This window comes from Lethenteron reissneri, chromosome 21, assembly GCF_015708825.2.
Source record: "Lethenteron reissneri isolate LAM-NWPU_2019-01 chromosome 21, ASM1570882v1, whole genome shotgun sequence".
Lineage (NCBI taxonomy): Eukaryota > Metazoa > Chordata > Hyperoartia > Petromyzontiformes > Petromyzontidae > Lethenteron > Lethenteron reissneri.
The window spans coordinates 19,957,358-20,029,446 of record NC_083799.1 but is presented as its reverse complement, the minus strand read 5'-3'; the positions used below and the strand labels follow the sequence as shown (position 1 = coordinate 20,029,446).

At 44.7% G+C, this 72,089-nt stretch overlaps 1 protein-coding gene across 2 annotated transcripts; it reads right to left on the bottom strand.

The window, feature by feature from the left end:
- Positions 1-15,048: 15,048 nt before the first annotated feature.
- LOC133345366 (von Willebrand factor C domain-containing protein 2-like) lies at positions 15,049-60,775 on the bottom strand. 2 transcript variants are annotated; one of them, XM_061556061.1, is made up of 3 exons: positions 60,261-60,775; positions 56,761-56,895; positions 15,049-18,129 (listed from the first exon to the last, which is right to left on the bottom strand). In XM_061556061.1, exons 1-3 carry the CDS (start codon positions 60,660-60,662, stop codon positions 18,079-18,081), a joined length of 588 nt encoding a protein of 195 aa, XP_061412045.1. In that variant the 5' UTR covers positions 60,663-60,775; the 3' UTR covers positions 15,049-18,078. The 2 variants fall into 2 exon arrangements, with proteins under 2 accessions (XP_061412045.1, XP_061412044.1); XM_061556060.1 differs by having other exon boundaries at positions 56,766-56,895.
- Between the last annotated feature and the right edge of the window lie 11,314 nt (positions 60,776-72,089).

Genomic DNA, 72,089 nt, shown 5'->3' with positions numbered 1-72,089 from the left:
GAGCTGCCGTGACGAGCCAAGATGACCAGGCCATGTCGACAGCTGCGGAGGTGGGAACCGACGTGACTCGACCATCTGGAGGATGGGAGTCCGGGAAGGAGGGCGATGCGGCGCAGGCGTCGACCTCGACTGGGAGGTGGCAGGGTGTCCGGGCAATGGACCGCATTGGCACACCGTGTCATGGCAGCGGGAGCGGGATCATCCACGGTATGTGGATTTGTGCAGGGTCTTGAGGTGCGGGTGCTCGTAGATATGGGAGCATCCACCACCATGGTTTCTGAGTTTGTTTTTAGGACTCTGCCGTCGATGGTGTATTGCCTTACCCCTGTAGATAGTCCGTGTGTTGCCGCTAATGGCGGGAGTTTTGGCATTGTGGGCCAAATAGAGGCATCAATACGGATTGGCAATATTTAAAGGACCGGCCTGGTGTTGGTTTCAAGTCCATTGGCAATGCCTTGTTTATTGGGGATGGATTTTTTGAGGAGGATGCCCCTCTGGATTTTAATTGACCAGGGTTGTGTGGAGTTATCATCCGGGTATCAGTTTAGGTTTTTGGAGTCCCCTACTGGGTGATGTATGGCTAACGCTGTGGTTTAGGCCCTGGTGCGTGACACTGTTAGGGTTCCCCCAGGTACACAGATGCTCATACCCTTGAGGCTGTGGAAGTGGCTCGACCAAAATATCACTGGGGGTGGGGTTATTTTAACCCCTTCGAATAGAGCAGTTCATGGGCTCACTTTGATAGGGGCTCTGACGATAGTGAGGGGGGATCAGAAGCCCATCTTGCAAGTATTGAATGCTGAGCTAAATACTGCAGTCATACAGGTGGGTATGGTGTTGGCCCATGCAACGGCTGCGTGTTGTGAAGAAACGGATGATGTAACCACTCGGGTCATAGCCGCGGTTGAACGGGAAGTGGTGTTGGATGACTCGTGGATGGATCCGTTGTGCATGGGTAATCCGGATTCGTCGTGGGAGCAGAGGGGCGAGTTGCGGGCATTGCTTCAGGAATTTTCCGATGTATTTAGTAAGGGTAAATTCAATGTGGGCCGCACGTCCCTGATGCGTCACCATATTGATACGGGTGGCACCGCTCCCATTAGTCAGAACTCATTTCGTTTTAGTCCAAAGGAAAAGGACTACATTCATCAGGCGGTCAACGAGATGTTGGCCGCCGATATAATCTCCCCGTCAACCAGTCCATGGGGTGCTTCCATTGTCCTGGTTAAAAAGAAGGATGGGAGTTTGCGGTTTTGTGTGGACTTTCAGAAATTAAATAGTCTCTGTGGCGGATGCGTATCCGCTCCCACGGATGGTCGATTCATTGGATTCCCTGTTGGGGGCGCAGTTTTTCTCCTCCCTGGATCTATTGTCAGGGTTTTGGCAGTTGTCTCTGGATGAAAGTTAAAAATCCAAAACTGCGTTCTGGACACCAAGTGCTGTTTCAATTTAACGTGCTTCCGATGGGGCTTCACTCGGCTCTGGCCACGTTCCAGCGACTTATGGAGTTGGTACTGTCAGGGCTCCAATGGGAGTCATGTCTGATTTATTTGGATTATGTGATTGTCTTTGGCCGCATATTCCAGGAACATCTGCAGCAATTGTGTGCAATATTTGTAAAAATGTGGGTGGTTAATTTGAAATTCAAGCCGCATAAATGTTACCTCTTGCAAAAATCAGTTCGATACCTGGGGCACATTGTTAGTGAGTCCAGGATTGCCACGGACCCTGACAAGACTGCGTGCATGCGTAAGTGGCCAACCCCCACGTCGGTGGGTGAGGTCCGCAGTTTTGTGGGGTTCGTGTTGTATTACCGCCGCTTCGTGCCCGGGTTTGCGACAATCGCGAATCTGCTCCACGCTCTCATGGCAAAGGGCCAGAGGTTTCGGTGGGGGAGGGAGGAGGAGGCTGCATTTGTTGGGCTGCACGACAGGGGTGGAGAGCATGGTTTCTTATGGTAGCCGAGTGCTGTCCCTCACAGAGGAGTGCTATTGTGTTAGGCGCCATGAGTTGCTGGCTATCATGCGCTTTGTACAACAGTACCGCCCATACCTCTATGCTAGGCAGTTCATAGTATGCACAAATCACGCGGCTTTGCAATACACACTACGCATTAACCAGCCATCCATGCAACTCTCACGATGGTTGAAAATCTTGCAAGATTATTCATTCGAAGTCACCTATAGGAAAGGGTTGCGCCACTGCAAGGCAGACGCTCTGTCACGGTTATCACCAAAGAGCCTTTGCGCATGTTTAATGGGCGCCGGCTGTTGTAAGCAGGTGGATGCGGGGGTGCCGGGCACCGTGGTAGCATCGGTGGATGCTCCGCCACCCATACCGGGGGTGGCGCTCGATAATACTATTGGTCTTGCACACGAGGAATGGAGGCGCCTCCAAGCGGAGGACACCTCCTTACTAAAGTTACAGCGCCGGGTTTGTTGATGCACCAAGCGATAGGAAGGGTCCAGGGGGCATGTCCCCCGTGGTCCTCCAAGATGGGCTACTTATGTGCTGGGATACGGAGGTAAAACGGTACTTGATTATGGTGCCAACTGCTCTGCGTTGTAGAGTAACGAGAGCTGCCCATGTGCAATTAATGCACCTCGGAGTGCAAAAAACGTTGTCTTCATTGAAGCAGGACTTCTTTTGGCCTGGGATGACAGAGGACATTCACAACGTGTTCAAGGGATGTGTAGAATGTGCCCGCCGGAAGCCCCCAAGGAGACCGACCTGACCACCGCTGCTGCAGTCCATTTGGGGTATCACGTGTAAATGAGCTCATTGCCCTCGACATCCTCGGGCCATTTCCTACCACTCCGAGGAGAAATAAATAATTGCTGGTAGGGGTAGAGTACCTGTCACAGTGGCTGTTGGCATGACCCCTACCGGATCAGTCGGCGGCGTCCATTATGGGCGCGTTCCTGCATGGTTATGTATTGGATAAGGAGGCCCAGGAACGTCTCCTTACGGAGCAGGGTTGAAATTTTTCTTCAAAATTATTGCAAGAGGTATGTGATTTGTTGAGTATGAAGAAAATTGTAACCGCGACCTACCATCCCCAGACTGATGGGATGGTAGAGCATTTATATAGGACACTTATGTCCATGTTGTGCCAACAAGTCAATGCGGCACAGTCTGATTGGGACCTATACATTCCAGGAGTTCTTGTGGTCTATAGGATGGCCCCTCATGCCTCTACCAGATTCTCCCCATTTTTTAATGTATGGGAGAGAATGCGACCCCCCCCCCCCCCCCCATGGAAGTACAGTTAAATATTGAGCCAATCAAAAAAGAGTCACTGTGCCGGGACTGAGCCTCACCCTAAAGCGGTTGACAGAAGCATGGGAGGCGTCCCGGGGAAATTCAGCCAAACGGCAGGCTGGAAATGAATAAATGGGCTTAAGGAATTGGGCAAATCATGGAAACCTGGGGAGAGAGCATGGCTGCATTGCCCCCAGGTGCCTGTGGGCACATCTCCTAAATTACATAGGCCATGGCAGGGCCCGGTGGAGGTAATTGAGGTTAGGAGGCCGCAGTGTGGATGGATCCAAGTTGATCGCAGGCGTTGGTATGTGCACGACTGAAACCATATTTTCCACCATATGAGGGAATTTCATTTTCACCATCTGATGGCCGGGTATGTGATGTGTCCCACGGGGACAGACGTACATTTACGGAGGTTATGCCTCTGCAAGATTCTGTTCCTCCATCCGCAGGATCCCAGGGCTTGTCGCCCATAGAACCGCCGGCGGTGCCGCCCACAGGCGGACCGGGGTGGACGGTACGACTGCCACCTGTTTCTTCCTCTCCTCCATCTTCGTCCCGAGGGGGACCGTGCCCGTTGGGCCAGCTGCGGGTCACCCCCAGGGTCCCTGGGGGACCTGTGCCAGGCCCGTATGAGGGACCGGCGACAAGGACCCATTCCAAGACGGTTCGGTTCAGATAACCGCCCCTACTCGTCATTGGATTGCTGTTATATTGGGAACTGGATTGTTGCCATGCATTGCGAATGTTGCGTGAATATTGTTGTGTTCGTCGTCGGCTAGGACGACTGTTTTTTATCATGGGGGGGGGGGTGGGGGGTGATGTAGTGCCATTGAATGAGTCACTGTACGCGTGCCGCTGGGAGATTGTTAGCCAATGGATTTAGGGGTAACAGCCCATTCTACCAGTTAGACCTGTGGGCAAGGCACGGAGCCCTCTGCGGGATCCAGAGGGGTGTGGGGCCAAGGACGGAGCCTGGCCACGCTTAGCAGGAAATAAGGCAAGCTCCAACTCACAATTGGGGCTGCTGCGACCTGGAGTGGAACTCGTCATTCCGTCGTCATCGTGATCTTCACCTTCTTAAAGCTGTGGGTCTGGCAGCATGTTGGCTGTCCCTACCCGGTATGTAGTTATCCTCTAAGGCTGTGAAGGCCGGAATAAAAGAGAGAGTACCTCCTACTGGTGTCTGTGAATTAGTACACTACAAGAGTATGAAACATCATAACAACAAGGCGATCAATAATTTTACATGCTCATCTGCAGTATTTAATAAGGTGTTATTTCAATGAATAGTCAAGATTTAGTGCCAAATTAACACCTTGACAAAACAGCTCAAACATCACCTTAGAAATTTGTCATATTATTTGTGAGAGAGACATTGGTATGTTTTCATGAGAAATTGGATGAAAAAAACATTTGACAGAATGTGAATTGGGCTCACAGTGTTATTGACAAAATGTCTGGTGCTGTATTGTTTTAAAAACTGTAAAATGTATCCGCAAGGTGGACAGAGTTTGGGTCTTAAAAAGAAACAACTCTGATGATGATAATGATATGCACTGTCCTTGAAGTTGATTGGTCCACACCCGAGACAGCTTTCTTTAGAGCCTAGTCTCCATTGGTGTTGGACCAGATGACGCCAAAAGGCATACAACTCAAAGACGGCGTACTATCAGAGTATTGAGAGCTCTGGGTAAGCATTTACACTATGAGATCTCTTTTACCAGTGGCAAAATATAGTAATAGGTGTTTACCCTTTAAACTGGTACAAAATCTGACACCTTTATACAAGGCATCATGTTTGCAATGCTTACACCGAGCTCTCAATACTCTGATAGTGCGCTGTCTTTGAGTTGTACGCCTTTTGGCGTCATCTGGTCCAACACCAATGGAGACTAGGCTCTAAAGAAAGCTGTCTCGGGTGTGGACCAATCAACTTCAAGGACAGTGCATATCATCATCATCAGAGTTGTTTCTTTTTGTTTGCATTTTGACTTCTTGTGTTGAGGTGCCTTGTATAAAGGTGTCAGATTTTGTACCAGTTTAAAGGGTAAAAACCTATTACTATATTTTGCCACTGGTGAAGGAGATCTCATAGTGTAAATCCTGTTAAAGTAGTTGCTTCATAGTATGTACGTGAAAATTTTAATTAACTGAAAAATATCCTTCATTTCTTAGCATATATCCCCACACCTCGGATTAGCGCGATTGGCTACATACAGTGCAAAAGAAGTTCAACATACATAGATGCTGATGTAGCTCAACATGGTTAACACTTCTGTAGAACAGTTTAATATATTCTTCCCTGCTTAGGTACAAAGCCCCCCGACTGTATAGCCCGCTGCATTACGATGTTTGAAAACATGTACGGATTTGCCAGGCTTTACAGCTGGAGTGAATGCAGTCCAAGTCTGTGGTGACGTCTTCCCTACTTTTTTTTCTTGCAGAGTTTAGGGACTCCAGCAAACTTGGTTATCAGTTCTGATTAACTCTCTCAAGAGTTATTTTGTTTCTGGTTTTCTCTTGAGTTCAATTTTCTGATGCACCTCATCGTATGTAGTGGCTGCTGGCGAGGTAGTGATGGCTATTCGTTATTCGGGGACTTACATACATTAATGGCCATCACATGACAAACTTTAACAGTTCCTGTGTCAATGTGCCGCCACTTGTAGTGGTGGACTTCAGAGCATCGTCCTTTAGTCTTTGTCTGAAGGTGGCAAGGCCATGTTTAGCGTGGGTTGTGGCAGCAAGAAAGGTGTAACCATTTGTTTCAAGTCCGCGTGCTGTCCTCAGCATGTCTCCAGTAAGGCTATGACGTCAATGTAGTTTCCTTAGTGTCATGGCCAGGAAGTCATATTTAGGTCTTTAGAGTCCTTCACTGTTTAGTTCGTCCACTGAATTACCTCGTCAAATAGATATCTGGCACTAATATGTTTTTTTGTCCACATTCAGCTCTACTGATCGCATCTGGATTCGAATAAACGACGTTCATTTAACCTAGATGACGGTATTAGTTGTGGTTTAAGGTAACAGGAGAAAGGGTTCTGAAGAGTAAATAGGTTGAGCCTAATGAGTAAGGGGCAGATCATAAAGAAAAAGATGTGGGGCTTAAAAAGTAAGGGGTTGGGCCCTGATCACGAAGCGGTAGGGGCTAATGAGTGAGAGGGTAGGGCAATAGAGGCAGGAGGTAGGGCTCACTAAGGGTGGCTTTCCCTGTTGATTTATGGTAATAAAAGCATAGACTCAATTACGTGGTACAGCAGTATAGCTTTAGTGCGGCAAATGCGTTCACAGGCCAACTCGTCGAGTCTAATGTCACACCTAAAAATGCTGTACTTAGAAACTACTCCCTATTGGATGCATAACTTACGCCGAATGCTGATAGTGACTTTAACAATGTATCTTTTGTGCGTCGTATATTGCAGTTTCGTTAAATGTCTGATATCTTCTATTCAGAGAATTATTGTGCCAATGAAACTCTCCCTTACCCTTCCATTCACTAAATTAAACCTGCAAATTATTTCGGAGAAATCGATAATAGATTTATATGTACATCTACAGCATTGTTTTCAATTCACTACTGGATGAGGGCCTCCAATGCCCTACGAGTTGTGAGCGTTATTTGGCCATACCTCACCACGCTGGTCAGTACGAGTAATGTGTGAAAAAATGTGTAAACAGAGCAGTAGAGTACAATAATGGTTTCTGCTGCTCTGCCCTCTGCCGCATAGTGGTCACCCATTCAAGCACTATTCACGCTGGAACCTGCTTTTCTTCTGAGATTCTATTTGATTTGGACATGAGGTAGGTTTTACATATCACACTGACATGAGTTCATCCAATCATACTTTGTGGCCATATTTTTTAGATGTTGGTATCCATTACAGTATTTAAAAATATTGGGTAAACTACATTTGGCCACTTTTATGGGTTATGTGGACTTTCTGCAAATATTCTAGAATTCAGAATTGTGCCTGATTACTGATAACTAAAATGAAGACTTTCATCGATACACTATACGGTGTTTTTAAGGTAGTACTCTACTATGTTTCAATGAGAAACCAAAATCAGATATTTCCAATGAACAATCTCATAAGTGGAATGGAATGAAAAGGCATTTCAGTGGTTGACTAAACAAACCTGTTTCTGAAAAAATCTTAGCTTTCGTGACTAGAAAACAGGTAAATTCGGTCAATTTCCTTGGTGGGAATCATGTGGTTAGAGTATCCCTCTATTGCGTGCCTACTGACTACCAGGGTAGCTTAATAAATGTTAAGTACTGCACACGATAGCATATAAAAACAGATACTGTATTAGGAATTAGGTGAACTTCCTTTATGTTTCAATAAAGCTGCAAAGTTTCCACCTGTTCCACATTTGCACAACTTTCCATTATTGCGCAAGTTGGATTTGAAGCACGGCAGGACGAATTCTTCGGCCGTAGCTGACCACTGTTATAATACTGCTGCTTCTCATGACATTGTGTTCTCCGATGCCAAGGTACTCTGCAAGCCTCCTGGATACTACCAAAATTTGTCCATGAAGCCATCTATATATATAAAATCGTTCATGTCTGTCTGTCTGTGTGTGTGTGTGTGTGTATTTCGGCCCATACGCACTTTCATTGGACGGCGGTTGCCCCTGGCAACGGCTAGCCACGCCTTCGCCGCTTTCATTGGACCTGGCAACGGCTAGCGACGCCTTCGCCAAGGGCTGCAGTTTCATTGGACGGCGGTTGCTTCTGCCAACGGCTAGCCACGCCTTCGCCACTTTCATAAGCTCCGTATTTAATTAAATAATAGCCATTACACAGTATTGTTGGAGCGCTGAGGGGGGGGGGAAGGAACGCCACCCGTACCCTGCCTCTTCCAAGCCGACAATTTTAGGCGAGGCCGCAGGCTTTGCACGCTACTAGGCCTCGACACCCACCACGCCACTCTGAGGTAAATTCATCAAAGTTTTTCCTACTCTTCACTACACCCCCACCACAATGTGTGCTATTAATATTACTTTTAAACCCAACGCGCCAACAATCGATTACTTTAATGTTCACTGTACAAATACTCATTAAGCTGAGTGAGCGTACTGCCAGTCTATCATGTACACTGTAGCCTGCTTATTAAGCTCGGTGAGCGTACTGCCACTCTATCATGTACACTCTAGCCTGCTTATGAAGCTGACTGCGTGTACTGGCAGTCTATAATGTGGACTGTAGCCTGGTTATTATAATCGATTCTTTATATGTTCTTTGTACAAACAGTCATTAAGCTGCTTGAGCGACCCCAGTTCGATTCCAACTCACGCCCACCACCGCTGACGATTATTTGAAACGGACCTGGCCCTCCCCTAGGTCCACTCAGCCTCAAACGCGTAACTGCTGTCGTGTGTGAACATCGTCACTGGGGAGACAAAGGCGGCGGGGCATCGTGGATCCAAGTCCCGGGCGAAGCCGGGTCATGTGTATGTGTGTTTGTGTTTATGTGTATGTCTGTGTGTCTCTATGTATGTGTGTATGTATGTGTATGTATGTGTTTGTGTGTATGTGTGTGTGTATGTATGTGGGTTTTTTTTATGTCTTTATGTGTATGTCTGCGTGTCTCTATGTATGTGTGTATGTACGTGTGTGCATGTATGTGTGTGTCTATGTATGTGTGTGTATGTGTTTGTATGTATGTGTGTGTGTATGTATGTGTGTTATGTGTCTGTCTGTGTCTGCATGTATGTGTGTGTGTATTGTGTATGTGTTTGTGTGCATGTATGTGTGTGTTTGTGTGTATGTGTATGTCTGTGTGTGTGTATGTGTGTGTATGTGTGTGTATGTGTTTGTGTGTATGTGTGTGTATGTGTTTGTATGTGTTTGTGTGTTTACGCTCGCATTACACAAATGTGTTGCTGGTCTAAGGCGTTCCTCGCACAGCATTGCCGCTTTATTTTTTCAGTCGTTTACTGCCTTACGCACCCTGAAAGTCGTGTGTGTCTGCAGCAAGCGCGTGTATGTGTACCTATGGACGCGCGCGCGTGTGTTGTGTAGGGGGAACGGTAGTGTAGTGCTTAGCGTGCTGTCTGTGTCTGTGTGTGTGTGTCTGTCTGTGTGTGTCTGCGTGTGTCTGTGTGTGTGTCTGTGTGTGTGCGTGTGTGGTGTGTGGGGAGCGGTAGTGTAGTGCTTAGCGTGCTGTCTGTGTGTCTGTGTGTGTGTGTGTCTGTCTGTGTCTGTCTGTGTGTGTCTGCGTGTGTCTGTGTGTGTGTCTGTGCGTGTGTGGTGTGTGAGGAGCGGTGGGTGTAGTGCTTAACGCTACGCTGCGCTACCAACCCGGCGAACCGAGTTCGATTCCCGCTCACGGCCACCACCGGTGACGATTATTTGAACCTCCCCTAGGTCCACTCAGCCTCAAACGAGTAACTGGTGTGGCGTATTAACATCGGCACTTGGGAGACAAAGGCGGCCGGACGTGGTAGATCCAAGTCCCGGGCGAAGCCGGGTCATGTGTATGTGTTTATGTGTATGTCTGTGTGTCTGTATGCATGTGGGTTTTTTTGTATGTGTTTATGTCTATGTCTGTGTGTCTGTATGTGTGTATGTACGTGTGTGTATGTGTGTGTGTGTATGTATGTGTGTATGTGTGTGTGTATGTGTTTCTGTGTATGTGTTTCTGTGTATGTGTGTGTGTGTATGTATGTGTGTATGTGTTTCTGTGTATGTATGTGTGTGTATGTATGTGTGTTATGTGTGTCTCTGTGTGTCTGCATGTATGTCTGTGTGTATTGTGTATGTGTTTGTGTGTATGTATGTGTGTATGTATGTGTGTGTGTGTGTTTGTGTGTATGTGTGTGTGTGTATGTGTTTGTATGTCTTTGTGTGTTTACGCTCGCATTACACAAATGTGTTGCAGGTCTAAGGCGTTCCTCGCGCAGCATTGCCGCTTTATTATTGCAGTCGTTTACTGCCGTGCGCACCCTGAAAGTCGTGTGTGTCTGCAGCAAGCGCGTGTATGTGTTCCTATGGACGCGCGCGCGTGTGTTGTGTAGGGGGAACGGTAGTGTAGTGCTTAGCGTGCTGTCTGTGTCTGTGTGTGTGTGTCTGTGTGTGTGTCTGTGTGTGTGCGTGTGTGGTGTGTGGGGAGCGATAGTGTAGTGCTTAGCGTGCTGTCTGTGTGTCTGTGTGTGTGTGTGTCTGTCTGTGTCTGTCTGTGTGTGTCTGCGTGTGTCTGTGTGTGTGTCTGTGTGTGTGTCTGTGCGTGTGTGGTGTGTGAGGAGCGGTGGGTGTAGTGCTTAACGCTACGCTGCGCTACCAACCCGGCGAACCGAGTTCGATTCCCGCTCACGGCCACCACCGGTGACGATTATTTGAACCTCCCCTAGGTCGACTCAGCCTCAAACGAGTAACTGGTGTTGCGTATTAACATCGGCACTGGGGAGACAAAGGCGGCCGGGCGTGGTGGATCCAAGTCCCGGGCGAAGCCGGGTCATGTGTATGTGTGTATGTGTTTATGTGTATGTCTGTGTGTCTGTATGCATGTGTGTATGTATGTGTGTGCATGTGTTTGTGTGTATGTATGTGTGTGTGTATGTATGTGGGTTTTTTTGTATGTGTTTATGTGTATGTCTGCGTGCCTGTATGTATGTGTGTATGTACGTCTGTGGATGTGTATGTGTGTGTCTATGTATGTGTGTGTATGTGTTTCTGTGTTTGTATGTGTGTGTATGTATGTGTGTTATGTGTCTGTCTGTGTGTCTGCATGTATGTGTGTGTGTATTGTGTATGTGTTCGTGTGTGTTTGTGTGTTTACGCTCGCATTACACAAATGTGTAATGCGGGTCTAAGGCGTTCCTTACACAGCATTGCCGCTTTATTATTTCAGTCGTTTACTGCCGTACGCACCCTGAAAGTCGTGTGTGTCTGCAGCAAGCGCGTGTATGTGTACCTTTGGACGCGCGCGCGTGTGTTGTGTAGGGGGAACGGTAGTGTAGTGCTTAGCGTGCTGCCTGTGTCTGTGTGTGTGTGTCTGTGTGTGTGTCTGTGTGTGTGTCTGTGTGTGTGCGTGTGTGGTGTGTGAGGAGCGGTGGGTGTAGTGCTTAACGCTACGCTGCGCTACCAACACGGCAAACCCAGTTCGATTCCCGCTCACGGCCACCACCGGTGACGATTATTTTAACCTCCCCTAGGTCGACTCTGCCTCAAACGAGTAACTGCTGTAGCGTATTAACATCGCCACTGGGGAGACAAAGGCGGCCGGCCGTGGTAGATACAAGTCCCGGGCGAAGCCGGGTAGTACAGCTAGTCCAGATATACAAACATAGACGTAACTTCAACCGAGAGGATGGATTCAAATTGAGCAATCATTGGAAGTGTAATAACACGCTGGAGACGGCTTGTAGAATCGGTCCTTTTATTTCACTTCCTTTGCAGTTCACAAACACTCCCCGTTGCTGGCAGGCAACGGGAAGTGGGCAGACAGTCACCAGAGACCCACCACCACGTGGCACCCAGAGCCCCACTCGCGCGTGGCCTCTCCCTCTCTTAGTTCCGTGTCTGACCCCGTGTCTCTCCTCTCTCCCCTTATTTAATGCCTGGGTCACGTGGTACCCTCCAGCCAATCCTCAATAGCCTGTGCCGAATGTTCCAGATCCCCCATCAACTCCCGGGACCACGCCCCTGACTTGTCTTCCCATTGGCTGAGGCCAAGACCAGCAGAACCAATCACCTAGCTGACATCCCGTGATCACGCTGGGGCCATGCTCCCAGGCTCTTCCCCCATTGGCTGTAAAGCGGGACCGGCCAAGCCGATCACCACGTGAATCTGACCTAGGCTCTTATTACATCAGGATGTAATTAACCAAGTTAAACTTTAGCTGCCGTGCAGTTTACTGCTAGACAGCCAGTTTAGATTTATTTTCATAATCATATCCATATTCCCAGTCTGTTACCCCCAGTTTCACACACTACATCACAATTACCACACGTTGTTTTCAGCTTGTGCATTTCTAATTTACCCCCCCCCCCCCGGCAGCATAACAAAAGGCTGCTTAATCTTAGCTTTCTCATCTACTTCCGCCCCCTGCATCACAAAGCTTCAGTTTGAACTCCATGAGTTGCCTCCCAGCGCCCCCCCCCCCCCCGTGCCTCACTACGTTGCCTCTTCGGTCCACAGCGCACCCACACACTCACATGGCCCCTTCCCTCCCTCCATCCCCCGCGACTATATAATTCCTCATCACAGCCATCTCCTTAGACACACTTAAGCAGTTGTGATTTCGCTACGTTGTCCCCACCTGAAGAAGGACGCTTGTGTTGCGCCTGAAACGTCGTGATTGAACGTAGCTATTTTAATTTATTTCATTTTATTTTTTACCTACGTGACTTTACCGAAAAAACCAAAGAGTATAATCCCCGTCATGCTGCTGCAGTCCTTAGTCACCATTATTCTTGTCGTCTTCATCATTCTTCTTGTCGTTTTCACTATTCTTCTCGACGTCGTCTCCGTCGTTACCATCTCGGGGCGCCGCGAGTCAGGCAGCCTACCAACTGTCCTGGCTGAGTAGCGTCGCCGACAATAGACGGATTACTTATTAAGACTGTTAACCCCGATGGTGCCTGTTAATAGATAAGTGCCTCCAAGTCTTATCGTCTCCAAGTTAGTCACTACACATGTAACAATATTATAGTATGAATAACATTGAAGTGCACACGGCCCTCGCATTTGAAATGCGTTGTTGTACTTGATAAATGAACACATGAGATTACGTGTTCATGTCTATAGAGAATACACAAATACTGGATGTTTGCAGTTCATTGGTCAGGGCAGCTATATGATGGTCGGATATGCATACGCAGAAAACACTTCAGTTAATGCAGTGTTTTATTGCATCAGTTGTATCTCTGAATTCCAGTCAGCAGTTAGAGTGCTCACCTCTCAAAAGCACATGCGTTTGAAATTCTGGTCAGGAGTTGACCCATCCCATCATCCCTTCGGGGTAAAAAAAAGTAAGTACCATTTTGGAGAAAGCCAATAGTGGTTGTCCTTGAAAGAGACTGGCCCTTGCCATAGAAATGTTTATTTTTCAACACTGACTTGCTGGTCTGAGCAGCAAAATGTTGTTACGAGACACAGATGAAATGTACAACATTTGACACATTCCTCGTGCATCTAATGGGATATTTTTTGGTCATCACGAATTACATCTACGCACTTATACTATACTGTTTGTACAATGCAGACCACACTGCCCTAACCACAATGAGGTTGGAAAGAAATCGCAAGCTGTAAACATTGGATACTAGTTCAATTATGTTTTAAACTCAAGGCGTAACAGCGTGTTTTAAGCTTGGCGAAAGCAATCTTCAATGTTTATTGCGTATTTTTTCATGAATTAGTATGGCCATCTTGGTTAATTCTACAAAAACATTTTTCTCAATGGGAGGTACGCATGTGACAATAGTACATTCTTAATTTGGGCAGCTTTTTTCACGTTAATTTGTTCGCATACATATACAAATTTTCTGTACACACCAAGTTATTTCACTTAACGTCATTTTATTTTTAAAAATCCTTTATATTAAGTTCACTTGCTTGCGCGCTTACGACCGTGCAAATCTTTCGGTCGTTTTTTAACCCACTTCCCGTGATCCAATCGAGCTGACATTTTCCACACAGACTCGTTGTGCTTGACAATTAATTTTCGTGAAAAATTTTTCCAAAATGTTTACACTTTTTAGGAATTTTTTTTTATATTTAATTACCAATTGCTTAATGGTGCCAGGCAATCATCTGACCCATAGGTGGCAGCCATCTCAAGCCAGAGGACGAGAGGACTCTAGCCGCCACGCATATAAAGGATTTATAGTGAAAAACTTTGTTTTTACGGGTTAATTTTTTGTAAATGTCTTCCTTATATACTGTATTTGAAAAAAATGCGAAGCTCGTTTTATACATTGTTATTGTCATACCATAAATGACTAATTATAATTAAATCTTGAATACCCTATCAATAGAAGGTACTTTTAATTGCAGGTTTTCCTCGCTTTTTGCGGTAGATGCGTTCCAAAAAAAAGGTGCACAAAATCAAACCGCATGAAACAGCTGCCTGCCGAGTAGCGCGCACACACAGTTTACGTGTAGTGGTATATCACACAGTACACACACGATGTTGTCCCACGTCCAACCATATAGCTACATTTGAGTGAGTTCAAACTGCATATAGCAATTTTTTGAAATAAATTGTATCGTCGTCTACAGGTTATTTGTTATTTATTGATAATGATTATGAAAAGCTCTATGTAATGTTTTCTAAAAGCTGCGTCATATATATTTTTTATTTGGAGCAATAAATAGTGAGGTTATGTAAACTTGTGAAATTCATCATGGGACCTCCTTTGCCAGTACCAAAATATCATAATAGGCTTTTCCCCTTTTTCTGGCAACAAAACAGGTGTTAAGATGTTAAATTACCAAACCGAAACCTTTTACAAGGAATCAATGCAGACATGATTCTGTTTTGTTGCCAGAAAAAAAGGGGAAAAACCAATTATCATATTGTGAAATTCAGTTCACCATGCCGTTGTGACGAGATGTTATCTCCCACGCCTTGTATGCAGGAGATCGCTCCTGAACAAAGAGCGAATAGGTCAGCGGGCTTACCTGGTTTGAGTAGTTTAAATATAAATTCCACTCGGGCAATTTAAAAAATGGTAACAAAATGTAAGAAAATATTTTCATAAATTGAGTTTAGCATACAGTTTCTGAAGCCAAGCATACATTTACACGACACATGAACAGTTTGCAGACATCAAATATTTTATATTGTTTTGAAATTTACAACTGGAACGATGGAACTGGTTGTGTTTACAGAGTTACAGATAATAAAAATACTGTATAAAGAGCAATAAACAACTATTACAGCCACTTATTTTTCAGAACCGGCAGAATGTTTCCTTATCATTATTTGTAATGAACATTTACACACAAACACAATTACTAGACTGTAAAACGGAATTATATTCATTCACCAACAACCGTTGCTGTCACACACCAATATAAGTGACAATCAATGCTTGCACAATCGTGACATCAGCCAAATGAGGTCACCTAGCAATTGCTGGGCACATAAATAGCTGAATCTAACACAAAGACCTTGCCTTATTGGGACTTTCACATTACTTCGTGTTCTATTGACATAATTTTCCCATAATAAGGTAATTACTTTAAAATAATCCATGAGTTCGGATTGTACAATTGTTGGTAAATGTAAATACCTAAGTGGTTTGTCCAATTTCTGGGTGTCTTGAAATGTGGTTGTATTTAGAGGCTACACAACTCCAAATTGTATTGTTTGGTGAAGATGTTAATAATTTATTTTCATGAATCCCTATAGATTCTAATAATTGCTGTGTCTTTTACTCATCTTGTTTTGAACGGTTAATTATCAGAACATTTTCCTGTAGCTCCTAATGCACCCAAATTAGATACATCAGTTCCGCTCTTCTGTTTCTTGAAAATAATCATCCAGTTACCTGGGATTGCAAGTTGTTAGAAAATGAATGAACTTTTTTAACAGAAAGCAGAAGTAGGTTGGCCAACTTTAACCATTTAGGGTCAGTCATGGAGTAACTTTATTGTTTGAATGTATCCATATGTGCTGCAACAAAAGTTATTAGTATTCAAACATACGACAGCTGTACTATAATAACATTATACTCTATATAGCTGGTTTGTAATATTAGACATACATATGCTCTAAATTCATTAAAGTGCTCCACTTAATATTTTGTGTAATTTCAAGAAGATAATTGTAAGACAGAAACAAATGTAGCTTATATATATATGGTGTATATGTGTGTGTACATACACAGCCCATTTTCAATCCACTGCTGGATGAGAGCATCTTTCCTGTGTGTTATTTGACCATACTTTATCACACTGGTCATTTCGCGTCGGTGAAGGCGAAACGCATTGATGCTGGACCGTAAAAGTACAATACAATTTATTTTATAGCAAAACAATATGCAAACAATGCCCAACTAACCATCCACTCTCTATCCAAGATCGGGTGCAAATTTACCCCACTCATCCACAGGAAAAAAATGTGAGAAAAATCGTAGATAATTGAAATTATTTGCCATTCAATTCCAATAATCTGCAAAGCATGTGAGGATAATTTTACGATTCATTTTCCGGCAGCCAAGGCTGGGAAATAGGGCCGGTAATTATCCATGGATAATCTGCAGATACCCCTAGATTTGCCAGGCCTGAAGCCAGATCCAGATGTCTATGCGTGTCGCCTGTATGTGGCAGTTGATTTAAAGTGTGTGTCACCCGCAGCATTTTTTTATACGATACATTTTGCATTGGTCTCAAGTTATTGGAGTTATTTGCCATTCCACATTGACTGATGGGACAAATTGCGGATGATGGTGGATACTTGTAAGGATTGGGATACGGATAATAGGAGCTTATGCAGACCCTACAGCTCCCATGGATAATAGGAGTCACGGTTAAAACAGTCGTAAATAAGAGGAGTTTTCATGAATATACTATACATTAATGTTTGAAGAGAACTGTTTCCTTTCAGCTATGCATTGGAAGTTACATATATAAATGACATATTTATTATCTAATATGGTAAGTCACATTGCTGACCTTTTTATCTAAAATAAAACACAAGCAAAAACAAGGGAGTTCTAAAGCCACAGTTTAAATAATGTCCAAAAGCCATGCATGTCACGTGGTCCATATTCGGACATTGGTGGAGAGCCAAGAATTATAATACAGACCGATAAATAGGATATTAAGACTTTTGGGATACATTTACCGTTTAAAATGTGCTATGCCAATCAACTATATTTATTTATTATTAGGTAATTTTAAATGGGTTTTACTAACATTACAAAATCTTTAACCTTTTTAATCTGAGCACAAACTGAATGCACACACTTTTGCACATGAGTGGAATGCGTTCCAAACCAAATACGAAACTAAAATTCCATGCCAGCTAAGTCGCCACAGGTTATTCACCTCTATTCATTTCCTCACCAGTCAAGGAAACGGGAAAACCAGAGTACTCATACTGTGTAAAGGTTAGACGAATGATGCAGGTTACATTCACTGTTTTGATTAGAATTGGCAGGTCTGGATTGCTGCACTGTTCTGACAAATTAATGCAGGCACATTTCAAAAGTGGTTAGGCAACGATGTACTAGAGAAAACGGTTGGCCTGATTGGCTACCCATCCTTGCGCAGCCCCACATCTCTCTTGCCATAACCCCACCATCAAACGGTCTCAGCAATTGTTGTATTCCATCCACCACTCATGGGCACTGCCCCCTTGGACGAACTACAATGCAAAACTGTGGCATACCCTTACTTATAAATAATTGTCCAACCCTACATATATACAAAGCACGACGAAAAATAATATCATAAAATTTTTGTGTAACTTATTAACAGTTAGCTATTAATCACATGTATACTAATTTGAAGTGTTTTATTTTATTAATGGAATAGCAATTAACAACATTGAATATAAATATTCTTTGAAATGCTCGATTTTTTAGACTTTTTTAATATAGGATACTATTAGTATTATCATAGTTTTTTTTTACATACATTCTTTACACTGCCATTCCAGGTCTGATGGACACTCAACTGCACCCTCGGGAGGTGCTGGATGCTGCTTGCGGGCCGCGTCAGGTTTTCTGCGACGGCACCGCTCGGCAGGGCTAGCTGCCTTGGCAGTCTTGCTTGATGCACACGGCTTGCCGGTCCGCATAGCCGCTGTTGCCGGGTAGTGGGCACGAGCACACCGTGCACGTGTCGATCCTCACTTCGTGTCCGGCAGGGATGACGCGCGTGTCCGCGTAGCAGTTCGCGCCTGCATTTTCGGAAAGGGACGGGCGGATGTAATGATGGGAGCATCACAGGCGAACACGAAGTGCGGTTAGGTTGTGTGCGCACTTCCAAACAAAAGCTGTCAAATGCACACAAGTGCCCATGAATGATATATGAGTCTCGCGGGGTTGTGGGAAGAAGCCACGCTACCTTGAAATTTCAACCACGGTGCATTCGTGCACAGCAGCCCCACTAAAGATGTCGCCTTCACTAAACTTACAAGTTTGTTTGATTGAAATGTTGCAGCACCAGAGTAATACGAGTGCTTTATAATGATTTAAAGCTTTCGTGACTGCAGGGATTCATATTCTTGGTTCTTTCGGTAAAGTCACGTATAAAGGAAATGATAAAATAATAAAAATATAAACAATAAACAATAAAAATTCTCACGACGATGTGAAATCGACACCTGATGATGATTGCTTGTGTTGCAGTCGAAAAGTCGTGAGAATTTTTATTGTTTAAAATTTATTATTATTTTATTATTTCTTTTCTACGTGACTTTACCAAAAGAACCAAGAATATGCCTTATAATGGTTCTGCAATATTGAAAAGTAATTAGGGATGATCAGCACAGTTTAAAGCCCTGCTATGGCTCTCTCAAGCAGAGGTATTTGGGAAAAATCTGTGCATCTGTATGAAGACAGATAGCCCCACGTCATATGAGAAATTCTTAGATCCTGTTTTGATCGACCACATAGCTGGTCTATGCAAGCAAAAGTGTGCATAAGGCACATGCGTGTATGTGTAGCTGTAGGCGTGAACACAAACTACAGATGGGAACACGCGGGTGGGTGCTTACACACACCGATGCGTGCTTATGTATTATTACATTTAATGTGCAACAAGCACACATACGCACATGCATGTAAGCACAAACAGCCACACGTGTATGACAATCCAGTCGAAAATGAAAGCTGTGGTGGAACGTTGGGCTGTTGTATCGCCAGTAGGAAGGAGTTTTCTCATATACAGGAGGTGGAAGGTAGGCTTGGGACTACTTGCACCGACGATAGGTGTCTGAATGAAATGAGATGAAAAAACGCACAACCCTCTTTGCGTGGCTAAGAACTGCCGTTTATTTCCAAGCATGTGGCAAATGTTCTGTCTATAGTTTTTTTCTCTTTCAAATGAATCGTGTTTACTTATAGTGTACGATATGTTCAGTGTTTTATATTAAATATGGCACATGTTAATACTATGCAATGGCAAGAAATACCAGTGGGTAAGTGGTATAGTGCTAGCACAAGTGCCTCCGAAAACAGTTTGTCTATAATGTTCTGTTCTCATAATCTTGATCGGAAGAATATTGTCATGAAATGAAGGTGGTGAATGTATGCACACAGCACGTGCACATTTATTCACAACAAAACATTATGGATATGTCATATTTACTGACAACAATTCAATATCTGCCAGAGTTAGGCAGTCATTATTTGAATTTTACATAAGTGATTAAAATACTAATTATTTTCACACATCTAAATTTGGGCTTTGCTTTCCGAAAGGGTTTATTGAACATTCATTATGCAGTATTTAAAAATCAGTAAAAGCTGCCAAAGCCCATTGATTGTTTTTTTAAAGAATATTATGTCATGAAAACATTTGAGCACTGAAAATGCAGGGCTTTTTTTATCCCTTTCTAAACAAAAAGGCGGAAATGCTGTTTATTTGAAATTTAATATAGTACAGTATCGTATTTAAAGTCATTTATTTTATACAACATGATCTGAAAAAATATGTATATATCCTGAGTTTCTTCTCATGTGTGGAATATCAGCAAATGTTGTATGCATTGTGTACCATTTTAGCAATACAATAAATCAAAGTAACACAGTGCAATTTTACCAAATAAGGACGTAAATTGTGTGACTGCGGATCATGTACTTTTATTGTGCAAGGTGTTGTGATGTAAACAGATCAGTTTTCAAATGCTATTGTTGACGTATATTTTTGCAAACAAAACTGCCTCGAATGCACAGTGCAATATTTCTTTAAATTTGGAGCATACGTTCATTTTTTACATTCCAAAGCATCTGTGGTGGTGAGCATAACGCTCCCTCTCTGAAGCTTCAATGAGAAGCAGCAGGTAGGCCCATCAGGGGCTATCGCACAAGCGATTGATTTACATCAGGGATGCCCAAATTTGAACTGTGGACTCACGAAGTACTTATAAGCAGTCTGCAGTATGCATCGGGCCTTGAGATTGACCAAGCGAAAATAAGATGGGGAGATGTTAACTACCTCGCCGAGTATGCAGGTCATGGGGTTGATCCCGACCCTTTCACCTGCTGTATATTTGGAGATTGTGTCATCTCCGTGGTCGTGCCGATTTATCTCCAGGTCCTCCGGTTTTAGAGTATTTGGCTGCTTTACATTTCCATATGATAAGCCACTCCGTTGAGCTATAATTTGTGGTCAGGTCGCTTCTGAAAAAGAGCTGTATAGCTCAGTGGGCCTTACTTGGCAAAAAAAAAAAATTTGTTAAGTAGATCAAATTAGGGAATTTCATCCCCAATGCTTGTCTTTGCTTACCAAAAGGGCTGCCACTGCTTGAAGAGTTATCAGCGGGCTATTTTATTTGCGCGTGCCTCTGCGAGTTCTTTTATGCTGCTCACATTGCTTGCCTGCCAGTGTTGTGGTTAATGTGGTGCCTCTCATTGGGGTGCCGAGGATGAATCACGGTTGTCCAAGGGCAGGGGAATTGGGTACGGGCAAAATGTAGCCCATAAGCTGTACATCTTAAATTAAAGTAGTGCTCATTGAATTATTTGTAATTGAGGGGGTGGAGGAAATAATGAGGTGGCAAGGGGGATGATGTAAAAGGGTGAGGAGTTTGGGGAAGATGAATAGAGGAAAGGGAGCCATGTCCTTACATCGTGATGTCCTGAACCCTGGATGAAGTGACCAAAGGTGTTTGACAGCAGTGGCATTATATATTCTGTTGAGTCGTTCATTGAAAGGTGCTACAAAGAAGGGCCATTTCCTGAAACGTTGCCGATTATATATATATTTTTCTTATAAAGCAGTGTTGTTGACGAGTTTTATTTTTTTATTCATTCAGAGGTGATTGTGAAATTAAAAGTTTGGCAGTGGTACAATACTTTACGTGAATAAAAGAATGTTAATCGGAGGTGAGTGAGCTTTAAATGGAAGGTGATGTCTATCAAGCATATTTCTATGCTGAGTGGAACAAATTATAACATGCTATTGAAGTGATACAGTCTTTGAGCAGAGGTTCTGAATATCTGGGCAAAGACAGACATCCTGCTTGTATATGTCTGAACAAGACTGGGGGTACATTGAAAGCAATCAAGAGAAGTTGTTCAAATCTTGCTCAGTGTTATATATTTGGTTATATATTTTTTATTTCGACAACAAAACGTGGGCCCAGTACAACCCGTCAATGTTCAATAGGAGAGGGACAAAAAAACACGTGGAAATTTCCGATCGATGCCTCGAGAACATTCATAGCAGGGGTGAAATAGGGCCTGCTACCCCAAACAAGTGGGGACCCCGCGTAGGGGGAAGAGTGAAGATTTGATATGGGAGGGGGTAGGGGAGGGAAAGATAACCAGCATACGAAGGGAAGACCAGGGATAGGGGGATTGCTCAGTGTTAGTTAACGAGAACATTTATGGGTAGAAATATAAATTGCCTAACATGTAGGAAAGTTCATTTTTATCTTCATTAATTAAAAAACATGACAATTTTACTCTGCACAAGAAGCTCAAAGAAGCTGGTACCATCTACAGACCAGCCCCAACAGCTACCTTGTATGCGGACAACAACCAACCAATCCTAAATAAACAAGAAAAAATGGACACCTGGACAAACTATATACACAAGCTCTTTGGCGCCGCGAGAACACCTGCAGAAAAAGACCAACAGATGTCGAAAGACGCTCTACACATTTTAACATCAGAAGTAGAACATGCAATCAAAACAGCTAAGTCAGGCAAAGCGTGCGGGCCCGACACAATCCATGTAGAATTGCTAAAACTATTAGACAGTAACAACATACGACAACTGACTAACTGGTACAATCAAATATACAATGGCAATAAAATTCCATCCGACTGGCTACAATCCATCTTTGTGGCCATACCAAAGAAAGCAAAAGGCCGGAAATGCGAGGACTACAGACTGATAAGCTTGATGAGCCACGTGCTGAAAGTCTTCCTGAAGGTGATCCAACAGCGCATACGCTCCACATGCGAAAATGCATTGAAGAACACACAGTTTGGCTTCTGCAAAGGACTAGGCACAAGAGAAGCAATCTTCTGTCTACAGATACTACTACAGCGATGCTACGAACATCAGAAAGAAGTGTACATCTGCTTCATAGATTACGAGAAAGCCTTTGACTCAGTAGACCACGACCGACTAGCAGCTCTATTAAAACAACTGGGACTAGATAAAAACAACATCAACTTCATCATTGCTCTTTATTGGAAGCAAACAGCCCAACTCCGATATGACAACGAATCGACAGACCCAACCCCAATACAAAAAGGTGTACGACAAGGCTGCCCACTTTCACCCAGTCTTTTCAACATCTACTCGGAGCAGATTTTTGATCGAACACTAGCAGATAAAAACATTGGTATTAAAGTCAATGGATAATACATCAACAACGTCAGGTATGCCGACGACACTGCACTGCTGGCCGATTCGGAACAAGACCTACAACAAATCTTGGACGAGGTTGCCACAGAGAGTCAGATATGGGGCTTACGAATTAATAAAAAGAAAACAAAGGTTATGAAGGTCAGCCGAACTACAAGCGAAATAACAATCAAACTTGGCAGCGAAAAATTGGAACAAGTACACCGATTTAAATACCTTGGTGTAATCATTGACGATCAGTTGAACCATGAAGTCGAAATCAAGAGCAGAATTGAACAAGCAAGGCAAGCATTTATTAAATGGAAAACACTCCTTGCAGACCGCAACTTGAGTACATCACTGAAACTGCGCACACTGAAATGTTACATCTGGTCAATTTTGCTGTGCGGAGTAGAGACGTGGACACTGACAACAACAGCAACAAAAAGGCTCGAAGCTTTCGAGATGTGGCTGTATCGAAGAATGCCGAAAATCCCATGGACAGCCAAAACCACCAATACACAAGTTCTGCAAGATATGGGCACTGACAGGCAACTGCTGAAGACCATCGTTAGCAGGAAGTGTTACTGCCTAGGCCACATTGCCCGAAACGACCACAAATACCAGCTATTAAAGCAAATCCTGGAAGGAAAAATCGAAGGGAAAAAACGACCAGGACGGCCAAAAACGACATGGCTCAGTAACATCAAAACATGGCTACAATTAACAACAGCACAAACTCTACACGCCGTGCTAGAACGGGACCAATATCATCGTGAAATCGCACACGCCGTTAGGCAGCATTAAAGAAGAAGAAGAGTATATTGTACTGAAAATGCCTGCTCATTCTATATCTAAGGTCATCTGGCAACCAGCTGATTAACATGGTACAGAAGAAAAAAAACACTCAAGCAAGGCTTCAGCTGTCCCACAGGCAGAGTTATTCTTTTAGAGTTACTGTAGCTCAAAAATGTTGCATGCAGTAATGCAACGTGAAACTAATATTTTTTTAGTTTCACAAGTGACGTCATCACATCTATCTCTCTATTTAAGGAACGAAACAGGGAGATTTCTTTACAAATCTGGCTGTCGCCTGATGAAGCTAATTATAATTAGTGGCGACACGTCGTAGTGGGTTCCACAGAGGCGCACACTCAATCTTGAAGGCAACACGTTTATTCGCTAACACAATGGGGTAACTATATAATCGGACCAGGTTAGCTAACACGCTGCCTGGTCCACGAAGTCGTGCGCGAAGACCGAAGACGTAGCCGGCGGATTCCATTCCCAGAGACAGCCGAGATAGCTCTTGGAACTCGGCCTTTATGGGCCGCGGTGTGGCCGGGCTCCACGCTTGGCCACGCCCCTTTCCAAAACCTTCTCGGGGACTCTGGTCCCATCTCACGTGTCCCTCTCACCCCCTTTTGGGGGCCCCCTTGCCACCTCGTCTGGTCACGTGCCCTCTCGGGTTCACCAAAACTATCATGTCCTCACCTGACCTCTCTCTCACTGTTACCAGAACTATGACCCCTAGGGAGCCCTTCCGTGCCATACTCCGGTGCGAGAGAGAGGCTCCACATGTGCACTACCACTCTTTTCTCAGTACTGGCGCTACACTACAGTGACTCCATACACGTCACTACACTAGTAACGAATTGGCATGTTCTGTTTACGTGACGCACCTTACTAATTGGCTGTGTCGGGTGGTGGCAGGTTTAACGGCACATTTATATGTACGCAATCTAACCCAAATAATACTTTACTATGAACGTGAAACGTTCATCTTGAATAAAACTCCAGGCAGAAAGTGGCCGGGTGGGTCAAAAGCTCAGCGCCCTCAGGTGGCACCGCTGAGACTGCCGGTTTGACTTCTGCTTTTGATTAATGCACACCACGATTACACCCTATGTGTGTGGGGTAGTCTGCCAGAAGTCTTAAACGACTTCACAGGCAAGTCAAGTTTAAAAGTAGCAGAGCCACTGACAACCGACTTGGTCGGTGATGCCATCACACCAATCTGATTGCAAAGGGAAGAAGCGGGAAGATTTAAATAATTAATATGGCACATTAGGAATGGACCACTCTTAATTATTTCCTCGGGCAGCAAGGGAGTAAAGTGTGATTTTGTGAAAGTCATTATATGCTGTGCAGTACATCAATGCAGGTGTAATAGTGTTCCAGGAGACTTGGACGCCGGGGTTGGAGGCACACGCATTTATTCCGTGTCGGTACAGCACAACACTGACATACAACACTGGAGGGGGTATCGGCCCCCTCACCCGTCTAACTGGGGATACACTCTCTAGCTACGCCTAGCCTACCTCTGGGTCCTCCACTAACGGGCTAGGGGAGGCTAGCTAGCCCGACACTGGTAAGTCGGGCTCACGGTACCCGGAGTCCCAGACCAGCTCTTACAAGAGCACCGGCTCTGGCTCTCGGGACCACGCCGCTGGCTCGATCCTGTTCGGCCCTGATAAGGGCGGCGATCCAGGGGAGTCCAGGGCTCTATCTACGACGATCTTCAGTCTTCACTGGTTAGCTTCAACATCTCTTCCTGAGCCCTCCGGCTCATCCCCTTTTATACCAAAACCCCCGCTGAGGGGTGGGGTCCCGGGGGATCCCAGCTCCGAGTCAGCCCCCCCAGGCTGCCCGGTGCGGACGTCGCTGGGAGCACCTTCCCGTGCACCGACATAGCCACGCCCACTGTGTTTCTTTCCCATCTGATCCCATTGTATAACAGCCCCTCCGTAACACCCCTACACAGGTGTGAACACCAGCATGCAACAACTGAGTTTGGCCTGTGGGTGGCTGGCAGGGTTATTTATGAACCGGACTTGTACACCAGTCATGTGGTTAATGGCGACTCGGTTGAGGATAGCTGTGTGTGACACACGTGCTGTTGCATTTTACAGATTTACTACAATAAATGTGTTTGCCCTCGATTTGTAGCACCTGCCCACGTCCTTCATTTCGAGTGTGCAACATATTTTGGAGAGCCTGGCAGGAGAGTTTCCCAGACTTCACTGATGGGGATCAACTCTTCCAACGAGACGGACCAAGCAATTGTACAGGCAGCATATGTAAAGACAATCGTGCAAGGATCTAAACGGTCTTCACATCATGGCACTGTAATAACTGCAGGACAAGGTCAGTACTGCTTTGAATCAGCTGCAGAGAGCCCAGCTTATGGAAACATGCAGATATTTGAATTTTTTCCATGATGATGAGACTGGTGATGATGCGACTGGTGAAGATAAAAGCAGACGGGCTTTGATTCGTATGGCAGAAAGAGTACTCGATGAAGTTGAAGACCAAGAAGAAGATGATGGGGCCTGTGCATATGTTCAAAACCTGCTGTCTTTCATTGAAACAATACAGCAGAAAGACAAAGACGGGAACAGGTCAAACACTGCCACCACCAAAACTATCTGAAGATATGGATGGTGAAATACAAGAGTCACAAGAAAAATCCAGAAAACCCTTGAGGAAAAGGAAACCTCAAGTGAAGGTGGAACAAGAACCACAGTAGCATTGGATTCCGTACGAATGGCCAGACTAGGAAATGTGCCGGAAGTCACAATATGGAGATAATTCAAGATCTCCGGGCAGATTGGTGAAAGAGGGCAGAAAGACAAGTTATCTTACACCTATATGATGCACCAGATCGACAGAGGAACCCGTAAGGGCCATGCTGAGTCCGACATCATTGAGGCAGTAGTCAGAGCAATCAGTCCTCTTCTAAATTTGAGGTAAATGCTAGAAATTAAAACTGCTTTGACTATTTACAAGTTAAAAACCATGTTGAAGGGACACTATAGAGAAGAAAGCACATCTGATCTCTATCAGAAGTTGATGAACATCTCTCAGGAACCAAGAAAAACTGCACAAAACATTTTGTTCAGGGCTATCGAATTAAAAGACAGACTATTATTTGCATCTAAAGAAAAAGGAGCTGATGACCAGTACAATCCAGATTTGGTACGCAGGATATTCCTGAGATCGATTGGCACAGGATTCCTCAGTGAACCTATAAAATTCAAAATAAAGCCCCATATGGATGACACCACTGTCACTGATGAGATGCTGATTGAAAAAGTCAATGAAGCAGCCAACTTGGAACTTGAGAGACAAAACATGCTCAAACAGAAATTGGCGCCCAAAATCACTAGGATGAATGAACTTGCCAGCTGATTTGAAGGGTAATAGGGAAGGTTGTCAGCAGGACTCACAGGGATAATTTAAAGTGGTTACATCACCAATACAACCTTCAAACCATGGAAATGTCAGGACCAAAACAGAGAAGGCAACAAGATATCTGCAACTGAAAGGCCATCTCGAGATGGGATTGAAAATACGGTAAGCGAGTTAAGGGCTGAAGTTTCAGAGATCAGGAGGAGGTGACAGGATGATATAACTCCATACACAAAGCGAGGACAATGGAAACAACCAGCCCAAGACAGAGCAATGCGACCAAGAGGCTGTAGGATGTGCCAAGAGGCTGTAGCAGGTGGTACATGTAACCATTGTTTCAAATGTGGCCAGCCGGGACACCTGGCCCATGGATGTCGAGCCTCTCGACAGCAGCAGGGAAACTGGCGAGGGTTGCTGCAGGGGGACCAGCAGTAACCTACACGCCAGGGTCCCATGGGTGTCAGTACTGTTTATGTGAAGAGAATGATGTTTACACTATGGGGACCTCATTTGCCAGTAAAAATATGATAATTGGTTCTTTACCCTTCTATCTGGCAACAAAACTGACACCTTTTTGCAAGGAGTCATGTTTGCATAGACCGCAATACCTGCAGTCATAAATACAAACAAAAGACATAACTCTGATAATGTGCACTGTCCTTGAAGTTGATTGGTCCACACCCGAGACAGCTTTCCTTCGAGCCTAGTCTCATATGGGTTGGACCAGATGGCGTCATCTGGTCCAACCCATATGAGACTAGGCTCGAAGGAAAGCTGTCTCGGGTGTGGACCAATCAACTTCAAGGACAGTGCACATTATCAGAGTTATGTCTTTTGTTTGTATTTATGACTGCAGGTATTGCGGTCTATGCAAACATGACTCCTTGCAAAAAGGTGTCAGTTTTGTTGCCAGATAGAAGGGTAAAGAACCAATTATGAGAATGATGTTGTACGACTGCAGAAGTGCCAAGGTTGTCACACAGCACAGTACTGCTCGAATACCTGCCAAAAACAACACTGGCAAGAGGACAACGTACTCTGCAGAGCAATCAACACATTACAGAAGGAAACAGAATGTCAAAAGACACCAGAGTGGAGGAACCCAAATATTGGCAAGGTTAGCTTTACCAGGTCTAAATGCAACAACAGACTGTTAAAGTTAATTGGGAAAAGATGCATGGTGAAGTGTTTACTAGACCACGTATCAACCTCTGCCCTTTGGGACACAGGATATCAAGCCAGTGTAACAAATGAAGCATGGCGAAATGAGCTTCTACCTAAGTCAAGAGTGAGACCAGTTGAAGTGCTCTTGGGGACTGGTACAATTACTGGAATGGCAGTTAACCAAACGTAAATATCATTCACATGCTGGATAGAGGTGGCATTCAGATTGAACAGCAATATACGGACCAGTCAGTGCTTTCTCATTCCAAAGCTGGTATCCAGTGACCCTAGGGTTGCAGAAGATTCCATTATTGGTTTTAATGTCATCGAGGTCGTCAATGGGCTGGTGGAAGGAGGAAAGCCAATTGCGGACCCCGTTTATAGTGGGAATCGTGGGTGCGGCTTTCTCCATCACTCCCAGAGACACAAACGTCCTCATCCACCTGTTGTCTTCTGGCAACCGGGACAGTGATGGTGGGGCAGTCAAGACAGGCAAACAGAGAGTTGTGCTACCACCAGCTCAAGCCACGGTGGTTCGAAGTTGTGCTCATTTGGGACAGCTGGAGGAAGATGAAGTGATGCTGTTTGTCCCTGAAGAGAAGCCCCAATGGCCAGAGGGTTTACACACCTTCATTTCGAGTGTGCAACATTAACAATTGACGGCTGTTAACCGTTGGAAATGGGGAATGGAGGAAGAGAGGATAACCTGATAGAAAGGGTAGTAAAGGATGCATAAGGAGCCCGAGAGATTTCGGGTGCATTCTGGAGTGAAGCCTCGATAAGTATGGTCTCTATGTGTTTGCACATTATCTGCGAATAAACCATGAAGTTGAGCTATACTTACCTCGCCCGAAATCCTTTTCATAAACATGAGTATGTATGTACAGCAGAAGTCCAGCGCTTTAAGTGCTACAATCTTGGTAAAGCTCACCAAGCCTACTTTAGAAAGGGAATGCTTTCCCTGTGATTTATGCAATGTGTGGTACCTGGAAAAGTGATCTCAATAAAGGGCATGTCTTTATGTAATCTCTCTAATGCCCTTCAAGCAAGACTGGGGAAATGTGGTCTTTGTGGAAAGACTGCTATTTTACTGTAGTGCAGATGGAGCACGTGTGGGTAGGAATTTACATTTGAACTTATCCTTCGTATAAATAAGAAATAAAGATGTGATGTGCAACAGAGGATTACTATTAAATTCAGAAGGGCGTTTCCGGAAAAAAATGAGGCAAATTAGTACTTTAAAGCTATAACTACCAAGATGATTGTGTATTTATACATTTATGGTTATGTAGTGGTGGTATTGACGTGCGCCGGCAGTGATGGATCACGGGGCGCGGGGTTGGGCACGCGGTGTGGGCGTGGCATGGACGCGCGCGCCGGTGGTGAGGCGCGCTCACACAAGCTGGGAAAAGAGGATCGTAGCGAGTGCGCAGTGATTGGTCAGATAAGTGAGTACTCTCAGCGACGTCCGCAGGAGGGGTATAAAGGGGGACGCGCGAGAGCACTCGTGGTCAGTGTTAACCAGTTGAAGACCGAAGACGGGGTGGAGGAGGTAGGGGCCCTGTGTGGCTCGGAGCCGAGACTGGGGGGACCGTAGTCCGACGCCCGTGTGGGTCGGGACGGTGGTACCCAGAGCCGAGACGGGCACCCCGGCTGGGTGTGTCCCGGAAGGCTACAGGGCGTAAGAGCCCGTGTCAGTACAGCTGAGTGGGTGTTGGTCACCCGTGTAGCTGAGTGGGTGTTAGTCACCCGTGTAGCTGAGTGGGTGTTGGTCACCCGTGTAGCTGAGTGGGTGTTAGTCACCCGTGTAGCTGAGTGGGTGTTGGTCACCCGTGTAGCTGAGTGGGTGTTAGTCACCCGTGTAGCTGAGTGGGTGTTGGTCACCCGTGTAGCTGAGTGGGTGTTGGTCACCCGTGTAGCTAAGTGGGTGTTGGTCACCCGTGTAACGAAGTTGTAGTTGAGTGGGTGTCCGTCACCCGTGTAGCTAAGTGGGTGTTGGTCACCCGTGTAACGAAGTAGGGTGTTAGTCATCCGTGTAACTACAAGTTGGTGAAAATAAAGAGTGTGCTACCCGTGAAGTCGTCTCCTGCCGAGTTACTACTTTACAACTGGCGTCAGAAGTAAACCTGTCTTCAAGGAGAATGGACACAAGGAAGACTTCTCGTTCCCACGTGCAAGACCGGGGAGACGACGACGTACCGGTGACACCACCCTCGGGAGGAGAGGACGAGGAGTTGCCGCCGATGCAGCACTTCGCGGAAATGGCCGATGCTCCGCCCGCCTCCGACACCAGCCTGCAGGACGCACACTCCCGCCTGGCGGAGTTGCTGCTCGCCGCCGCTGCGATCTTGGCGGAGATCTCCGTTCCAGCGGCCGGTGGAACGCCTGCGGGGTTGGAAGAGGCGGCGCGGCTGGAGGGTTCCCGCCATAAGGCGTTTCGCGCCAAAAGTTTGGGAGTTGGCGCCATTTTTGAGGGTCCGCCTCCGGTTGGCGGGAAACGCGGACACCACGTGGCCAGAGGTCTCCACACAGCGCAGCCCGCGTCATCGGCGAGCGCCGGAGCTCTCCATTTTGCGCCTGCAGAGGGAGCCGACATTTTCTACAACCACAGCGGCGCGCGGGAAAATCGTTCCAACGACGACGACGACGATCGAGTTCTCCAGCAACGATTGCCCGCGCTGTCGGTGTTCAAGGCGGACGGGGGCGACTGGGGAGCCTTCCAGCGACGGTTCATCGCGCATCAAGAAATGTCGGGGTGGTCCGACACCACTGCCCTGCGCGCGCTGCCAGCGATGCTCGACGACGACGCGCTTGCGGCCTTCACGTCTGCCCCGAGGTCGTCCCGCTCAACGCTCCAGGCCGCGCTGCACCTGTTGGCCAAGGTGTTCGGGCCGCCCTCGACCTGTCGCCACCAGTTCTACGATCGGCGGAAGGTGGTTGGAGAAACAACGCTCGCCTATCGCACGGCGCTGCTCGCCCTGGCGGATTCAGCTTTTCCCCGCATGGACAAGGAGGGGAAGGACGCCATGGTGACGGAGCAGCTGCTGGCGCTGGCTCACGGATTGGGAGTTCCCATTAATACGGCGGACGAGATGGACATCTGCTCCCTGGGGATTGCCACGAGTATCCACGCTTACGAGGTCCTACAGCGGAAGCCGACGGTCGTCTGCGCATCGGTGGAGAACGGGGCACCGGCCGCCACGATCATCGGACCTCAGCCTGCTGTGCCTCGGGAGGAGGCCTTCGCTGGTTCGAGGCCGGGGGAGTGGAGAACGGGAGGTCGTTCGCCCACACGCTCCTCCCGCAAGCTGGAGCAACCGAAACCTACGACGTCCCTCGTCGTCTGCTACAACTGCGGCCTTCGGGGCCACGTCGCGTCCGGGTGCCGGGCCCCGCGTCAACGCACCGCGGGACCACGTCCGGACGACGACCAGGGACTCAAGACATCCCAACTGAACCCGGCAAGTCGCGGCACCTCACACGTTCGGTCCACACGCACGGCACGTTCGGGTCGCCGCTTAGCGGTGGGGGGACCGTGTATGGGCGCCGGGGGTTCGGTTCGGCGAGAGGGGTCCGCGTACGGCCCGAAGGCAGTCGAGTGGTCCGAATTGGCCCACAGGATTGTGGCTGCGTCGGCCGGGTCGTCCGTGGTAACGGGGTACATTGACGGGGTTGAGGTCCGGGTGCTCGTGGACACGGGTGCGTCGGCCACTATTATTTCGGACCTTATTTATAATATTCTTCCCGTACAATGTCGACCACTTCTGCCGGTGGACGTACCATTTTACGCGGCAAACGGGGGATCTTTGGGAATCATCGGCCAGATTCGGGCGAATATTTGTATTGGCGACATTAAATTGGCGGGTCCTATTTTTGTATCATCATCGTTGGCCGTTCCTTGTCTACTAGGCACGGACTTTCTGTCTAAAATGCCCATAAAAATTCTCATAGACCAGGCCTGCATTGAGCTTCCGTCGGGTCGGCGGGTTGAGTTTTTGAAGAGTCCAAATAAGATACGCACGGCTTGTGCGACGGTGCAGGCGCTGGCAACCCGGACTGTACGGGTGCCCCCGGGATCGCAAATGTTGGTACCCCTTCGGTTGAGAAAACCCCTTGGGGCGGATGCGGGGGCGCAGGGAGTTCTATTGGGGCCGTCTAACAGGGCTAAAGGGGACCTCTACTTAGCGGTGGCCCAGACCATGGTGAGAGGGGACAGTGAGCCGTTCGTTGTGGTCCTGAATACGGGGTCGCGGCCGGCCGTGATTACGCAGGGAACGGTGCTCGCTCACGCCGCGCCGCGCCGCTACCCGTCGAGGAACAGCTCGTTGCTCACGCCGATTCGCATGTCGATACGCATCCCCAAAGTGAGGAGGGGACGGAGTGGTTGGACTCGTTGTGTGCCGGGTCCAGTACCTTGTCCAGTGTGCAGTTGGGTGCATTGAGGGGCTTGCTGCTCGAGTTCGCTGACGTGTTTAGCAGGCACAAGTACGACATTGGCTGCACAGACCTGTTGCGCCACCACATAGAGACTGGGGACGCGGCCCCTATTCGACAGAATCCCTTCCGGCTCAGTCCAGCCGAGAAGGAGCATGTGCAGTCGGCAGTAAATGACATGTTGGCGGCCGACATCATTGCGCCCTCTTCCAGTCCGTGGGGTGCTCCTATCGTCTTGGTTAAAAAACAGGATGGATCCCTGCGGTTCTGTGTTGATTTCCGCCGCCTAAACAAAATATCAATGGCCGATGCGTATCCGCTCCCCAGGATGGATGAGTCGCTGGATGCCTTGGCAGGAGCACAGTTTTTTTCGACGCTCGATTTGCTTTCGGGATTTTGGCAATTGCCCCTCGATGACGAATCAAAACCTAAAACCGCTTTCCGGACACCGGGAGGCCTATTTGAGTTCAACCGATTGCCCATGGGTTTACATTCCGCTCCTGCCACGTTCCAGAGGCTCATGGAATTGGTTTTGTCAGGCCTTCAATGGGACACCTGTTTGATTTACCTCGATGATATCATCGTTTTCAGCCGAACTTTTGAGGAGCACCTCCAGCGACTGAGGGCAGTGTTTCTCAGGATGCGTTCCGCGAAGCTTAAATTTAAACCGGCTAAATGTTTTCTGCTTCGGGAATCGGTCAGGTATTTGGGCCATATCGTTAGCCGTTCGGGGATCTCGACGGACCCTGCTAAGACGCAATGCGTCGGCTCATGGCCAACACCGACCTCTGTTACTGAAGTCCGCAGCTTCATAGGATTTGCCTCCTATTACCGTCGTTTTGTCAAACAGTTTGCCACCATAGCCAGGCCCCTGCACGCCTTGACGGCTAAAGGGGTGCGGTTTCACTGGGGGCCGGAGGAGGAGGCCGCGTTCTGCTCCCTTCGTGACGCCTTGGTGCAGGCTCCCCCCTTGTGTTACCCCGATTTCACGCAACCGTTTGTGCTCGACACGGATGCCAGTAACACGGGTATCGGGGGAGTGCTCTCACAGGTGGTCGGGGGGGTCGAACGGGTGGTCGCCTACGGTAGCAGGGTTCTGTCCCCCGCGGAACAACGCTACTGCGTGACACGGCGTGAATTGCTGGCGATTGTGTTTTTTATACAGCAATTCAGGCCGTATCTGTATGGCCGTCACTTTACGGTTCGCACGGACCATGCGGCTCTCCAATACGCTATGCGGGTGGCGCAGCCATCCGGCCAATTGTCCCGATGGTTGGAGGTCCTTCAGGACTACCAATTCACGACGATTTACCGCAAGGGGTTGCGCCACTCGAATGCGGATGCATTGTCACGGTTGCCGACGCGTACGGAATGCGCATGTCAGTTGGGATCGGCGCGGTGTAAACCTTCTGTCGATGTCCCCGCGGAAGTGGTGCTAGCCGCCACGGATACTACGGGGGTCGACGCCCCCACGGGGAGGGACTCGCTGTTAGCATTGCCTCTCATCGAGTGGGGCCGTCTGCAAATGGCCGACAGCTCCCTACTCGCGCTACGTCGGAAGGTTAACGTTCCCGAGGGCGGGGAAACGCGGGTCGGTTCCTGGGTGTGCAGACAGGGCCTCTTGATGAAGTGGGACTCCATGTCCCGGCGTCACATGCTTGTGGTGCCGGTTGCTGTACGGGGTAAGGTCGTCCTGGCTGCCCATGAACGACTCATGCATCTGGGGTTTCACAAAACGCTCGCCCTCATTCAGCGAGACTACTATTGGCCTGGGATGGTCAGTGACGTGGCGAACATTCTTAAGGGGTGTGTAGGGGGCGCTAAAAGAAAACCGCCACCAATAGCGGCTAATCCACCGCTTCAATCCATTCAAGTTTCGCGCACGAACGAATTGGTCGCGCTAGACATCTTGGGGCCCTTTCCCACTACACCTCGGGGAAATAAGTTCCTGCTGGTTGGCGTAGAGTACTTCACCCGCTGGCCCATGGCGTGGCCACTCGCCAACCAGTCGGCTGCGGCAGTGGCGGACGCCTTTGTCCAAGGTTACGTTTTGGACAAAGGCGCCCCCGAACGCTTGCTGACGGATCAAGGGAAAAACTTTTCGAGTGTTTTGTTGCGCGAGGTGTGCGACCTGTTGGGTACAAAGAAAGTACGTACCTCCCCGTACCACCCGCAGACTGACGGTATGGTTGAACGTCTGAACAGGACGATTACGTCTATGCTGTGCCAACAGGTATGCGACGACCAGGTGGATTGGGACTTACAGGTACCGGGGGTACTAGCGGCCTATCGGATGGCACCCCATGCGGCGACGGGGTTTTCTCCATTTTTTCTGATGTATGGGCGGGAGGCTGATCCGGCCATGGACGTCCAACTGGGGATTTCACAGCCACGTGCGAAATCTAAATTGGCAGACCACATTAAGTTTAACATCGCCAAATTGGCTGAGGCGCGAGAGGCTGCGAGATTGAATTCACGCTCTCGGCAGATCGCGAACGAGCGATTGCATGAACGGAAGGTGCATACGCACAATTGGGAACCGGGCGATAAGGCCTGGCTGCATTGTCCACACGCACCGTTGGCTACGTCCCCCAAACTGTTGAGACCATGGAGGGGACCGGTGGAAATTGTGCGGGTTGCACGACCCCAGAGTATACAGATTAAATGGGGAAAACGCCGTTGGTACGTGCACTCCTCCCGACTGAAACCCTACGCGGCGCCGCGTGACCCCGGGTTGTGCCGTGACGACCGAGCGTGTGATGTGACCGTCGACTCGGGGAGGGATGTGTCGCAGGCTGATCCTCACGTGTCTCCACCTGACCCACCCCCAGGTGTCTCGGACCTGACGGCTGTTGACCGTCGGGAACCGGAACCCCGCGGCTCGCACGGAGCCCCGATGCCTGGCCCATGCCTTCCTGAACTGCCGGCGCCGCCGGATGGCCAACTGCGTCCTGTGCCGTACGACGGTCCGGCAAGGCGGACTCGGTCACGGACGCAACACTTTTCATGAAAAAAAAAAAAAAAATTTCTTTTTTTGTTAAAGCCCGACTTCGTTGCCGGCTTCCCCCTCTGCCGGGGTAATGTCCCGTTCAAGGGACGCTCGGACATTGGGACGCTGCATGAGTCGGAGAGAAAAGAAGAGAAAATGATTAAAGAAATTTTTTTTATTGTTACTCTTTCCGCATACACAGTATCGTTGCCACTCGCTGGATTGTGCATGTTGTTCTTGTTGCGGGTGTGGCGGTTGCTGGGTTTTGCGGATTGCGGTGTTCATGTTGTGTTGTTAGGGTTTGTGTTATGTTACGGGGCACACATGGGGGTGAAGGGGTGTTGTAGGTTTTATTAGCAGCCGGGTCGGCTGCGAGCTATGTGGTAGGGGGTGATGTAGTGGTGGTATTGACGTGCGCCGGCAGTGATGGATCACGGGGCGCGGGGTTGGGCACGCGGTGTGGGCGTGGCATGGACGCGCGCGCCGGTGGTGAGGCGCGCTCACACAAGCTGGGAAAAGAGGATCGTAGCGAGTGCGCAGTGATTGGTCAGATAAGTGAGTACTCTCAGCGACGTCCGCAGGAGGGGTATAAAGGGGGACGCGCGAGAGCACTCGTGGTCAGTGTTAACCAGTTGAAGACCGAAGACGGGGTGGAGGAGGTAGGGACCCTGTGTGGCTCGGAGCCGAGACTGGGGGGACCGTAGTCCGACGCCCGTGTGGGTCGGGACGGTGGTACCCAGAGCCGAGACGGGCACCCCGGCTGGGTGTGTCCCGGAAGGCTACAGGGCGTAAGAGCCCGTGTCAGTACAGCTGAGTGGGTGTTGGTCACCCGTGTAGCTGAGTGGGTGTTAGTCACCCGTGTAGCTGAGTGGGTGTTGGTCACCCGTGTAGCTGAGTGGGTGTTAGTCACCCGTGTAGCTGAGTGGGTGTTGGTCACCCGTGTAGCTGAGTGGGTGTTAGTCACCCGTGTAGCTGAGTGGGTGTTGGTCACCCGTGTAGCTGAGTGGGTGTTGGTCACCCGTGTAGCTAAGTGGGTGTTGGTCACCCGTGTAACGAAGTTGTAGTTGAGTGGGTGTCCGTCACCCGTGTAGCTAAGTGGGTGTTGGTCACCCGTGTAACGAAGTAGGGTGTTAGTCATCCGTGTAACTACAAGTTGGTGAAAATAAAGAGTGTGCTACCCGTGAAGTCGTCTCCTGCCGAGTTACTACTTTACAGTTACACAAGTGCATACCCTCTGTGTGTACCAAAAGACATACATTTGCCAGAAGATATCATTGTGATTGATAATGTTCCAGCAGTGCATTGCAGCATTGAGGTTCAAAAAGAGACCACCTACCCTGAACCCAGAGGAAAATTAATTGATTGCCATTGATTCACTTTGTCCAACATCCCTTACATAGAAAAATACATCCATTTAAAAAGAATGCTGGGCTAAATGCTACCAGAGAGTAACTATTAAGGCCGGCGAAACAGAGGAGGACATAGTCCAGCCAACATCATGAATATGATCTTTATATCATGGCCATTAATGTTCATGCAATACGGTACAACAGGTATTCATTATTTTGTTTAGTTGATCTATGGAAGGTCCAGGCCAGATTCAGATACAGTACCACTAACCACTGTACCTTAATACCCCAAAAAATAAAACCGATTCATACATAATAGCCTACATAATAGGCTATATGCACACAACAAAAACATTGGAAATTCATTCCTGGCACAGTTTTTACTTGACAGGATAACGACCAAAACATAGTTGGGATATTTAAACAATTTATTTTAAGAAGCACACAAGCCTATTCTTGCTTAACCTACCATGCCAGATTGTTGCAGACGTATACTTTTGTTTTAAAGATGGGGATAAACATTTCAGCTTCCAAGCGTAATATCTTAGCATTAAGTTGCAGTTATGATCTAGGTGTACATTTCAAGACATCGCGAGCTCATGAATGCACGTAAACTAGAGTCATGTAAATCTGTGAAAAATTCTCAATGTAATTATCGTAGTCTTTAATTAAATGTTAATTGTGTGCATTGTACAGCATGGCATATTCACGCAAGAAAAGCACATTTACTGACTATAGGTTCCCATTACAATGACATGAAAACATAGGCGTGGATTTAAATAATCAAATACATGTAAGACTGCAGGAATTAGACTTTGGTATAGCATGGTTAACTACTCAGATGGGTTACACTCATAACTATATTTTCTATGATAAATTTATAGATTCAAACGTATTCTGTCATCTACATTTGTATTGATTATGTTGCTCAATCATAATGTTATCAATTCAAATCAAATAAATATGCAAATGCGTAAACACAAAATGTAAAGCTAAAAACATGACAACAAACAGTACAATTTATAACTAATATTGTTTGCTGAGACTGTAAAACTCTATAATGAACCTTAAATACACAGTAGAGTAATAAAGCTATATTGCAGTGATAAATTAGCTTGATTGTTCACCTAAATAAGAGCAGAGGCATTAGAGTATTTAAACAAAATTACCTGATATTTTATTAATACAACGTTCAAGTAATACAATGGAGTCAAGGAATACATTTAGAAATACTGCAACATTTTAGATAAATGTACTAAAGTTAACACATTTAAGAATAGTCAAATTATCGGCATGCACTATCACCATGTATGCGTGTGTAATTATTGTATGAAATAGGCCTTATTCTAATACTGTATATTTTATGCAAATTACGTGTTTGATTATTCTCATGTACAATAGTACCAGATTTTTCGCACATGCCTAGCAATTATTTGTGAGATTGGTGAAACATCGCTGTGCAGAACTCTTCTGAAAGAGCAACTTTGAGATTCAATGAAGCTTGCATTCATGCAAATAGCCTATACATTAAACTCAGAGCCTTGTAACTACCATTACACAAATTAGATCATTTTATAATAATTTAGCTATTGCACAACAAAACTGCTCCTTCACGATCAATGGCCCAAAACTCAGTTTCAGTAAACTGGCTTTGAGGCCACTTTTACAGATTCATACAAATTAGATTTCTAGTGGCATCACCATTAGATACGCTATTTTTAGCAAATTACAACGCAAAATTTAATCATGTGCCTTTCCTGTCATGCTGGTAAGCAATATCTACAACCGCAATGTGAGCAATGCGACCTCACACGCAAGAACTGAAAAACAGAGACTGGAATTTTTTCAGCTTTTAAAATGAAATATAAATTTAATGAAACATGCCATTTAAAAGAGCTTTTAAATGTCGTTCACTGCTGTTTTTCACTTGCCGTGCACTGTAGTGATATTCATGTAAGCATGTTTCATCTCTGAAATTCATAAAACAAAACGTGTCTCATTTCAGCCGCAAGCTTAACTACTCTGATCATTCTGCAGCACAATATTGAGCCTCCTGTAGCTTTCAATTTGCAAAGTGAATGAATGTTCCTTTTCATTTTACAAAGCAGTCTGGATATATAAAATATCTAAAGAAACCATATCTCAAGGTGATGTCTTGAGATATCAGGATATAATGAAGGCGTTCACATTGTACATTACGGCTCACATTTAGCCATGAATGAATGTGGCTTTGGTTTTTATGTGTATGTGCAGGACAGCATGCATGGTTGATGTTGGTTGAAATAAACCTTCGTGGTATGGCTTCCATACCAGATACTGGCTTTGCTGGGGCGTTGCTGGGGCCTCATCACTCTTCATACATCTGGCCGACATTTCCCACTGCAGAGGCGTCTTTTAGTGCTATTTTCATCACACCAGGAGGTCGGTCGAGTGGGAAGGTGTGAACACGTTTTGTTGTACCTTGAAAGATCTATCAAAGAACCCTTGTGATATGGTTGCACTGTATTGCATAAATTGCCTCCATTCCAGTGCAGATACATTGATTGGACTTGTTTCTGGTTTTGAACTGCAAGACCAAACCACTGTTATTTCCAAAACATGATAAATAAAGATTAGGAACTAATTTTCACCACATGTAATACTGTCGATGGCTCCTACTTCACGCTATTGATTGGGTTGATTCACAACTGTTTTATACTCAAGACCAAAGCCACTGTTCTTTTCACATGTGCAGTAAAGCAGCGAGGTGCAGGTCATTCATGCAGGAGGGCCTGTTTTGTTATTATTATTTTTCCCTTTATCCAATTACACTTCTGAAAGTGTTTTCTTCTTCTGCCAAACACTCCCAGCAGTGTGCAATCTTGGGGAGGAAATTCTGTCTTTTTTATTGACAAGTATCCTTTAACTTTTCAACCTTCTGTGTAGTGTTGTTCTTTGTTGGAGAAACCATCCCCTTCTTGTGTGATTGCATTGTTCATGTCGGAAGCCTTCTCCTGCCATGCACTTTTAATATAAACTGAGAGAGTTATCAATTACTTCGTAACTTTGTAATAGCGAATACCCAAATAAGAGGCAACAACTATAGTTGCTGGCAAGGAGTGAGAAAAGTAATGTTATCTGTGAGATCTCTATGGAATGGTCTAGAATCCCGGAGTACCTTACCATTTAGAAAATTTGGAGCCACGCTAAGTTGTGCACAATCAGGAATCTTGCCTTCAAAGAAATGTCTTGGACCAAATTGCTTTGAACAAACAGAGCTGATGGAAAATACCACAAATGTAAATATCTGTATCAACAGCTTTAATTATTATTTGCTTTGATCTCTATTAAAACCTGCTTTGAAAAAGCGAATGTACGCATCAATTTGTATTTACCTGTAAACAGTGAAATAGACAGGACTAGGTCCAGAACAACATTTTCTATAATCGTTCAGTAACAGAGCAGATTATGTGTACATTGTGATTTTGCTATGCTCAGTTGGGTCTACAATACGATATTGCACTCTTGATTTGAAGCTTTCGTGACTGCAGGAATCCATACTCTTTGGTTCTTTCGGTAAAGTCACGTAGGTTGAAAAATAATAGATAACGACGTTTCTATCGCAACACAAGCAAACGATTGCTTGTGTTGCGATCGAAACGTCGTGATCTATAATTTGTCTACCTTACCGAAATAACAAAAGAGTATGGATTCCTGCAGTCACGAAAGGTTCAAGTCAAGATTGAACCGCCTCTACGGGGAGGGTTTCCACACGACTATTAGATCTTTTAACAGACTGCGAGACAAGAAGGCTCACCTGATCGAGACTCTCACCTTTCTGAAGAGATGTCGCGACACCAAGGTAATACCGATGGCCTTTACACTTACATCTGCTGTTGTCACTGCTCCTAACTCTAAACGGATCTTGTTTAGGGCCAGCCTAGCTCTAATATCAGAGAGAATAAGATTGCTCCTATTAGAACTTGATAATTTAGATAAGTTTTTCTTACAATCACACTTAGAATTAACAGATAAAATGTCCACATCTGATTGGGACCACGTAGATAACATGACAGTTTCTTCAGCTACTTCAATGTCAACCAAATGTAAAGTTAACGTGATTGCTAAATTCAACTTCCTGTCAAAATAGAAGCCAGAGCCACACACTAAAAAGTTAGATGTTCACAAGGTTGTCATCAATCATAGTAACATCCCTATTTTCGGCAGCCTAAAATCGGTACTAGCTAAAGGGTTGAATTTCGCAGTCACCCCTGAACACATCCTAGTGGATGAGATCATTGCCCAAGTCGACGTAGCCCTCAAAGGCTTGGGACATATCCTGGCAGACGTTGCTAGATCTGAAATCGCTGCTATCCTCAAAAACGCTAAGAAACCCATTAGCAACATCAGCAAGGAAGAGCGTTTTGAACTCTCTCAATTAAAAAACAGAGATGAAATAGTCATCCTCTCAGCCGATAAGGGCAATGCCACTATCATGGATAAAACCACTTACAACAACAAACTGCAGGACCTTCTTAATGATGGCAGCTATACCAAAATCAACAGAGATCCCTCCAACCGCCTAGCTACAAAAACCAACAATATCATCACTAATTCGACTTCTCTTATCGATTCGAACAAGCAGCGCTCTCTAAAACCTTCAGCTGCTAGACCACCCATATTTTATGGCCTTCCAAAGATCCACAAAGAAGGTACCCCGCTCCATACTATCGTCTCTACCATTAACTCACCCACCTACAAACTGGCCCGATTTATGTCTGAGACCCTGCTTCCTTTCACGGGCAAGACCACCTCAGCTGTACTTAACTCAGCTCACTTGGTTACTCTAATCAAGGACATCTCACTGTCTCCAGATGATTTACTTGTCAGTTTCGATGTAGTCTCCATGTTCACCAAGGTACCTGTCCCAGACACCATTGCAATCATTGAAGACTTGGTCCAACAGGGACTGAATCCAGATGTACCAACTTTGGTAAGACACTGCCTTACCAACACTTACTTCACCTGGAATGGTACATTCTACAGAAATAATGAGGGAATCCCAATGGGTTCTCCCTTATCGCCAGTGGTGGTGAATGTTTTCATGGAGAAATTTGAGACAGATGCCATCCAGACATCCACCCTACATCCTTCCTTGTGGAAGAAATACATAGATGACAGGTTCGTCATCTGGCCTGCCAGCACTGAACCAATTTCTCAACCACATGAATTCCATACACCCATCTATCAAATTCACCATGGAAGTGGAAAAGGATGGCAAGCTACCATTCCTGGATGTTTTGATCGAGAAGAGACCTGATGGCTCGTTGGGACACTGTCTACAGGAAAGCCACCCACACGGATGCCTATCTAAAGCCTGACTCCCACCACCATCCAGCCCAGAATAATTCCCTCATCAAAACACTACACCATAGGGCCTGTTGCATCTCCGACCAGCATCACCTAGCCAGTGAGCTGGAGCACGTACACCAAGCCCTCAGGATGAACGGATATTCTGACCGTACAATCCGCAAAGCTGTCTTCCCAGCCATGGGGAGACAACCAGCTGAGGATCCAACCAATACCATCACTTTGCCATACATATTATTGCCAAAAATATTCCAAAATCTTACACAAACACAAGATCCAGGTTCGTTTCAACACAGTACACAAAATCCGTGATGTGATCCCATCTGTAAAGGATGTGATTCCTGACATGCAATACCCGGGTGTCTACAAACTGAGTTGTGGCTGCGGCAGCAGTTACATTGGGGAAACGAAACGAAATGTCTGGGACCGCGTTCGCGAACACAAGGCAGATCTGAAACACGGTAGGACCAATACCTCTGCCGTTGCTGATTATTGTTTTAACGCAGTGGGCTCACACGAAATTGACTTTTCCAAGATGAAGGTACTCTGCAAACCCACCGGCTATTATCAGAGATTTGTTCATGAAGCCATTCAGATATTTAAACACAGACACAACTTCAACCGGGAAGATGGGTACAAACTGAGCAATCATTGGAAGGACGTTATTAACCAGGTAAAGTCTTAACTGACTGATGTGTCCATCCTACCTGCCTATGTCAGCTGTTATTTCTGACTCTCTGTGTGTCTCTCTCTCTGTGCATCTCTCTCCGATCTTTACTCCAGTGACCCGGGTGCTGCCGCGGGGTCCACTTTCTTTCCTGCTTCCTTCCCCCCCCCTTCTCTCTCTCCCCCCTGCAACCGATCTCTCCAGTTGTGCCGCAGTGGTGCACTTTACTCCAGTGACCCAGGGCTGCTGTGGTGTCCACTTTCTGCCCTGCCCCCCCCTTCTCTCTCCCCCCCTTCAGCCGACCTCTCCAGTGCTGCTGCGGTGGTCCACTTTACTGCAGTGCCCCGGGTGTTGCTGCGGGGTCCACTTTCTGCCCTGCCTCCCCCCCCTTCTCTCTCCCCCCCGACTGCCGAGGCCTATATAACCTCGTGCCACACCAGATCTCTCGCCTACTTCAGCAGTTTTTTCTTGCTGTGGTTGTCCCACCTATTGACGATTGCTTGTGTTGCGATCGAAACGTCGTGATCTATTATTTTTCTACCTACGGGACTTTTCCAAAAGAACCAAAGAGTATGATATTGCGCTGTCATAAAAACCACCTTTGCTGGTTGTGACATTAAAGTGCATGCACTTAATCTTAAATCAGTGCAATATAGTGACTCTTCAGTAACCTTTTCTTTACAAATACTGCATAGAGTATTTGTGCTATCTAACCCCCGAAAAACCCTGTATTATGGATGATACTAGTTACGAAAACCTACGTGTTAAATTAGGAGTTGTCAATAACGAATTTGAGTGCTAGGCTGTGCCTGGCCCATAATCCTCGAACAGTTAGGTAGTGTAGTAAATATACAGTGAGGATACATATTGAGACCAAGCATATGAAATTTTGTGAAAAGTGTTTTCTGACTTGTAGAAAGTGAATATTTTTTGTATAAATAAGTAGCTTATGATCAACAAGCAGATCCTTGGCTGGGCCCTGTTCTTGTGGGTGACTGCTAACTTGCTGGGTTGTCTGTGTAGTGACATAAGAAGGGAGGGGCTGCTGGGGGCTCTGGGATCCTGGGTGGGCCAGGCGCTTAAGCCTCTTGGCACCAGGCGCTGGGTTCCCAGGCGGGTCCAGACGCTTAAGCCTCTTGGCGCCAGGCGTGGGTTCCCAGGCGGGTCAGACGCTTAAGCCTCTTGGCATCAGGCGTTGGGTTCCCGGGTGGCCCAGGCGCTTAAGCCTTGGCGCCGCCAAAGGGGGGGTCTGTGTGTGCTCTGTGGGAGATCTGGGGGTGCACACGGCCCCACCCCTCGTTGGGGACTGGGCATAAAAGCGGAGCTCCCTGGACGATCAGGGCCAGTCGTAGCTCAAGACCCAAGACCCAAGACCAGCCATCTCAGGACCCTGGGATGCTGTGCAGAGCCAGTGGTGGGACTCTGGAACTCCCGACTCTACGACCTTGTGAGGGCGAGTTCCAGAGCGTAGCCAGAGTAGTGTATCTAGGCTGTGTACCTAGGCTGTGTACCTAGGCTGTAACAGAGTATCAGGACTGTTGGAGAGTAGTTGAACTGTTGGACTGTTGGAGTGTTGGAGTGTTGGATTGTAATAAAGAAGTTACCTCTACAAGTGTCTCCGGAATCCGTTACATCTGCACGACTGCAAACTCGGGCGACTGCTAACTCGGAAGAAACTTTGGCCGAGACCCTAGGCTTCTGTCAATTAGCCATGTAACTCTTAGCCGACTTCAGTGCAGCGCATACTCTATGAAGCCGCAACGCTAACTTCATTCTCAATGCTGTGAGCTTCAAAGGGGCCACCATGCTGAATACAAGTTATTTTCTTGTTATTTGAGTTATGCTGTATAAAGTCGCACTATTTTCTTCAAAATGAATCAGTTTGATATGGGAATATAAAGACAAAACCTGTACCATCGACTGCACCATGGTATTGGTTCATTCCGTATGGTTTTCAGAAATGTAACATTTATAGAAAATAAGTGGTGTTACTGTATGTTACCGTTTTAACGTGTGCTTATAGAAAGCCATATATAGTGTCAAATACCGATGTCAAAATCCCCACGAACGTGCTCAATCTCATCATATGTTGAAAGGCAAGCAGGCCGCAGCCTGGATAGTATTGTATAGGCGATCCCCATACATAAAACAGATGCCATAGATGTTGTGGGCTGCAGAGCAAAGTACAACACAACCCATCAGTGTATTGCACTTCTATGGTCCTCATCATCACGAAGAAGCCCTTACCAGCATGGTGAAGTATGTTAAAATAAAGCCCCAAGACCTGCATGATGCCGGGGTTATTTGACAAGAGGGCTGTACATACCAGCCACAAGACTGCAAAGCAGATTTTGGTATTATATTCATTACTGCATTAGCCAAACATAATTTAAAATGTAAAGCTAGAAAAATCAATGCACTATACTAAATATAATGTCGATATTAAAGAGAAAGGTCAATAAAACTACGTAATAGATATGTCTAAAATTTCAGCATTTACTAAGTTTAAATGTATATGACACATTAAATCTTGACTTAAAGCTTTCATGACTGCAGGAATTCATATTCTTTGGGTCTTTCGGTAAAGCCACGTAGAGAGAAAAAAATAACAAAAATCCAAATCACGACATTTCGATCGCAACACAAGCAAACGTCTTCAGGTGAAAAAGAGGGAAATCTGCTTAGGCAGGCTGTTTATCAAGGTTTAGAGATGGGCAGGGCAGCTAATGCCAATGTTAATGTTGCCACTGCGTCGTCCGAGCCGAGCTTGGCCCCCACCGAGCTTACATTTAGATTTACAAGCAAATTTCTCTCTTCTACTCGCTCCTACATTAACATTAGCTGCCCCGCTCATCTCTAAACCTTTATAAACAGCCTGCCTCAGCAGATTTCCCTCTTTTCACCTGAAGACGATTGCTTGTGTTGCGATCGAAACGTCGTGATTTTTATTTTTGTTATAACCTAAACAAGGTATTTATGGGACAGGAATGTCCATCAGCCCGGTATATGCCAGGTGTAGTCATACAGCTCATTTTGCATTGTCTTAACATTTTGTGTCATGAAGGCCTCCAGATTTATAATTATTGGTTCAGAAGGGGAATGGGACATTACTGCTCATAAAATCTCGAACTTAGCTGTTTTTACATGGCTGTGTGACATTGAAGGTGATGGTGTCTGATACGGAAATTTATTTCATCATAGAAGTTCATTAATAATTGCATGGTCTCTTAAAAAAGGCATGGTATATGAGTGCGAACAATGTTTTAAATGAGGCAGATAGGAAGTGGTGTGTACGTGTCACTTGTGCATCCACTTAAGATGCATCCATGTCTAACACAACACATTCAGTAATTTTAAATTTCGATTTAAAGGTTTCGTGACTGCAGGGATTTATCTTCTTGGTTCTTTCGGTAAAGTCACGTATTATTATTTTATTATTTCCATTCTACGTGACTTTACCTAAAGAACCAAGAAGACATTCAGTAATGTCCACTTGCTGTTGCAAACCAAACTATGTATACGTATGTATGTTGAACTTATTTTGCATCACAAGTAGCCAACCGTACAAATCAGAGGTCAACTCACTACGTGTCGAGCAAAAAGCCAGAGCATCCACGCGTTAAGACGTGAGCACTGGGTCAATACCACAACGCTGTTAGTAGCAATTAGCTAAGCGAACAAAGCAAAAGCTTCACAACCAGTATATTTAAGAACTGTGGGTGACTGCAAGTTGCGTAAGTCACACAAGACCACGTGTTGCACACTCGAAATGAAGGACGTTGGGCAGGTGCTCCAAATCGAGGGCAAACACATTTATTGTGGTTAATCTGTAGAATGCAACAGCACGTGTGTCACACACAGCAATCTTCACCGAGTTGCCATTAACCACGTGACTGGTGTACACGTCCGGTTAATTATTAACAGTTTTCTCTTAAATCCACTTCTCCTACTGATTGTCTTTAACAATAACATTTGCACTTCACTATTCGAATATTACTTTAATCCTAAACTGTATGTCTCTCTATACCATCCACTTATATCGGTATCTTACACCCATTATCTGTACTGTATGTGGACAGTATACGTACTGTATTTGTCACCATTGTACAAGTTACTACTTTACATGTGTTCTATTCTCAATATCATTGCAAGTAGTCATACTCTGGGTGCATGGGCATGGTTATAGAATAAACAGTATTAGGGTTAGAGAATTAAGAATTACAAGTATTAACTACAGTACGTCATCCTTTACAATGCAGTGCTAAAACCCCTCCAATTGAATATATCACAAACTAACAATTCAAAGCCAAGCTTTAAGTCTAGAACAAGTCTAGAACATTTCTTTAACGATCAAAACAACGATAATTGGTTCTTTACCCTTCTATCTGGCAACAAAACTGACACCTTTTTGCAAGGAGTCATGTTTGCATAGACCGCAATACCTGCAGTCATAAATACAAACAAAAGACATAACTCTGATAATGTGCACTGTCCTTGAAGTTGATTGGTCCACACCCGAGACAGCTTTCCTTCGAGCCTAGTCTCATATGGGTTGGACCAGATGACGCCAAAAGGCGCACTTTTGGCGTCATCTGGTCCAACCCATATGAGACTAGGCTCGAAGGAAAGCTGTCTCGGGTGTGGACCAATCAACTTCAAGGACAGTGCACATTATCAGAGTTATGTCTTTTGTTTGTATTTATGACTGCAGGTATTGCGGTCTATGCAAACATGACTCCTTGCAAAAAGGTGTCAGTTTTGTTGCCAGATAGAAGGGTAAAGAACCAATTATCATATTTTTACTGGCAAATGAGGTCCCCATAGTGATCAAAACAACCTTTGGGTTCTTTACCTGTAGAATGCAACAGCACGTGTGTCACACACAGCATTCTTCACCGAGTCGCCATTAACCACTCGACTGGTGTATACGTCCGGTTAATCATTAGCCCTGCCAGCTCCCCCACAGGCCCAACTCAGTCATCACATGCTGGTGTACACACGTGCATTGATGTACTGCACAGCACATAAGGACTTATTAAAAGAGTGGTCTATTCCTAATGTGCCACACACATATTGCCTTTTGAAGATTCAGTGTAAATGCCAAAAGCTCCAGCAGAGAAACTAAAGCAACTTACCAAGGCTCCTAGGAGTGGCAGAATCAACTTCTGAAGATCCAAAATACCCCCCTCCTTGTTGCTATTGCTTGTCCATCGACCATAACATGAAGTAACATGGGGCACCATGGTGACGAGATGTGAACTACCTCGTCTGGTATGAGTTTGCATGTCTCTCCCCGTGATCGTGTGGATTTTTTTCCAGGTCCTCTGGTTTTTCCCTCCGCATTTATAAACATACGTTTCGAGTATTTGACTGCTATAGATTTCCACATGATAAGCCATTTCATTGGGTTATCACTTGTGGCCAGGTCACTTTTTATAACTGAATAAATATGTAATGCCCTTTTAGAGTGATGTGGATGATCAATGACACCTTTCAGGAAATATACTCTTGACACTGACACATGATAACATATTTCCAAGCAGTGCTATGAGACAGTAGTTATTATCAGCCAGTTCAAATCATATTCTGAGTTATCTTAGCATCCACAGCACTTACAGTGACGAGATGCCAATTACTATTATTTTAAAGACACTATCTGTAACTGTATGTTTTGTATCTAATTGCCAGAGAGAAAGTTGTGCAAAACATTTTGAATGCTGTAGCATGGAAATGCCAAATATATGAATCGACTAGCATGCCTGTGGGATATGATCTGGAAAATGGCACAATTGGCAATAGGAAGCAGTTAAATGATTTGTTTTGACTATTAAAAGCCACAAAACCTTGCATCACTGCAAGCTTAACAATCTGCTTTCTCACGCTTGAATGAGCACATTGCTCCACTCAAAGTTATCCAATGACTCCTCTATTTGGTGCACGCACTCAGCTCACAGGCTGCATTACTGTCTGTATTTAAATTCCATTTCTTGTATATACCCAGTACATATTCAGATTGTTTTTTCTTGACCTTTGGTATAGTAATAGCTCACACTATAACATAAAAAATTGATAGACATAGTAAAATAAATGATGCCTTCTCACACCTGCAATACCTCCATGCCTTGTGTGCGCACAATATTTCACTAAATAATTTCACATCGGATGAAGCAATGGTGTAGTGCTTAGCCCATTGCCCTTTGAACCTGGCAACCCGAGTTCAATTCCCATCCATGGCTGATGATATCTGAACCGGTACTTTCCCTCCCAGTCCCGTCACCAACCCCGAACTTACCAGCGTGGTTAAGTATGGTCAAACAATCCCCATGACAGAAAGGCGTGGAGAGGGTGCATTAGGATCTCTGGATAAAATGCGCCTTACAAATGTAAATGGTCATTATCCAGCAGTCGATTGATAATGTGCTGCATATTATTAGTGATTATATTGTGCGATGTTAGGTAGAAAAAAAACAACCTTTAGAAAGTTGCCACGAGCAGTAAATTACCACAAACATGTGAAAGGCTTGACCGTAGATAATATATATAAATAAGGGGAAGTGGTTTTAAAGACATTGACAGGATTAGTGCTTAAGAGTGTTGGGCCATACAAAGCAGTAACACAAAGACACACTTTACCTTGGCTAAGATCACATTGATTTTACTGTCAAATAATTGAGTGCAAGATCACATTTAAAGACATATGTTTGTATATGCGTAGTGAACTACAAAAAAAATACGTATTTTTGTGATCAGCGTTGGCAGTGGTGCGAAAGCACAAAAAAAATACGGCAGTGTGAATAACGGGCCGTGTTGAGTTTTGTTGTTGTTGTTGCAAACCTGCCTTATGATCGATGTTTTCGCTATTGTTGCTGAAAAATTTACATTTGCCATGCCAATCAATAAATATAATAGGTACGGCATATTCTCAGATTAATATGATCCACTGTAATTTATATGACGACATGAATCCCCCTCTGGACTTCGCATCTGATAGGTCCACAGTGATGACATAACCTTTTTTCCCCTATTTAAGAGCTAAACGGGAGGATTTCTTCACAATTCTGGCTATCACCTGATGAAGCTGGTTGTTGTAATCACCAGCGAAACGTCGTACTCGAATTGTAAATGTTGTGGGTTTACCCTCTAACACACCGGTTTGCTGGAATACTAACTAATTGTTACGTTTTGTTTACGTGACAAACCTTACTAATTGGCTGTGTCGGGTGGTGGCGGGTTTAACGACACATTTATATTTACGTGAGCTAACAAACAAAAAACCTTTATCACGGTTGACATCTGTGGTTATCTCTCTAAAGAGTGTTCCGTACTTGCATTGTCTCATGTTTACTCCCTTTTCTGTAGTTGGGCAAGGAAAATAATTGTGTCAGCACGTGTCACCAGATGAGCTTATGTGGCTGTGCCTGTGGCACGTAGCTCAGTTTAAATTGTAACACAAGAAACGTTGCTGTGCACAGGCAACAAAATGTGCTGTTAGTTTTAAACAAGACACACAAATGTGTAAAGTGCACACAGCCTTTATGCAAAAAACATATCAGCATTTCCTCAAGTGCATTGTAGTCCGATTAGCATGGTTGGCTACGTACGGTGCCAAAAAAGATCAACATACATACATACAAACATACGTGTCTGAGATCACCATTAAAATAAAGTTGAGCAAATGTGACCAACTCATAGCAGCAGCAAAGTTTTTGTTATTGTTGTCTAAGACAAGAGGACCACAATGCACATCAAATGTTGATGGTTATTGCATATTCACAATGGCTGTGCTTTTGTTACACATTTTTGCCTCTTGTTTTCCAGCCTACAAAAAATAAGTTATGATAAGTTATTCTACTGGTTTACAGATTTGAGACGTGTTATTGCAGAAACATTTCAGAGTAGAATGCACACTTCTATATGACCAATGGGAAATGTGTCTTTTGGTTAGTTTTTGTTTCAGTAAAACCCATAGTATTGAAACGGGTTAGTGGTAGTGCATGACATTGAAAATGTACAGGACAACCAAACACAATGCACAGTGGTATGAACGCTTTTTGAAGAAGACTGACTCAATTTGTCAAAATGCACGTCTGAAGCAGATGGCTATGTTTTTTCTTGAGAAGGTTGCATTCATTAAATATATCAAAATCCTGATTTTTGTGCATTTATTTAGGCATGGTGCATTGGCAGATATATATATAAAATGAGGTCAAAAGAGATAACATTTCACGTAACAATTCAATGAAGGTGAATGCTCAGTCAGCCAAATTTCTGGGAGTTAAATCCTCAAGGTCACAGAATCCATTAAACTTTACAGAGGTGTGAAATCATAGTACCCCCTAACAATTGCGGAATAATGTTCCAATGCATATGCAAGGCAGAGGCTTAGAATTGTTTAGGAGTTGGCCCCAGGTAGCCTAAGTGTTATATCAAAGCGAATTCGTGGATTATTATTATTATTATTGAAATCATAATTAGTATAACCCAAATTCATCCCCAAAACTGTAGACCGATAAGTTTGACAATGGAACATTTGAAGCCACAATGCTCATCATTGCAAAATACTCTTACAGGACATCATATATTGTAACATTCAAACATTGGGCTATATATTGAGGTAAAAATGAATAGAATTTAGTCAAGAACTATCACCATTAGTCTTGCTTTTTATATACTGCTGGATGAAGATCTCCCCAAGTCGTAATCATTTATCATTGTCTCATGATGCAACGATACAACTGAATCATGCACATGGGCTGAACTCATCGCTCCATTACCATGGTGGTCATCCTTTCTCCCCATGCTCCTTTGCACACTGTTCAACTTCTCTTCCATTATTCTTGCCAGTTTCCATTTCCAATCCACGTCGTAGCAGACAATGTGCACTGACTGAAAACGCTCTTCCTTTGCAAACACTACTGTGTTGCTTCCCATTATCCACGTTGAATGTTCCACAAGTACTCCAACCTGCTCTCACTCGTCTTCTTCATTTTGATAATCAGAGCTCGATGCTGTTTGTTTAACCCTTGATAAACGCACGCTCTTCACACCTATCTCAGAGACAATTGTTGTTGCTGTTGTAAACTGATAGGAGTTTAGAGACCCACAGGGCACATGTAGGGGTCTCGATTAACTAAATTGGCCCAGGAGGAATTCAGCAGGAAACATTAATGTTAGCCTTGCTGCATAAATATTGCCATTAGTTTAATGTCTTTGCAGGGAATGAGGTTTGGGAGATGGAGGACATACATCAGTGCCTTTCATTGTGTATTTATCCAGTGTGATTTGCACTATATATATTCTGCTTCTCTGTATAGTCTGTTCGGTTTTTGTCTGAGTGAATTCTGGGGGCGTCATTGCAAGATGTTGACTCCCTCGCCTGGTATAAAGGAGTGTGCGGGTTCGATCACGGCCGTGAATGCCTGTATATCTCGAGCTTGCATCTTCTTCCCGTGGTCGCATGGATTTTTCACTGAGTCCGATTTTTTCCTCCACATTTAGAAACATGCGTTTACAATATTTGGCTGTGATATATTTCCACATGATAAGCCATTTCATCTGGCTCATTGGGCCTTACCTGGTAAAATATATTTTTTTTGTTGAATAGTAGTTTCTGAATACAGTATTTTGTGCATTTTATATTATGTATGTGCTGTAGTTGTGTGTGGTCTGACCATATTGGTCTGTTTTAAGCACGTGTATGTATCCAGAGTTGGTTTACTATGAATAGCACTAATATTTAACTTGTTTTAAAAGTATATTAACAAATAATAGCTTCTAAGCTACTTCTGTCAGCTTAAACGTCAATGCAAATATATATAATATTATTTTAATTGCATTGTATTAATGTATTCATTTTGAACTGCCTTGGAAAGAATGCCTATTTACAATTATAACAAAACTAGTAATTAGATAATTGTGGATAATTCAAGTTATAGAATAGTTAAGCAGACAATACATATCCTTCACAAATATGTCTCGCTACGTAAAAAAATGTGAAGTATTTTTTATTAAAAAAAAAAATTCACACAACCATCAGCTCCACGGCATTCTGAGAGCGAACAATTTTCCCAGCATTGATTCAAAAGACATAAATATAGTAGTAAAACATATATATGGGACACAATACAACTACATTAGTTAATAGTTCAATGTCCGAATGTAACGGTCAGAGCTTTATTGTGTCCTTAAAACTCCTCTCATTGACAGTGCCTATAACATCGCTCACTATGATTACGGTTTTTGGGAGGGGAGGTCAGTTTTTCTACTTTAATGTAAGGTTGACATTGGTTCTAGGTTGCTCCTGCAAGTCATCATAAAACACTACAATGGCAAGAGAACAATACTGAGGGAACACAATGATTGAATTTTATTGTGGACAACCTAAACCATTTACTCCGATACGAGAGAAAGAACTTAACGACACTGCCTCGTGTTCTTTCAACAATATTAAATTTGAAATTCAGATTTCTTCGTGCCATCCTATAACATGTTAGTTCATGTAAATTAAATGTTAGGTTAAATGAGCAAGTACTTGGTGTATATATTTGAAAACAAACAATGCAAGTCAATAACAGATGGATTTTTATTGAAATGGTACCCTTGACTAGCCCCTGTTATGAAGGTTACATACAGCGTGGGGCATTACAATGTAACCATGGACAATGTAATTATATGATTGTTTCACATTCACAATGTAAATGTGTGGAATGCAGTCAGTCCAGAGGGGCAATGTTTGATGCTATTCAATAGCAGATGCTTGGAGATGTTTACCAAAAAAGTTAAAACTCAATATGCAGCCTTAAGTGAAGCCTTCAATCTGCCTAAGTTACAAAATGTTCACTCGCAAAATAAATATAAACTTACGTACTAATACAACCGTAAATATAATACAATTATGTACCTTGTTGAAATTCCCTTCAATTAAATATTTTCATGAAATATGAAGCAACATTATTCTTGCTCTGCTATATTGAAACTAAAACTAATAATTGTAAGATGTTGGTGCTACATAAATAGTGTATATGTTCTGTATAAATACACTGAATTAAATGTTATACATCAACTCAGGAAGTATCGGTTGCACAGTGGTTTGTGGACTGTGCTATAAACTTAGCGACCTGAGTTCAATTCCCAGCCAATGGTTTCCATCGGTGATGAGTGATATATTTAAACAGTACTGGGTCCCAGTTCACCAATCTAACTAACACGGAGAAGTATGGCTAAATTCCTATGTGCCCAACCCGTCGTGGGGAGGCCTTCATCCAGCAGTGGATTGACAAAGGGCTGTAAGTTCTTCTTGGTTCTTTCGGTAAAGTCACGTAGAAGGGAAGTAATACAATAATACAAATAAAACATAATAAAATTATTCTCACGACGTTTCGGCCACAACGCAAGCAGCCGTCCTCAGGTGATAACCAGGTCCGTCGAGGCGACTGTAAGTTATTCGTCATCATCATCATCATCATCTATCCATTGCTGGTTGAAAGGCTACCCAAACCATCACCATTTCTCATAGTCTTGTGATGCAGCAACATGTCTAGCACCTGCACTCACGCTGATTTCATCTCTGCATCTCTAAAGTGGACGCCCTCTTGAGTACATTATTTCCTTCGAGATGCACTCCACCGTTATTCTCGACCACCAACCATCATTCTAGCGATGTATCACGCCTACTTTTCTTAACAGTATATATAAATGTTCATAATCAACGTTTTTGGGTTTAGATCGCGTTATTTATAAATGTGTCGTAACCCTCCACCACCCGACACGGCCAATCAGTAAAAAAGTGTCACGTTGACAAAAGACAAATAGTTCACTGCTTTAGCCCACCGGTGTGTTGAAGCGTGAAACCACAGCATTTACAATTTGAGTACGACGTTTCGCTGGTAATTGCATCCAGCATCATCGGGCAATTCGCCAGAATGGTGAGGCTCTGCTGTGTCTCCCGTTCTTATATAGAGCAGCAGCAGGGTGACGTCATCATTAACTCATTAACTCATCAGGTGCATAAATGTCTCTAACGTGTGCATTTTCTCTAACCCACATGTCCCTCTTTCTCTGCCACAATGTAATTCCAAGCAGGTACAACTCCTCACGCTTCTTCGTGCTTTTGTTCCATGTTATTTATGAATGCCCATGTATTTCCTCCATATATAATAGCAGGTAAAATTGTACACTGATTAAGAATATCCTTCTTTAGGCACATCGGCATGTTGCTTTTGTATTATTCGGTTCAGTTTCATCATGATTATCCCAGTTTAACACTTAGGCTTTCGCGACCAATATTATTCATAATATAGGTTTTTGGGTCAGATCGCATTATTTATAAATGTGTCGTAACCCTCCACCACCCGACACGGCCAAACCCGTGTCGGGTGGTGGAGGGTTACGACACATTTATAAATAACGCGATCTGACCCAAAAACCTATATTATGAATGATTATCCCAATCTGCCTTCAATAACTGTACCATGTATACTCCAACATAAATCTTCAACGGTGTTCGGGCTGACTGTCTATTGGTGAACAGGACCTCATCCTGCACCGTTACTTACGATGTGAACCGTGTTCCTGGCTAGCTCCCAAGTTGACGGGAGTCATCTGAAATTGAGGAGCATGCTTCACATCTTAGTTGGGTATCTTCTCCAATCAGCACTGGTCAGCATGGTCAAATATATTTCCACATATCTTACGGTCGCGTATCTCTCATCTGATGGCAGCGTAGCCTGAAGCATGATGCTCAGTCATTTGGACCTCCGATGTCATCAGACATGATGACAACAGGGTAGGTGCAGGAGTAGTGGATGTTAAAAATCATTGACTAAGAACAGGATACCATCTTTTAAATTCATGATTTTGTATTAATTATTATATAAAGTCAGGATGCAATTAGGCCAAACCACTACTACATTTGTGCATGTTAACTACGCTTACAGTAGTATGGTTGAATGTAAACAACATAGGAAGAGTTGCTTAGTAAAAATAACCTGTTTAATATGAGCGTTCTTTTTTTCTAGTGAGCTAATCAATAGCCTCGGCTGCTCATAGTGCTGTATATCTACACATAATTTACCTTCACATCAATATGGCAGACATTTGCTAAATTAGCTCTCAACTTCGCTGCAACCTAGCTGTGAGCCAGGAAGGGTTAAGATGTATTACTCAACGCCTTTAAATAACTAATTGTAAATATATTTAATTGAATATACTAACATTGTATTGCCTATCATTCAAATGTTTCTATGCACTTTAAAGGCTGAAGTTTTCGTACGAAATTAAATCACAATCAAATAAGTATCTTAGTTATTGAAATATAACAGTGCCTAAGCACACAACCTCACCACAGTGTGGTCATTAAATTCCTACGGCATGTCAAGATTAATCTGAAGTGCTTTTGTGTCACTATGAATCTTCTGAGTTGTGCATACATATTTCAGCTGTTTAATTAAATGTGAAGGTTTGAACACTTCAAATTATTTAACATTACCAAGTTTTTTTAACCTTTTAAATGTCTGTTCAGTGTGCATAACAAGTCATGTGTATGTTAGCAATGTTGTGCTAACATAAATATTTGGTAAATGAAAGTTATCGTCAATAGGTACGAATGCAAAATTTAAAACGCAAAACATGTGAATGCACAAATTTGGAGCCAGAGATGGAGAAAAAAAAGCAGTGCTGGACAATGTAATAACTATGATTTCTCAATTAACAGCATACCCTGTGACTAAATGTGATGTATTAGGAATGTTGAGAACACTGTGACATGGCTTTGTTTTACCAGGTCTTGCACGGACCCTGCATGATGTGGCGTGAATTGGCTTCAATATGCTGCAATATTGTGTAGTGTGGCATGGCGTATCGTACCGTACCATGCTTGCAGACCGGGCAGCACTGCTCTGGCTCGTAAACTGGGTTCACGCACTCTGGGACTGCGCAGTCAGCCACGACGCAGGACACCTCCCCGTTCGCTTCACAGCGGCAACGCTCGCATGGGGAAGGCTGCACCAGTAACAGTCCGCATGCAACCACACAGTCCACGCAAACGCCACCATGAAGACTTGGATTACACAGCTCGCATACGTACAATAAACATATAATCCGGTGTATGTTGTGACACTCAACTTTGTGGCAATGTTTTTTTTTTACATTGATTAAATACCACAGTGCTTTATAAAATATTAATGTTTCATTTAATTTCAAGAGCAAAATAAATTGCGCTCCAACTGACAGCCTGTGTATATCACATGCAGAGAAGCTCAATATGTTCCTTGGAAGCTTTGGCATGGCCTCTGCTGTATTTCACCATAAAATGCAATACATTTATACAACATTGCTGATTACGTGTTGGGGCTAGATGTATTTAAAGTTGGCATTATTAAATTGACCGTGCGCTATCATTTTACATATAGAATATTCATTGACTTCAACAAGAATGTTCAATGATAATTGTGGAATAAAATGCTATTCATCTTTTTTAATTCATGACACGCCAGGATGTCAAAGGAAAGAAGAAGCAGTCAGAGCTCAACAAAACATTTACATGTTTCACCAACAGATACATGAAATATCTTTACGTGCAAGGAATCGTATGCAGGTTGCTTGTACTTTACCGTAATTGCTGACACAATGTAAGTGCACATTTACAGTATGTGTTTTGGCAAATCAGGATTGTTTGATATATAATACTATATTTAGCAACATAAAGGCACAGTGTTCTTAATAAAATGTATTAATTCAATCTGAAAAATGAAGTCTATTAACAGGAATTTTTTTGCTGCATGTTGAAATCTTTGACGTTCATCCTCACAACAAGAATTATACAACCATTGTCAGGAACGCCAATACTCTAACTTACATCCAGCAGCATTCACAGTTTTAGCAACCCAAACAATTGGCATTTCCTAAACACGTTAAAAACATAATTGTTCAGCATCTGAGAAATCCAGCAAGCCTGCAGACTGCCTTAGTTACATTTTGTTTTCAACAATGGCCATCTATCTACGCAGTGACAAAGACGGGAGGAGCTGGTATGATGTCAGGCAGACCGCCCTCCGCCACCGCCACCCCCCCTTAACACAGCGGCCCCGTTCTACGCCGATTGACCCACGGCGCTTGGTTTAAAGAAAAAAACATAGTTATTGATTCCCCGTACGGTTTGTATGTTGAATCCCCGTCCCTGTAAGCAGCGTCGTGAGCGTATCCAATTTCTCCTTCTGTGAGTTGACAGTGGCCGCTACCAACCGCGAGTAGCGGCGTTTAGATGTATACACACACACACACATATCGAGTGCTCTCACTGAAGTGGAGTTTTTGTTGTTGTTGGAAAAGCGGTCACCCTTGGTAGATGTGTCAAATGAAAAGTGTCACTGGTCGCATGTTGAATTAATGTGCAGTCTACACTGACTGTTGGGGTAAGTGAAGTTGGCGAACACCGATGAAAGCTGGCACGGCACAAGAGGAGGTGGGTGGTAAGAACCACGCCTGGCCATCTTTGTCTCCCCAGTGATAATGTTTATTGCACATCTGCACCAGGTACACATTTGAAGTTGAGTCGACCTTGGGGGGGGGGGGGCGGCGCAGGGCCGTTTCAGATATTCGTCACTGATGTTGGCCTCGAGAGGGAATCGAACTCAAATCGTCGTGTTCATAGCGCAGTGCGCTTACCACTAGCACGATGCCTCTCCCCACGTGCACTAACACACGCGTACGCTAGCCCGTAAAAAATTAACCCGTAAAAAAAAGATTTTCACTATAAATCCTTTATATGCGTGGCATCGGTTTTATTGTATTATTCATTTCTGTTTTTCTTGAGTAAGAGTTTCATTTTTATCACATTGGTATTTGAAATTAAATATGAAAACATTTTTTCCTAAAAAGGGGAAAATTTTGGAAAAAAAATTTCACGAAAATAAATTGTCACGCACAACGAGTCTGTGTGCAAAATGTCAGCTCGATTGGATCACGGGAAGTGGGTTAAAAAACGACCAAAAGATTTGCACGGTCGTAAGCACGCAAGCAAGCAAGCAAGTGAACTTAATATAAAGGATTTAAAAAAAAACAATGAAATGTATTCATTTTACGAAGAGAACACCAACAAATCCCAAACGGCTACCACCTGTTTTAGAACAGTAATATCATTTTCTCTCTACTCCTGATTGCATGACTAACACAGAACGTGTCATCATCGTGCCATTCAAGCTTCCTCCTACCCGCGGTTATCATTCCTTACATTGTGCTCGGCGTGGCAATGCGTTTTGATAAATGTAGTTGCTCGATCGCCTTAATATCACGAGGTGATAGTCCACTGAGATTGACGTACTACCTTGAAGACGGAAGCTATGCAGATATCGTTCGAGTACTGTATCTCTTACAATCTACTTGACAATCTACTTCACTTATGGGAAGCTGGGTTTTGACAACGGCTGGCAATAGTGAATCTATAGCAGACGGTAATTAAATCGGGTCTGTAAGAATGTCCACAATGCATCATCAAACGGAAAGTTATTAGAACAATCACCTCGCAATAATGGACACATGACTGTTGGGAATCGAACCTCCGTTTCTGTGCATACCGGCTTGACAGGTGTTTCAATTAGCTCGCAATGGAGTGTTTAATTCGTTCTCATCAACGGCCGAATTCTGGCGTTTGAGCCTAAGTTATCTGTCCCACTCGAAGTTTGACTCTGGGAACATCCTCAGTTTGAATCCCAAAATCAGTAGAGTTCCGAGTGCAATGCCCTATATCCACTATAACCAAATCCCGTTCTAAATACGTTATACAGTACTGTAGTTTTATCGCCACACTACCTCGAGCCAGAATATTACACCACCCTAACTTAGCCAAGTTAGAATCCTCGCGCAGGACTTCGCTCTGCATTATTTAAACTCAAATAACAACGCCAACAACGAATCTGCGCTAAGCTACGTAATAAACAACACCACCACTAAAGACAAAGATCCCCCGTGTAGCCTCTATAGACTGTTGGGGCAAGTGCTGTTAGCGAGCACATATGAAGGCCGGCACGACGCATGATCGGGTGGGTGGCCAAAGCCACTCCCGGCCGCCTTTGTCTCCCCAGTTGCCATGTTTACACACGGCACCAGGTACTCATTTGAGTCTGAGTCGACCTAGAGGGACTGGTTTAGATAATCGCCACTGGTGTTGGTGGCCGTGAGCGGGAATCGAACTCGGGAGCCGGGTTCATAGCGCAGCGCGCTAACCGATATACACTACCCATGGTTAGTGTAGCTGACCGTGCTCTTGGTGGTGGTTAGTGTAGCGAACCACTACGCTAACCACCACCACCAAACTACTACCACCACCATCACGACGAGGCGAGTGGAGCAGGGCAAGCGATACGCACCTTGAACTCCTGCAGGAGTCCGTAGGTGGCTCCCCGATACTCGCACTCGCTGCGCGCCTCCTTGCACTCGGGGCAGCAGCCGTTGTGCTCCACGCGGGCGCAGCGCGACGCCGAGATGCGCGGACACTCGGGCTTGGGACACACGGGGCCGTCCACCGTGCAGCGGCACGGGCACGACGAGTGTCCCGGCGAGAACTCCTCGCCCAGCTTGTACACGTAGCCCGTCTCGTCCAGGCAGCCCTTGCCGCGGTAGTCCTCGAGCACGTAGTCCGGTGGCGCCGACAGCGTCGAGTCGGCGCCCGGCGGGGACGCGGCGGCCGGGTGAGACTCCGCGGGGGCCGAGCGAAGGGCCAGCGCGAGCAGCGGCCACCAGAGCGCACGCAGGCAGCGCGCGGGGGCCATGCTCCCCGTGTGCCTTGATCGACAGACAGCGCGCCTCCTCGTCCTCGCTGCTACATGGAGCCCGAGTGCTCCTCGCGGGGGCTCCTCCCCCGCAGCACCGTGGCAAACCCAACGCCTTCTCACCCCCCCCTCCTCCTCCTCCTCCAACCACCACCACCAACCACCCACCACACTCACGACGTACACGCCACACACACCAACGCACGCACGCGCGCGCGCGCGCGCACACACGCGGCTCACTGGCTCGCCTGCTGGCTGGATGCATTAATATAGACTGACCCGACTGGCTGGCAGGCTGGATGAAAGATTGGATGGAAGAATTGACGGATTAAACAAATGGATGGACGGGATCTTTGGGTCGTCTACTGGCCATTTGAATTAACATAGACTATTTGGCCAGGTCGTGCGATGGCTGGTTCACTGGATGGAAGAATGGATTAAATGATGGATAGACAGTTCTCTTCTTGCTCATCCACATGCTGGATGAATTATATGGTGAGCTGGCAGTCTGAATCGACGTATGGATGGGGCAACGGATTGATGGCTAACTCTTTGGCTCACTTGCTGGCCGAGCGGATTTATGGAATATCTGTACAAATAGCGAGGTGACTAGATGGACGAGTGGCTGGCTAGCTCAACTGCCCTGCCTGCTTGTTATATGAATAGAGACTAACCAGTCAGTCATATCGCTGGCTAGCTTAACATGACTGAGTGTATGTCGTCAACTCTCTGTATCAATTGCCAGCTTACCAGCCCCATCAAAATTGACTTGCACTCAGGCTGGCAGAGTCTGGGGTCTTATAATATTGTGGAGGCTGATGTATCAACCTTTCGGGCTGTTTGGCTCACTGTTTGCATGGTTGGTTACGGCTTTGCATGCGCTCACACATTACACGCGCAGCAATATAGACAGTTGTCAGGCTCATTCAAATTTTGCAAGATCCATTACTGGGAAGACATACCTACTCGGAGCTGAAGGCGGGAGTATCCTGTTTAGTATTCAATCCAACTTCAGCACGATGTGAGAGCAATCCCACAAACCCACCCGCTATGAGCACCTCTGACGTGCGTATGTTTGGGAACGGCAGAGGACGGGGGTATACGCGGAGCATTAATGTGCACGCGTTCAATCGCAGACTGGGAAAGGCCATTAGCAGAGAGATTGTATAAAAACAGCTACAAAGGGAGCAAGAATGGAGTATAAAATACGTAAATTGAGCAATACGTGTACAGTACATCTGCAGTGTATAATGGTGGCTGTGTTTCATAATTGTACTGTTGGAGGTGGGAGGAAACGTTGAATTTGATTTCAGCACATGAACGTGACTTTTATAATGTGGGTGTTTAAATGCTGCACTCTCTGCAGCCGTGGTCAAGATCCTTAAATATTGGTTAAAATATTTGTCCAGTCCATTTCGCCTCCGATTTTTAATTCACTTGATTTTTTGCTACAATTTTCTGCATGAATTGATCTCAACTGTCATTGAAAATGTCATTTATTTTCTAATCTAATTAATTTTCCATGTACTTCACCCGAGGTCAACATTTACAAAAACAAAAAAATTGTAATCACAGATGGGCACTACAAGCAGCCAGTGTGCCCTACAGCGTATACGGCCGTAGTTTAAACACTAGTAATATCCAACACTATTTATACCAAGATTGGCTTTAATGATTGGATAAATTGTTCGCATGCATTATCCAGAATGCCTAACAGTGTACAGTGTTTGATCGCTGTACATCTGCTCATAAACAGTGCCTCCTTTATGGCTGCAATTTTGTAACGCATGGGGAAGCGACAAGATATATGATGAATGTCCGGTGGTAAATCATTGCACTTGCCATTTGGCTTTTAACTACAGGAGATTCTTGGAGACGGGAGACAGAGCGCTGAGCAAGCTGCTCACACAGTTGAAACGGAATGCCTGCCTTTCAAGCATTTCCCCAAATTGCAAGAAAATAACAAGTTTGCCAGTTTGCACAACAACAGCATTCGGAAAAATAAATAAAAAAAAGTGTGCAGTGTGATATTTGTTTGCGGTCTGTGCTCTCTGTACCATGCACTCATTAAATCATGTTCAGTTGTCTCACTGTAGTGTTTTAGTTTGGTTTCAAATAAAACTTATACAAATCATAGGCTGTTAATATGTTTCTGTTTAACTCGTGCCCAAAGCAACGGTGACAATGAAAGTGATATATACAACTTAAATTGTAAGCAAGCTTGTGTGCTTTTTAAACCTGAACAGCCTCAACCCGAATTAAAATTAAGTATTGATTTAATATGTAACTGCAAGTCAATTACACGTTTAAGCATATCGAACGGCAAACCTCGACATATGTTTCTACACTTATCAATATACATTTTTACAATGCCTTTGCCACGTTTGTAATATGCTCACTTATGCCAATATCGTTTTTCCTGAAAAAATATAACAAAAGCCACATTGAATTACAGTGTGCGTCATTTTTTTGTTATTTTGGCATCGCATCTGACCTTTTTGTTGAGCTGTTATGTGAAATACATGCAGTGATTTTCCAAAGGCTCTTCTTGAAATGTCTCCTTTCTATGAGGTACATGATATCACCATAGCATCGAAGTCACCTTCTCACTGAATATGTTCGACATTTCAAATAGTATGTGACAGCATGTAACACATTTAAATAACCGAACACCAATATTTACTCATTAAAATAAATGTACACGTTTTAACACGGTTATATAATTATTTATTTGTATAGTTATCAAATAGAAGAGTAATATGATTTATATTATTAATATCGCTTTTTAATTATTGTGTACGTCCTTATACACAAGAAAATAGAGTATTTCAAAATGTTGTGCAAGAATCAACTGTATCGAAATACTTCATTTTGTAGAAGTCATACAACTATATGTAATATGTTTATGTACTATAAACATGTGCTCAGAGTGGATGAATGAACCGGCGACCTGAGTTTAATTTACACCCATAACTAATACCCACTCATATCTCATCTCTACTTCCTCCGATTTCCGACTTCTCCTCCATGCACCCTGACTGAGCTTCCTCCGCATTCTCTAATTATTTTTTTTCTTCCCTCAACCTCCTAGCTCCCCTCCATCTCTGCTCCACCTCATCTAAGCCTCTACAACCTTGGCTTATAACATTCCTTCAATCAGAGCGGCGACACCTACGTCAATATGAAAGGCTTTCAAAGTCTACTCCTTCAGCTCGGAACCTTTCCTCCTACCACTCCCTCCTAGAATTTGCCAAACAAGGCAATTTCTTGGCTCTCATCTATTCCCTTGCTCGCCACCCCCACCAACTCTTCTTTACTCTCCTCCAGCCTCCTACCCCAACCCATGATTCCTATCCTCTACGCCTTCAGCTCTCAACTACGCCTATGACTTCTCCACCAAGATTGACTCTGTTCGTTCGACCCTTCTATCCTCCTCTTCCCCTAGCTCACCTAAGCAGCCTCTCCCCTCTACGTCAAATCCATAATGACTGTGCTTTCACAATTTCCCCTGCAACTTCTATGACTGAACTCTATTCTATGATCTCGAAGGCCCATCCCACTTACTCTCCCCTCGATCCCATCCCTGCTTCCCTGTGACCCCGAATCTTTTCTTTACTTCTCCCCTACCTAGTGTTCCTATTCAATTCCTCCCTCTCCTTTGGTGTCTTGACCACAATCTATAAGTCGGCGATTATTATACTGCTACTCAAATAATCTTCTCTTGATACCTCTTCTCCTGCCAACCACAGTTCCATTTCCCTTCTCCCCTATTTCTCCAAACTGTTAGAACGCCTGGTATATTCCCGCCTTACCCACTACGTATCTTCCAACTCTCTCTACCCCCAAATTCAATCCGGTTTGTCCCTCTCATTCAACCAAACAACACGTATTTCTGTTCATAATCACCTGACTAACTCTGCTCATGCTGGGCTCTCTTATAGTTTTTATACTCCTCGACTTGTCCCCAGCTTTTGACACGGTTGACCATCCGACTCTTTTCTCTCCTCTCTATTCTCTCGCTATGTATGGCACACCACTTTCCTGGCTGAAGTCCTACCTCTCTCTGCATACCTCTGCGGTCTCATTCAATCATGCTACCTTCCCCCCGAGCGCCCTTCACTGTTGGTGTTCCCCAAGGGTCTATTCTTTGTCCCCTATTTGTTTATTTATATATCGCACTGCTTGCATCTCTTCCTCTCTTCGCTGAACTTTTCCCATCATTTCTTCGCAGATGACAGCCAAAGTTTATTCTCCTTTCATTAATTTTCCCTGATTTCGCCTCCTGCATCTCATCCTGCCTGATTTCTATCCAACCTTGGATGTCACGCCACTTTCTGTCCACCAAACCTTCCAAAACTCAAATAATATTTTCCCCTGCCACCCGTTCCCCTCCTCCCTGTCCCACCATTTCTTTCCCTCCTTTTTAAATTTACTCTATTTCTTCAGCCTACAACCTTGGTGTTATCTTTGACTCTTCCCTCACCTTTACCGATCACATTTCTGCCACTACCATATGCTTGCCGGTTTCATTTGTTCAACATTCGCAAAATCCGACCACTTATTTCCACCTCTGCTGCAAAACACCCCATCCATTCCCTTATCTATACTCATCTGGACGACTGCCACTCTCTTACGCTCGGTCTGCCCATTTACTATTTTGCCCCCCTTCAATATATCCAAAATATCTCTGCTCAGATCATATTCAACCTTACCTACAGGTTCCATACCTCGACCCTCCTCGTGCAACTGCACTGGCTACCTGTATACTACCGTTGCCTGTTCAAACTCCTCACCCTGGTCTACATATCCCTTCATGGTTTTGCCCCACCACATCTTGCCACGCTCGTATCTTTCGACGTGCCTTCTCACCTTCTACGTTCCCAATATTTGCTGTCTCTCTCTGTTCCTCATCCTCCTTGTGCTCAATACATGATTTTGCTCTTTTTTCTTCTTGCCCCCTTCACTGGAACATACCTTCCCTCCACATTAAACAGTTACATTCGCTCACCAGTTTCCACTCCGCACTCAAAACTCACTTATTTTCCCGAGCTCACCCCAAGTCCCCTTAATCTCCCCTTCATAACCGACACCGTTACTTTTGCCTCTTAATATTCTCATTATATGGCTTTCACTCATTCCCCACTCATTCAATCCATTAATCATCATCATTTACTGTCATCAATTTCGCTTTCACCGAATTCACGCATCGTCACATATTTGCCCATTACTTCCTCTCATCGAATTCATTCACCTTATCTCCACCATTACATTCATATGTGCTTTTGTTAATTCTGTGTACAGCACCATGGATAAGGCGCTATATGAATTATTTTAAGATAAATGGCAAGTAATATCTGAACCGGTCCTGGACACGAGCCTGCACAGACTAGTGTGGTGAAGTATGGTCAAACATCTCCCACAGCCGACATGACATGGCCAGGACCTTCATCCAGCAGTGGATTTACGAAGGACTTTAAAATATTGTTTTTGTTATTATTAGTTAAGAATGGTTGAACCTGCACGGTAATGGAAGAGTGGCCAGCATTCACAAAAAGGTTGTCATAGCCTGAAGGGCCACATAATGTGCAGCATTGGGCGGTGCAGCAAAACAAATTGCTCCATTTTACCCTTTGGTTCCCACGTCTTTGCTCCCCACGTTCAACAACCCACACGGTTCAGCGTTGTGATGGATGGTTACATAACCCCCACAATCGAGGAGTGGACTGACAAAGGGTTGCACATGTATATATATATATATATATATATATAATATAGTTTGTATGCATGCATACTGTATGTAATTCATATATGTATTTCGCGCAAAATATAAGGACAGCATATGAATATCAAACACAAACGCAAGTTCACACTCACAAAGAAAAACAGAAAGATCCCCCGCATAGCCTTAACAGTCTGTTGGAGAAAGTTTTGTTAGCGAGCACCAATGAAGGCCCAGCACGGCACACGATGGGTTGGGTGGCCAGCATCATCCTCGGCTGCCTTTGTCTCCCAAGTGGTGATGGTGACAAACTGCACATGCTTCTCATTTGAGGGCGAGTCAACACACACTTGTACACATCTAATGCTGCTTAGTTATCGTGTGAAGAATAACACAATAACCATAACCAAAAATTAACTTGTGTTTTCTGACAAGGTAAGTCCCATTGCGCTATATAGCTCTTTTTCAGAAGCGACCAGGCTACAAATAATAGCTCAACGAAGTGGCTTATCATGTAGACATTTATAGCAGCTAAATATTCTAAACGCATGTTTTTAAATGTGGAGGGAAAAACCGGAGGACCTGGAGAAAAATCCACGTTCACCATGGGGAGAACGTGCAAATTCCAAATATACAGACGTCAAGATTGAGATAAAATCCACGACCTCCAGTATAGCAAGTGAGGTAGTTAATACCTCACCACGGTGGCATCTAAGTAGTTGAAATATCGCTCAACATAAAATGACAGTTTATGAATAATTGACAAATGTAAATTGTTATAGAAACTCCAGCATGTACGGCAAAACGTGAATTGCCAGCAGCAATTTCTTGGGGCCTTATATGCTGAATGTGTTTGTTTTATTTGTTATCCTGTGGCAGATATTGAAACATGTAATGTCACACGTCTAACAAGATGAATTATGCTTTATGACGAGTTTTTCCCCAAATGTTATTTGTACACCACCTCAATTAAGATGTGAAATACAGGCAGAGGTGGGACAAAGTCATTGTTATGCAAGTCCAAGTCGAGTCTCAAGTCATCAAATTCATGACTCGAGTCTGACTCGAGTCCAAGTCACATGACTCGAGTCCACACCTCAGAGGTGGGACAAAGTCATTGTTATGCAAGTCCAAGTCGAGTCTCAAGTCATCAAATTCATGACTCGAGTCTGACTCGAGTCCTCATCAAATTCATGACTCGAGTCTGACTCGAGTCCAAGTCACATGACTCGAGTCCACACCTCTGAATACAGGCACCTGCACTTCAACCAAAAAACACACAGGTCGAACTCAGCGAATGTGGGCTTTATTTAAGAAGAAGAGACTGAGGGTCACGGTTGCACAAATGAGACAAGCTGGAGTGACGATCTACATGCACTGTCGTCCAAGGGAGGGAGATTGTTTGGTCAGATTTGATTAATGGCGATGTGGCTCTTCAGGCATCTCCAGAGGGCCAGGAACATTAAGAGCCCATTGTATGAGTGATCAAAGGTCCGCACGTCACAGAGCCCTCTCTGCAAATGCTTTCAATTTAATCACCCAACAGTTGATGGGTTCTTATTACTGCTGACAATATGTTTCTTTTCTTGTTTTCAACGTCCTTGTTGAGTGTTCTGCCTCAAAGGTCACATTATGTGAATACAACATTCTACATAATACGCATGTTATTTATGAGAATATAAAAATACAAAATAAGCATATTCACATTGTAATAAGTTGCATGATTGTTTTCTGTAAATCAGCATTGACACACCAAATATATTTATGTAAATATGCATACATTTTGGCAGAGAATACAAATGAAGAATAATGTATCAAAAATGGGTATGCAAAATATTAACTAGCTCTAAAATTTGCAATTTTATTTATGCATAACTCTGATTTAAAAAAGTGGGTTATCTTCAATTTCCTAAATGTGCCTTAGCGTTTTATGGATTTCATGATACAATCGATGAATTTAAAGGACAGGTCTGCACCCTAACATTACTTCTTCATGCCTTGCAAAACCCAAGGCCCTATCTGGATCCATATCCTCTGTTTATTTAGTAATCCTGTTACATTACGAACTATCTACAATTTATGAATCCCATAGTATTGTATATTCCGGATTTTTTGTTATGGTGGATTGTGGTGTAGTTGAGGCATGAGTTTAAAAAAAAGCTGTGGTATATGAATGGAAGTGCCATGCCAGCCGCAGTCACCCCTCTGGCATTCATGTCCAGTAACACCCATTAATGGGGTAAGAAGGAATAAATAGAGTTTAATTTTAGGGCATGGATTGTACTGTGGCATAGCAGCATGTGACATTCCAATAACATCCAGTGTGGGGCAGCCTCTCGGGTGATCACATTTCTCTGTCTCAAGAAAACATTAAATGTAATATGAAGTATACTTCGTACTTTCAGGGGACTTTTATCATCTCTCACGTTTATTATCAGCTGTATCAATTGAGCACTGAAGTGTACAACAGACATGTTCAATTAAAGAGTTTATTGTACTTGGAACATTATAAAATATAAAGTCTGTCTTTATATTAGGCCATGTGGCAGTTTTATACCCACAACAATAAAGGGCACATTAATTAATTAAACATACCACAAATAAATAGATGGAATAGATGTTTGTGTTCTGCCGTGAGTGATTTAAAAACAATGTCAATTGACATTTACAATATTTACAAATAGACTTGTTCTTATACTTGTAATATAATGGAGAGTGCTTTGAGAACAATATTTGTCTTCATTTTGGAGCTATAGCAGGTAGTACACGCAGGTAAATACAACCATATTTTTGAGGCACAATGGTATCATTCATGATAGATATGTAGTCGGTTCCACGGAGACTGGAGACGTTGTCTATAGAGGCAACAGGGTTTATTGCAACTCTTATCAGAAAGCTCCCCTTTACTCCCACTACCTGAGAAGGTATAGCCTCCGGGCTGACGTGCCCTATCACTGGGGCTACGGGCTCTGGATCCTCCGGCTAAGGGTGCCCGAGCGGAGGCTAACTTACCCGACCTAGCCAAGGTGCGGGTTTCGACCACTGGTCCATGCTCGGCCCCGGCCCTTAGAAGGACGTCGGGTTCGAAGTCCCAGGGTCCTAGCTCGGGAGGCTGTGCTGACCCGACTTAGACAAGGTGTGGGTCCGACCACTGGTCCGCGCTCGGCCCCGGCCCTTAAAAAGACGCCTGGGCTCCGGGACCCCGGGACCCTGGGGTCCCGGGGTCCGAGCCTAGCAGGCCTTCTGTCTTCGTCTTCAGAGCACTGCCCCGAGCCGTCCTGAGGTCCGTCTTTTATACCCCACCTCCAGGGGACTCTCCGCCCCCGGTACCGCCCCCATTCTGGAACCTTCCAGGGGGCTCTGGAAGAACCCCCCAAACCCTCACCTGGGGACGGGGGGGAACTCGGCCCCTCAACGGTCCGGCTCCCTCTGTCTCTCTCTAGCTCAGGGGGGGGGGCACCCCCTATAGGCCCGTACCCGCAACTACAGGTAAGTATACCCAGGGCGTTGTGTGCTATGTATTTCCGACGCTTCAGATACACCATGAAAGCAGTCCAACCTGGCTCTTCTAAAAGTTCTCGCATAAAATATTTAAGTCATCATTGAATGGCACTTTGAATTTATAATCTTTAATTTATGAATATGCACCGTCTACTCATAATATAAATAGTCTGCATATCAATTACCATGTACAATGAAATTCGAAAATAATCTCAATGGGACATGGCACACTGTAAATAAATAAATTTAAGTACTTGTGCCTAGTACAGCTTTTATTTTAAAACATAACATATTAAAGTCAACAGTGCCACAAAAAAAGATATAGACACACTAGATTTTATGTCGTGGATTTAAATTTTTATTTCATTTATATTTTCATTGTGACCAGACTGAGATCATGAACTCACAACACTTGAGAACCCAGTTTTACTATGGGTGGCTGAAATCGAATTTTATATCCAGCCTCTCAGCAGTGCCAGCTCATTTAGAACATATGTAATGCGAGCAAGGACAGGGTCACGTGAGTGTGGGCGGAGTCAGGGTCACGTGAGGAGAAGGAGGAGTCAGGGTCACGTGAGGGGGAGGATATAAGGGGAGAACCGGAAGGGGATCGGGAGTGGAGACAAGATAGAGAAGGGAGAGGCCACACGGAGTGCTGGCGAGGAGTGGCGCAATTGCCACGAGGCAGGAGTCATGGCACCGTCGGCCAGCGGTGTTCGTGGGGCAGCGGGGGTGTCTGCAGAGTGTGCGGGAGCACATGGAGCAGCAGGGTGACTGCTGGATGTGCAGAGTCACACGGAGCAGCAAGGGGGCTGCGGAGAGAGAGAGTGAGCGGGAGCGGAGGACTCAGACGACGTGCGGAGGCACGAGGCGGAGAAGGTGCGGGTCAGAGCGGAGACATCGCGAGGTGTGAGCAAGAACCCATTAAAGGACACGGAGAACAACATCGTCTGAGAGTCCTTTATTACACATCGACAAATCAAAAGCACCCATCAACTATTTATTAACATTTGGAAATGTCATGTTTTGTGAAACACAATGGAAAGTTTAACGGAGCATAAATCGATGATGTCACGTCTCACATTGCATCCATCACTTGTCTTCTGGGGCCACAGTGAATAGTTCCCATTAGTGCCCATTAGATAAGTGGCAGCTGAAGATTGAAACCACTTAATAATGGCAGTAAATAACTATTAAAATAAACTTAAAAAAACTAATGACAAACTAATCAAATGACAGTAAATTAGTATGCACCCCATGTAGCATGGTAACCTAACTGACAGGGTGTGCTGAGAGACCAGGATAGTGGAGGAAGGGCAGAAGGCTATATTCCTAATGGCAAAATGCTTAATGTAAAAAATGGAAACATAGATGGAGTGGAGTTAATGGAATGACTATGGAAATGAATGTACACATTTAACTAAAATGGAAGGAAATAAATTATATATACGACCGCAAAAAATTATATTTGTTGTCTCGGCCTCGCTATGCACTGCGGTGCACCACTATCTGAGTAGTTAACCTCGCATTCAATAAACCTTCAGAGCCAGGGTGAACATCCGACTCCAATGTATTTAATGAATAGAACGAGGTAAAACTAATGGAAAAGCACAGCGCAAAATACAGCATCTGTTAATACTTGCAATATCAATACAATAAATGAACATTGAAGCATCATAACATTTTTATATTCTTAGTTCTTTCAGTAAAGTAGCGTAGATTTGAAAACAAAATAAAAAATCTTTATTTGAAGCTTTCGTGACTGCAGAAATCCATACTCTTTGGTTCTCTCGGTAAAGTCACGTAGTTAGAAATAAAAGAAAATAAAACAAATCACGACGTTAAGATCGCAACACAAGCGGTCGTCATCAGGCAAAGGAGTCAGCCTCTAAAGGCAAACTGTTTATAAAGGTTTGGGGATGGGCGTAGCCCAAGTGTATCAACAGCACCAGGAGCATGGGCGGTGCACGAGTGCCAATGCAGCAACAATGCCAATGCAGCAACAATGCCAATGCAGCAACAATGCCAATGCAGCAACAATGCCAATGCAGCAACAATGCCAATGCAGCAGCAATGCCAATGCAGCAACAATGCTAATGTAGCAACAATGCCAATGCAGCAGCAATGCCAATGCAGCAACAATGCCAATGCAGCAGCAATGCCAATGCAGCAGCAATGCCAATGCAGCAACAATGCCAATGCAGCAG

Coding starts and splice junctions, on each gene's coding strand:
- LOC133345366 (XM_061556060.1), bottom strand. CDS start 60,662: ATGGCCCCCGCGCGCTGCCTGCGTGCGCTCTGGTGGCCGCTGCTCGCG. Junction 56,896..60,260: donor GACTCCTGCAGGAGTTCAAG/GTGCGTATCGCT, acceptor TTACTGGTGCAG/CCTTCCCCATGCGAGCGTTG. Junction 18,130..56,765: donor CTGCCCGGTCTGCAAGCATG/GTACGGTACGAT, acceptor CCGAAAATGCAG/GCGCGAACTGCTACGCGGAC.